This window comes from Apium graveolens, chromosome 2 (assembly GCF_009905375.1).
Source record: "Apium graveolens cultivar Ventura chromosome 2, ASM990537v1, whole genome shotgun sequence".
NCBI lineage: Eukaryota > Viridiplantae > Streptophyta > Magnoliopsida > Apiales > Apiaceae > Apium > Apium graveolens.
The window spans coordinates 250,688,224-250,760,312 of record NC_133648.1 but is presented as its reverse complement, the minus strand read 5'-3'; the positions used below and the strand labels follow the sequence as shown (position 1 = coordinate 250,760,312).

The window sequence follows — 72,089 nt, the reverse complement described above, 5'->3', positions numbered from 1 at the left end:
CGGGCTGAAACTTGCCTTTCCTCTGATTAAAATTTGGAAACTTTCCTGTTTGTGACTGTCGTTCACTTCCCTCAAACTTCCTTTTCTTACTTCCCTTCTCATTCAGTGATATTTCACTCTCTGTCTCCACAATCATAGCTTTTTGCACTACTCCTGCATACAAAATCCAACTCAGATATAGTTATCTTCCCTCTGATATGTGGCTTAAGACCTTGCTGAAATCTCTTGGCTTTCTTCCTGTCAGTGTCCATATATGATGGTACAAACCTAGACAATTCCTCAAACTTACTTTCATAATCTGCTACTGAAATATTCCTCTACTTTAACTCCTGAAACTTCAATTCCATTTGATCCTGAAAAAACTGAGGAAAATACTTCACCAAGTACAACTCCTTGAATCTGTCCCACCCAATATCATCTGTACCTTCCAACGCCTTAACAGTTTCCCACCAGTAGGTGGCTTCATTCTTCATATAGTAACTCGCAAACTCAATTTTCTGTTCCTCTCTCACCTTGACTAAAGCAAATGCTTTCTCAATTTACTTCAACCAAACTCTTGCTTCAATAGGATCTAAATAACCTTTAAATTCTGGTGGATTCACCGCCTGAAAGGTCTTAAAGGTTACCTGAGGACTGGTCTATCTCTGTTGTTGTTGAGTCAGGTTGACTGTTTGTTGGGCCAAGATCTGAAGAATCTGAGCTACAGTTGGGTCTATAGGACCTGGATTTGCATTCTGGTTATTGTTATCTTGGTTGTTGTTGTTGGTTTCGTCATTCTGGTTGGTAGAACGGGTATTTCTTCTGAGAGGCATTTTCTGTAAAAAATCAAACAACTTATTTAGCCTTTAAAGCAAATCCTTTTTATGAAAAGTTTTTGGTAAAACAAAATTATCTCCTTTTTGAAAATATTTTCAATGGTTGAACTAAGTAAATTGCATGCTTCTTTACAGAATGTAAACAATTAAGGGGATAGGGTACATGTTATCACAAGGGTTTATAACTGGTGCAGTAAGTCAGTAAAATAGGTGCAGTAATGTAAATGACAATGCTGGAAAAAAGGGAAGGTACTGATATATATATATATATATATATATTTATATATATCAAAGTTTGGTAGTACAAGCATGAAAACATTTCAGCAAAGGCAAAAGGTACAACAAGAATATCCACTAGTTAGTAAGTCTAGTTTATATATATATATATATATATATATATATATATATATATATATATATATATATCCACCAAAAGTCTGATGATACACATTACACACTAATATACATATAATAACTATCACAGCATATCTGTCATCTAGCTCCAGGGAAACTCTGGTCCAGCAAGCCTCGTAAGATCCTCTAACACCTCTTTGGCCCATCTCATAAGAGCATCTAGGGCCACATACTCATAAGTAGCTCCATGAAGTCTAGCCTCAAGTATTCTCCGGGTCACATGAATCTCATCCCGAAGCTCCCCCGCACTCATGTCAATATCTATAGTCCTTATAATGTGCTGTAACTCCTGAATCTGAGCCAACAGGGCCTCTCGCTCTAAAAGAAGAGCCTCATACTTATGGTATGGAACAGGGTGTGGAATAAACTGGAAAGATGCACCCACAACTGAATGTCCGCTAGAGTCAGAATCATCAGGTGGGGGTTCTCGAATAGGTGGTCTCACACCATGAGGTGAAATAACTTGTAGTGGTGCAACCATCACAATAGGAGGTAATAAGGCCAAAACTGGTGGAAGAGCAGGGAATAAATCAGATGACAGTCCTTAAACTAAAGGCTCTAAATGTCAGATGATACCGAGATAAAGGAATTTGCCATTGTTGCTATCTGAAAATCACGTTGCTAAATAAGAATCTCGAATCTCAACACGAAGTATACCAAAACCTACTATATAGCCGCATTCAACCTCTCAACATCCTATCTTTCGGTTTCTTAATCCTAATCCTAACCCTCTACCCATTCCCGACAATCTAGGCTTGTGGCAATGACTTTCAACCTGTAGCTCTGATACTAAACCTATGACGCCCTCCAAACCAGGGTCAGAAGTTTAAGGTTCACAACACATACACACACCCAATATATAAACTCGTTTATGAAAATAATATATGCAATGACCCTACTTACCATAACCACGGATCACAACAGGTTAAAGTATGCACACAAACCATAACCTTATTTATATTACAAACGTACCAAATCCCAACTAGTTTAACTTATGTCTGGAATTAAAACATTCTTACAACTTACAAACCAAAATGAAAACAACAGTCTTCTACTAGCTTATTCCATTTCAACCTAAAAACCAAGCTCGCACACTTGTCTGGGGACCCTCGCTACCAACAGTTTCCTTTTAACTGGAAAAGAACATAAATAGATTTGCAAGAGTGAGCTAACTAGCTCAGCAAGTCACAATGACAACACTGAGATTAAACAATGATCAATTAAAATGATATAAGGAATCAAGTTTCTTGATAAGCAAAGGCTATAATTGGATATTCACTTCTATTATAAAAACCAAGGTTAGGCTGTTGATCAGTCACGCACTCCGAGCAAGGCACACAACTCTGCTCTATATACTGGATCTAAGGCACACGTTTGCCTATTATGACCACAAATCTGGTCTGACCACGAATCTAGTCCATATTTAAAAACAATCCAATTCTATAATATCAACATGATAAACAATGTAAATCAGTAAGCATAATCATAAATAACATTTATCTATAAGCATAAGGTGATTTATAATACCATGAAGGTATAACAAGGTAAATATCAAGAATGGCTTCCAGCCTGGGAAAGAATCAGATAATAGAAGATCAAGGGTTTAATGGTTACAAGGATTAGTCTTCTGGTGTACAAGGTATGAAGGTCTGTATGTGAAGCAGCTCCATTTCAATGATCTGTATATGGTATATATGTATTTGTGGAATAATATCGTATATGAGGGTTTAACAATCAATAGTTTATAAAGAATAAGGCTTATGACTCAAAGATCAATAAGAAAAATAAGGGTTTAGGGTTAAGTACTTCAAAGCACTTGCAATAAAAAACAGAACTATCTCAATACTTATCAAGATGGTTCAAGAAATACTTGCCTTATCTCAATCCGCTTTCACTTTACTCGTACTCACTGACCACGTGTTTTCCCTTTTCTACGTCTCACTTTCTCTGTTAGACATTGCAAGTATTTATCAATTCTTATTCTCATCTCATTCTATTCGTTACAAGCTTTTATCTACCCTTCGTTTTACCCAAATACGACGTACGAATTTAAAGTTACGATAAAAATCATCAAATTATATATACATAAGCTGATTACAGATCAGTCAGATCATATATAGCACATAACATGTAAGATATTTGGTAAAAATAAATTTTCAAAGAAGATTCGGGGTTAAAATGATTTTCCGGGTATTTAATACGAATTTTTGAACATTTTTCAGAATTAAAATGGGTCAAAAAATCATTTTATAATAAATTACAAGGTTCGAATACCCGAATCTGACTTTAAAATCATTTAATAATTATGATCGATCCTTGATAATAATTTCGAATAATATTTTAAACCTCGAAACTATTTTTTGAAATTTTTAAATCAAAAGAAATAATTAAATCTAATTGAACAATCAATTAAAATTAATTAATAACTAATTAAATCAATTAATCAATCAATATTTAAATTAATTAACTAATTAAATAATTAATTATCAACTAAAATTAATTAATTAAATAATTTAGATTTATTTTTAAATAAAAAATAATTTTAGAATAAAAAAATAGTGAATTTTGGAATTTTAAATAATTAAAAACAATTATTGAAAATAAAAATAATCAGAAATATGATTTTTGCAAGTTTTTAAAACAGAAATCCCATTTTTATAATTTCTGAAAGTTCGAGGGACTAGGATGTAATTTTTGCAAAATAGGGGGGCTCAAACAGCAATTTGTTGTCTTCCCCATCTTTCCTCGCCGACGGTCGCTATTAACGGCGACCCCAAGCCTTTTCCGGCCAACTGTAACACAACCCAGAACACCCTCAAATTATCAGGAATTAATCCCCTTGCTTCCAGAAACACATCTGCAGAACCAATTCGATCAAACGATGCGTGGTTTGGCCGGAAAATCCCGTCGAACTTTCCGCCGCCGTTGGGCTCGTTTTTCCGGCGAGCTAACTACGATTACCCTCCGTTCATGAAACTTACATCATTCGATTCGTTTTTCAACGATCTATTCGTTGGTGTAATCAATTTGAGGTAATAACCCTTACAGGAAAAGCGCCTAAAAATCAATTAAGAACATTCATACTATATAAACCCTAATTTTATTAGTTCGAGAATCAAACTCAATTTTCTATATGTTATTGAACTCCAAATTCAACATATAATATACCAAAATGATCAGGATAAAATTATCTACAAGATACAATCATCAAATCACACAAACAACATCAAAAATAAAAAATTCATATTTAAATCATAAAATAAATTCGAATTAAAATAAATACATATGAAGATACCTTTGATTTCTGCAGTGAAAAGAGTTATAGATTCTGAAAGTACTTTTCACGAGTTTCGATTCGGTTACTCACACGCTTGATTTCGATTTCGATAACGCCTTCATTTTTAGGTTTGATTTTGAAGAACGCGACGAATATTCGAGTTTTTCTCTGTAAATTATATAATTTAACTATTTGTTTATGATTATTTGTATAAAATAACATAAGATAAAGGTTATTTATACTTACGGAATATTAGTACCCCGTTGGATCATATCGGATACGAAAATAGATTACGTAGCCACTAAGTAACAATAACAACGATCCAATTTGGTACCAGTTTAGGATAATTAACAAAACCGAGCTTCTTATAATATACAACCTACGAGAAGATAATATAATAGTTAAATCAAAATATCCCATCTCTCAAGGATACGGATTTTATCGATTTACCGAAACGAATATTGTATCGAAAATTTTGTGTCGGGACCGGCACGGGTAAAACCGTACTCCGGATCGAAAAAGTCAAAACACGGAAAATGCTCAGAGTAATTAAATTAGGTTAAGAAGGAGTTTTTCTGAGACTTCCGGGTTGTAAAAATATAAAAACAGTTGAAGTTGTACGATTCTCGGTTATACAAAATAGTTTAGGGCCTGCTCCCGAGTTTTTTAATGGGAAGGAAGAAAGTGTTTAGGAGGTAAAGTACTTTCATCCCATTTTTGGAGTGAAAGTTTTGGAGTGAAAGATTCTTAAATTTACATTCATTAACACTTGCTTTCGCTCCATTTAAAAACTCGGGAGCACGATTACGAAGGGAAGTGAAACTAATTCACTTACCCTTTACTTGCTTTCCTTCATTTTTAAAACTCGGCAGCAAGGGGTTATAATTACTTGGAAAAATAATTTATTAAATCTATAAATCCTTTATAAAATCATATAACAACATATAAATTACCAGAAAAATATCAAAATTATCTATACTTTGTTTTGGACATATAAAAATTAAAATACTCAAATTTTATCACATATAAACATCCAAACATCAATTCCAGTTACCAAATAATTCACCAAAATTTACATAATAATTATATAATAATTATTTATTGATAAAAATAATTACACGATATACCCAGGATATTACATCTATTGGGGGAGCTAAGATAGAAATGAGTCTAGGAAGACAAGTCTTAATCCCGGTGGAAAGAATATTGGGTTTCTGGAACTGGATGATCTATCTCTTGAAAATTCAAAGTTACATGACCTCAGGGCTGCCATCTATCAGAATGATAAATCAACAGATAAATTGAAAGAACATAAAAAGAGGATGCAATGGTATGTGGATGTAATGGAAAAAATCTGCTGAGAAAGTTTCTTGAAGAAACTCAGGACTGTGTTAGAGTTCAGAATGAAGAGTAAAGTCTGATATTCACTGAAGTAAGGATAAAGATGCTTACTTGATTTCTGCATTTAGATATTTTTGACATCATCAATTGGAACTTGTACATATTTACATAATGCACAAGTTGGGGGAGATTGTTAGATATAATTGGTGATATCTAGAGATAAATTATCAGGATTTACTGAAGATGACATCATCAGTACTTATCCATCAATACTTGATGATCATCATTTGATGTCATCAGGATTTAGTCACATCTAGTAAATATTCAAGAAGGAAAATGAAAGCAGAAATTCAAGGCGGTGAAGGACTTTATCTCAGAAGCAATCATACATGGATATGTATTAGGTTTCCTTATTGTAATATAATAGGGTTCCTTATTGATTGTGTAACTTTACACTATATAAACACATATTAGGTTTACACTTTATGTGTTGCGTACATTGATATATTATTCGCAGAACCTAATAGCACTCAAGGATAATTGTTCATCCTTTGAGAGAGTACTTTTATAATCAGTTTTTATCTGCTAATATAAAAACTGTTGATTCTGTTAAAGTTTTATCAAATTGTTTGCATAAACTGTATTCACCCCCCTCTACAGTTGATTACAGACCTAACAACCTTACATAAACAAATATATTATTCATCCATAAGGTAATAACATAGATATACCGTCAACAACTGTATTGAAAACAATTTCAATTTACACAATCTAGAGCATGCCCTTTTATTGTTCGAGTAATAAAACTAGTTAATGTTAATGTTCGACTTAGCATTAAAAATACCGATAAGATTTTAATTGACAACATTTTTTAAATTTTGGAGTACTAACTGTTAGAGGTTAAAATATTAAATATAAAGTGAGATTGAGCCAAAGTTATGAAATAGTTGTAAATGAGTCCCAAAATATTGCATAAACATAAACTATTTTAAAGTGTTTCCTATAGAAAGAATACCCATGATACATTACTTTCTAGTTTCAACTGTACTATTGGCGGGACGGATCGCCCAACATATCCACGCATGTATACACACGTAAAGAATACGTATTTTTAACATGCATATTCAGTGTTTATAATAAAACGAGTACTAGGGGTGAGCAAAAAACTGAATTAAAACCGAACCCGAAAACACAAAACCGAACCGAACTGAAACCGACAATTGAAAAACCGAACCGAATCTAATGGTTGCGGTTCCGGTTTTAGGGTAAAATCGAACCAAAATAAACCGAACCGCACCGATTATTAAAATAAATAAATAAATTATTAATAATATATACATATACACATATTAAATTAAATATATTATAAATTGTAAGCAAGTTATGTTTATCCTTAGTTCCTTACCCTATAATCAGGGATATAATATTTAAAAAACTAGACTAATTTTACTAACTTTTATTCGACGATGGCAATTATAATTTTGCAAATTCTAACCCTCACGGATCAAAATTATTAATATTTTACTCAACTTTAAAATCATGTTTGCTCAACCAATCTAGCTTTAGGGTGTTTTCTGTATGATGTGTTGTACATTTTTTTACATAAGCAGGCTCAAGGGTCTGATGCAATGTCGTTTGTCATTCCTGCTTGCTTTGGTTTCAGCCTGTAAAACAAAATCCGTTTTTATAATTTTCGAGTTTTATTATCATCTTTGAACGATATATATTGCTCTCGTTTTTATGTCTTGCAGTTTTATAATCGAAACCGACCGGTTCAAACCGAAACTGAGATTTTTAAAACCGAAACCGATCCGACGGTTTGGTTGCGGTTTCGGTTTTTAATTTTAAAAACCGAAGATATGCGGTTTCGGTTTTACCATAAAACCGCACCGATCCGCACCGCGCTCTCCCCTAACGAATACGCATGTTAAAGATGCGTACTCGGTCACTATAGATAATAAATAGGCATCTCCAGAATGCTTATTTTTTAAAACATATGTATTTGATGAATATTTTGGACGAACAAACTTGTTAATCGATATTTTGGATAATTCATCCCTTTTGATGGGTATTATAAATTTTCACCCTCTCACGTAGGGGTGCAATTTGCCAAAAATTCAAGATTGATCTAAAGAAATGATAAAATTAACAAGGTACAAAATGCAAATTAATTGTATATAAAATAATCTATCTATATTTTAATAAGAAACAGATATATTTAGGGAATGAAAGAGGATGAAGAGAAAAAGCGATGACGTGGAGGAGTCAAGTACACAGAAAGGGTGGGGAGAGAATCAGAGATGGGCAGGCAGCCAACCAATCAATGGGAATCTTGTTCAAATAAAGGGTCATATAAAAAATCTCCCTCCCCTCCCCTCCCCTCTTTTATCTCACCCACATGTATTATGTATGATGAATGTATAATGTACAGATGTAGAATAAAAGGCATGTGTACGGGAGAGACACACATGACCATTTGTGTCGTCTGAACTAGCGGACGACACACAACCAACCACTTAACACAACACCCTCCCACTTCATTTTCAGGCAACTTACTTAGATTTTACATACATTGTGTAATAATATCAGGGTGGGGTCTCTTTTTCCCTTATTTGTAGTACATCTTTAGTATTACGCCTGCGTGTTTAGCTCCATTCCATTCCAATAATCTCCGTTCCATTCCAATCCAACCGGGAGTGGAATGGCGAGTTATTGGTCATCACCTCCTGCTATCCATCTCCTCCGTTGCGACTACCACCACCACCACCAGCAGCAGCAGCAGCAGCTTGTTGTATTACATCCTGCAAATTCTCGATGTAGATACCAACCCCTTACTAGTATTAATATGCTCATCAGGTGTAGTACTAGTAGTAGTAGCAGTAGTGCTCCCGCGGATAATACCATTGCTACTACTACCATTCCTACTAAAACATCACTAAACAAGAATACAGGTGTCAGTAAGAGGAGGTCACTTCAGGTTTCCAAAATTAAAACCCCTAAAATTACGAAAAACAAGCCTCAGGAGCAGGCTCCTGCTCAATCTAACAAGGTTTTTGATGTGCGGGCGATGTCTCAGAATGGTGATCCTTTAGGGCGAAGGGATTTGGGGAAGCCTGTTGTCAAATGGATTTCCCAGGGAATGAAGGCCATGGCTTCTGATTTCGCTAATGCCGAGATTCAGGGGGAGTTCTCCGAGGTTGAGCAGAAAATGGGCCCTGGTCTCACTTTTGTTATTCAGTCTCAGCCTTATCTTAATGCCATCCCCATGCCTGTAGGAGTTGAAGCTGTCTGCTTGAAGGCCTGTACCCACTACCCTACCCTCTTTGATCATTTCCAGAGGGAGCTTCGAGACGCCCTCCAGAAGCTTCAGTCTGATTCTTTAGTCCCCTCCTGGTCTCAAACCCAGAGTTGGAAGCTCCTCAAAAAGCTTGCTACTTCAGGTATTAATGAATTCTAACTCTGTTATGTTTGTATTTTACTCTTTTTAGGAGAAATAGATATTATGTGTGTAGTCGATTTTAGGCTGATATTTGAGTGTTTGCAGCTCAGCATAAAGCTATAGCAAGGAAGGTTTCCCAGCCAAAAGCTGTTCAGGGTGCACTAGGAATGGACATTCATAAGGTTAAGGCTATTCAGAGCAAAATCGATGATTTTACCACAAGGATGTCGGAGCTACTCCGTATAGAAAGGGATTCTGAACTGGAGTTTACCCAGCAGGAATTGGATGCTGTTCCCATGCCAGATGACACTTCTGATTCCTCTAAACCAATTGAATTCCTTGTTACTCATGCTCAGGTTGAGCAGGAGCTCTGTGACACCATCTGCAATTTGATTGCTGTCAGCACCTTCATAGGTGGATCACTTATCTAACCTCATTCATAAACTATATCTTATATTATTTGTATGTCCTCACTTCTTTGTAATACTTTGTGACCATGCCATTCAACTATTGTTATATATCTCTGAAGGAAACAATTGTTTGGTTTGATATGTTCACAGGGTTGGGTGGTATGCATTTGGTGTTGTTTAGGGTGGAGGGACATCACAGGTTACCCCCAACAACCCTTTCTCCAGGTGACATGGTTTGTGTGAGGACTTGTGATAGCCGAGGTGCAGGTGCAACTTCTTGCGTACAGGGATTTGTTAACAACCTAGGGGATGATGGATGTAGCATCAGTGTGGCATTGGAATCTAGACACGGTGATCCCACCTTTTCTAAGCTCTTTGGTAAGAGCATACGCATAGACCGCATTTATGGGTTGGCTGATACACTAACATACGAGGTATCCTTCTCTATTCATAAAGGCATAAACTTTTTATTTTTTCATACGCACTTGGCTATCACCTTTCAATCCATCGAGAGAATATCGGATATAAGTTTGAACTGTAACATGCATGTCAATATGGATTATCTTATCAGGCTGTTTGTCCTATGCTCTTATAGTTCCTCCTTAATCAAGCCCCAGTTTTTAAAGAAATATTTAGCTTGAACCCAAATGAGCAGTACTTTTGGTTGTTTAGTTTCCCAGCATAAATCCCTTACTGAATCAAAGTAGTCACACACATTGGAAGGATACATTCCTCAAGTTCATCTTATTTTAGATTTTGGAGAGGCCAGACTTTTAACTTCTGCCTTATTTGCTCTGTTCATATCAGAATGAGGCATATAATTTTTCTTGTTCATTATCTGACTGTACCAGAAATCAAGCATCACAGATTCTATCGACATTTGAATCAAAAAAACATAGTTTAAGGCCTTGATTTTGAATCTGAAGCAGCTCTGTTTTGACTTATTATATCTGTTCCAAATTTATTTGTTTACTTTGTAGCAAGCTTGTGAAGCCCTCGTGATGCTCCGGAAGTAAGGTTTACTTTGTAGACATTAGATTCTTAACGTCTTTCCTTTCACCTGATCTAACCTGCTTGTCAGTACTCATGGGATACATCTGCCTCTTTGCTTCTTTTCTTTTCTGCTGTGGCGTTCAGCCTGAGCATGATTTAGGCATTTAGCCCTTCTGCAGCTGACAAAGCTGCAGCCTTGATTCTTTCAGCAGCATCCTGACCACCCGCCTCTACTTTCTTACTTGAAGACATGTTTGCTGTCACTTAAACACACAGTGATATACTCCAACGAAAAGACTAAAGCCCACTTTGTTTCCTCCTAAATCCTGATAATTTATACACAAAAGTCAGCAACATATTCAGATATTTAAAATATATATGAATTAGCCAAATATTTTTAAAAATTTAAGGAGAAGTAAACTAAAACTTAAGATGATAGCCAAACATAAAACTAGGTCCAAGACAAGGTGAAGCCATCTGAATCCTTTAATGTCGAAGTCTTAGACTTTCACCCTTGTTGAGACTTTTAAATAGAGAGGAAAGCAGATAAAAAGAGTAAACATTTTCATAACGTGGCCTCATGTTTTAAATGGGAAGGCCAGCACACGTAAATTAAATAAAATTAAATTTACTCACTACACAAATGAGATAAAAGGAATGTAATTCTAACACAAGTAATATCCTTTATAATACTACTACCTAATTTAAAATATAGCTTGATATTCGTCATAATGATTTTTACGAATTCCACATATACACCTTTCTATTACTTTTCCTCTTGAACTCAAATGATCAGTACTTTTGGTTGATTAGTTGCTCATAAACCCCTTAATTAAAGTAGTCACACACGTTGGAAGAAGATACGTTGGAAGAAGATATTCCTCAAGTTTATCTTTGTCTGGATTTCGGGAAGGCCTGATTTTTAACTTCTGCATTATTTGTTCTGTTCATGTCAGGAAGAGGCATGGAATTTATCTAGTAAGATACTAAGATTATCTGACTGTACTAGGATTCAAGCATCACAAATTTTATTGTCATTTTAATTAAATAATCATAGTTTAAGGTCTTAAATTTGAATCTGAAGCAGCTCTATTTTTTATACTTATTATATCTGTTTTATAATTATTGTTTACTTTGTAGCGAAATTGCGAAGCCCTCATGATGCTCCAGAAGAAAGGTTTACAGAAGAAAAATCCTTCAGTAGGTATTGTGGCCACACTGTTTGGCGATGAAGATGATGTTTCATGGTTGGAGGAGAATGACGTGGTAGATTGGGCTGAGGCAGAACTGGATGGAATATTAGATTATGATACATATGACGAATCACAGCGAAAGGCAATAGCATTAGGATTGAACAAGAAGCGGCCTATGTTAATTATTCAAGGGCCACCTGGAACTGGAAAGACAGGTTTACTTAAGGAAATAATTTTGCTTTCTGTAGCACGAGGTGAAAGGGTTCTTGTTACTGCCCCTACTAATGCAGCTGTCGATAACATGGTTGAGAAACTTTCTGATGCTGGGGTCGACATAGTGAGGGTTGGAAATCCAGCACGAATATCTTCCACAGTAGCTTCGAAATCTTTGGCTGAGATTGTCGACTTCAAGCTTGAAGATTTCAGAGAAGAGTTTGAAAGGAAGAAGTCAGATCTGCGAAAAGACTTGAGACTTTGTTTGCGGGACGATTCTTTAGCAGCTGGAATACGTCAACTTCTAAAACAACTTGGAAAAGCATTGAAGAAGAAGGAGAAGGAGACTGTCAGGGATATATTAACAAGTGCTCAAGTTGTACTAACAACTAACACTGGAGCAGCCGATCCACTTATCAGACGACTAGATACCTTTGACCTTGTTGTTATAGATGAAGCAGGTCAAGCCATTGAACCATCTAGCTGGATACCAATGTTGCAGGGAAAGCGAACTATTCTTGCAGGTGACCAATGCCAGCTTGCTCCAGTGATTTTATCGAGAAAAGCCTCTGAAGGTGGTCTGGGTATATCCCTTCTTGAGAGAGCTGCAAAGTTGCATGAGGGGGTTCTTGCTACAAAGCTAACTACTCAATACCGCATGAATGATGCAATAGCAAGTTGGGCTTCAAAGGAGATGTACGAAGGAACATTAACGTCGTCTCAAACAGTCTCTTCTCATCTTCTGGTAGATTCTCCATATGTCATGGTATGTTTAGTATCTGCACCTTATTTGCCCAGGCACTGTAGATATTTAAACTTTGGAACTTCAGGATTTAGAATTATAAACCAAGGGTATAATTTTTACTCCTCTGCTGACTTGTCCATTTGTTAGCAGTGGATGTTTTTGTTGTGGACTATAACAAATGCACTTCATTTGTACTTTATGTTTGTTTTGCAGCCCACATGGATAACACAATGTCCGTTGCTGTTGCTTGATACAAGAATGCCATATGGAAGTTTGTCAGTAGGTTGTGAGGAGCATTTGGACCCAGCTGGCACGGGATCTTTTTTCAATGAAGGGGAGGCTGATATAATAGTGCAACATGTCTTGTCCTTGCTTTATTCTGGTGTGTAACCCTTTAGCTTTACTAACATCCATGCTAATAATTTTGTATGTGGGTGGCGATATCTTTGGATTTTTGAAACACGGTCTTGATCTTTCTACAAGATATAGTAGTATTAAAATTGTGGACAAAAAGTGTTTCAGTTTATAGTTATCGATACAAAAACTTTTACGCGCCTGTAACCAAATCTTGGTTTATTTAATGCAGGCGTTAGCCCGTCTTCCATTGCTGTGCAGTCTCCTTATGTTGCTCAAGTACAGTTGTTGAGGGACAGGCTTGATGAGATTCCAGTGGCCAGAGGGATAGAGGTATCCACTATTGACAGCTTTCAAGGGCGGGAAGCTGATGCAGTGATAATATCAATGGTATGCACTTGAAAGGGTGAATTTAGCCATGGTTGGCAATTTAAAATAGAACAGTTTCTGTATTATATATTTTAACTGTTTTTAATAGATTTGAATTATGAGTTAGTTATTCTTTTATTGATTGCTTAAGGAGTTAGTATTTGCATAGAAGTTAATCTATGGCTTTTGAGCCTTTTTCATGTTCAAGATAGGAAGTCGGTTTTAAGATGATCACACATTTGATTGCTCCTTCTGCTAAACTTTTCTCATTATTTAAATGCACAGGAGGATATTTAATTATGTTTTTTTTTTCTAAAATGGATATATAATTATCTTGTTGCTAAGAAAGTAATATGACACCCATACTCTTTATAGGTTCGATCAAACACAATGGGAGCCGTTGGATTTCTGGGGGATAGTCGGCGAATGAATGTTGCCATAACGAGAGCTCGCAAACATGTAGCAGTGGTATGTGACAGCTCAACAATATGTCACAACACCTTCTTGGCTAGGTTGCTTCGCCATATAAGGTATTTTGGAAGAGTGAAGCATGCCGAGCCAGGTAGTTTTGGTGGATCTGGGCTAGGCATGAACCCAATGTTGCCTTCAATTAGTTGAAACTACAGGAACTTATTATTAGTCCAAGCTCAAGGTTGTGTGTAGTTTAGTTGTACATTGATTCCCTGAAACAAGACTCGGGAGTTGTTATATTGTTTGGCCGTTGTTGCAATGTACAGAAAATTGTTGGATTTGTCAAATTTACAAATGTAAATATACAATACACACAAGTTCATTTGTCTATAAATATACAATTTGAATAGCAGTTCTGATTAGTTGATATGATGAGGTCAGATGTAAGTTTCATTGATCAACATAGATGTATGTATATGCTTGTGGGTTTAGGTGTGATCACACACTTCCAGTACTAAGTGATACCGAAGAAGAGATGAAATGTCATATAGTTCCGGAACCAGAATTGTGGTTTGTGTTTGCAAAATCAGTTTTAATAATATCCAATCTTATAAGGAAAAAGTATCTCAATCCGTGTTTCGCACGAAAGAAAAAATGGATAATATATATAATATTTTTTATTCATGTATCGGAGTAGGGTTGTCAATAGATCGGATCTGGATCGGATCGGTTTTGATCCATATCCTTATCCATATAATTTTACCGGATTTGGATTGGTTTTCAGTCGGATTTTTAACAGCCCGATCCATATCCGGATATGTGAGAATCACGGATTTTCGGATCGATGCTACGATTCATTAAAATTTTTTAAAAAAAACTTCAAAAGCCTTAGTACCCATTCTGGAAGTGTATTTCATCTCTTCCAAACAATTATTTTTTGTGCTACTATTAATTATTTTTTTATATGAGTCTGCCTAGTACCTTGATTATTAGCCAATATAAGGATAATTCTGCTGGGCAACTAATTTGTTAGAAGTGGGGACTTGTGCAGAAAACAAAGACAGGCATACCAGTTTAATGGAATATCCCAAATTGGGTGATCTTATAATTTTTAGTGCTGCATTTTATTTTGCGTAATCCCAGTTATAAATATCCAAATTCAATAAATTTTGCTTGAAGCCTATTTACAATATACTATATAATAAATAATATATTTATTAAAAATAATATTTTTTAATAATTACATATATATATTCGGATCGGATCATTAACGGGTCGGATCGTATCAAATTCATATCCTATGTTTATCGGATCGCACTTTTTTCGGATCGGATTTTTCTCGGATCGAATTTATTTTTTGATGATCCAAATCCACTCCATTAACGTTCGGATCGGACCGGAAATCCGATTCATTGACATCGGAGAAAAATAACGGATAAATACATAGAATGCATAACTTGTTTCTAAAAATACATTATTACACAAACCATCGAATCAAATATAAATTTTTTTGCAATAGGTATTCTTGAAAAAAAATAATTTTTTCAATAATAAAGTAATTCTATATTGTATGAAAATCCAAAAAAAAATATTATGACAAAAAAAAAAGAGTTATAGCGTTTCTAGGAAGGGGGTGTTTGGTTGGTATTAATCCCCTCTTTAGTAAAAAGAAGGAAAATAGCACTAAGGAGAGTGAGTTTGAAGAAGTCTCGATTAGCTATGGATGAGGCGAAATCCATGGCGCAGCAGGCGCAGGCGCAACAACAACAGCAACATCTAATGTTACAGCAACAGCAGCAACAACAACAGCAAATGTTATTGTTACAGCAACAAATTCAACAACAGCAGCAGAAGAAGCAACAACAAGCCATTTCTCGATTCCCTTCCAACATTGATGCGCATCTTAGACCTGCTTCATCTTACCGCACTCCTCCTCCTGCAACCAATACTTCTCAATCTCATACTCCAGTTACTAACCCTAACCCTAATTCCAATCTCCTCTCTTCAAACCCTAATCAACAGATGCAACAACAACAACAGCAGCCGAATCGATCAGCTCCTCCTCCTACTCAGGAGCTTCAAATGGCTTATCAGGATCTCTGGCGTGTTTGTCATCCTGATCATAAACGCCCTTTCTCTTCTCTCGAAGACGCTTGTCACAGGTACCTCATCATCCCCTCCTAATTCCTATTACTTAATTACTGTTCTCCCCGTTCCTTTCCGATTATATTTTCCACATTTTATCTCCGTAATGTAATCAATTAGTCATTATCTGTCAATCAACACCATCCACAGCCTCGTTTTTTGGTATCGGTGCATAACTAAACAAATCGGTGATAATCATCTATTCTACATGGACTGTGTTAAATAGATCATGTTTTTTACTCATGTTTAATGTTAATGTTAATGTTATATTTACAATTTTTATATGCAGATATGAAGAGTAAGTTGTCACTAGTACTGTATTCACCTTTGCATAACTAAACATATTGGCGATAATCATATGTTGCTACGTGGACCGTGCTACATAACTCTCTTTCTATATATATCACGCATTTTTTGATGATGTTTAATGTGGTATCTCCATCTTAATCTGTATGTAGATATGGATAGTAAGTTTCAGTAATACTATATATCCACGCTGCTTTTGCAGCAACTACACAAGACTACAAAGTATCGTATCCTTTGTCTGCGGGTTTTTGTATCATAGTCACCACCGTTCTTATTTAATAATCTCACCTGACTACCTGATCTCCGTTGGGACTCATTTATAACACTCAAATCATTGCCACGCGACTTGATTGGAAAAATAAACAAATTAAAATCATAAATAGAAATAGGTCACATGTACACACATACATGATACGTACGTCATACACTACATACACAACATGTATATTGGAACTCTGGAAGTAACATATAGAAGAATCACGCCTTTGCCTCTTTGAAGAGAGAGTAAAATGAGGCAATGATGGTTATCCATCTATGCAACTGAAGGAAAGAATTGCTTTTGGACGGGGTTGATCATTGATTGTTAAGCATCAAAAAACTAATTTAAGGTTTTCTCTTTATGTAATATATTGATTTCTATAAACCTCTATTTTGTCAATTCTGAATTAGTTTTTAACCTACCCACTCCCATATTCTAATCGTCTTTATATCTCTATCTATTTCTCAGACTTATTTTGTTGGTTCTGTTTTATAATGAAATTTCAAGATTCACTTGCCTCCGAAAGTTATATAAAAAATCAATCCAGACCTCTGCAATCAGGAATAGCTATTTGATTTTCGAATAGATATAGGCAGAAGATGAAGAAAGAAAATGAAAAAAAAGCATACGTAATCATGTTTATATATGTTAACATGGCTCTAGAGTCTAGTCTAGATATATGTATATGATTTGAATTTTATATTGAGGCCCGTGGGAGCTACTTTGCTGACTAGGGTTCTGTTAGTTTCTTTGTTAACTTTCATCTTAGATTTAACGGAGTGATACATATGGTGATTTGACGGTTGTTGGCCCTTTTGTCACAGTTGAAAGTAAAAATGCCCAATATTGCACAATTCAGAATAATGTCCCTTTATGGCATGGAATAACGCACTTCAAAATCATGTTATCAGTAGGAGCACTTATATTATTTCCATTTCTTTTTAATAACCAGAAGGCCCATAAGCAACACATGCAAATTTAAATTGCATTTATACTTTAAAATGCATACGTTATGCGATTATGCTTTAAATCTCAGACACAAATGCAGATATAATCTGCGTTATCTGACAACGCATTTTTCCCTAGTGTTCCCTCGACGGATATTCATTATTCTCCTAAATCAGTTCTGCACACAAACACAATCTGCCAATCAGAATTCCAGTCCCATTTCTCCCCACATGTGCAACTGTATCAGAAATGTGTAAAGGCTTTTGGGTATGTGTAATTTGTTTGATAATGGATGCGGCCGGGTCTGTGAGTGTGCTTGGTAGTTATCTTTGGTGTAGAGAGGTAGACATTCTTGAAATCTCAAATCAGTCAAAAAGCTTCAAAATTATTATACATTCACACAAGCACACAGGATTATAAATATGATGTATATTTCAAACACAAATGCAGTCTATGCAGATATATTTTGTGTTTATCTGACAACACATTATTCCCTTGCATCTTCTTAACGGGTATTCAGTATTCTCCGAAATCTGTTCTGTACACAAACACAACCTGCCAAGCACAATTCCAGTTCCATTTCTCCACACATGTGCAACTGCATCAGAAATTTGCAATGGCTTTCGGGTGTGTGTAATTTGGTTGATAACCAATGTAGGTCTGTGAGTCTGCTTGGTAGTTATCTGCGGTGTAGAGAGGTAGACATTAAGGACTGCACAATATTCCGGTCTTGACCCGTAAGTTAGACCAGACCGGATGGTCCGGATCTACCGGTCCAAGACCCGGACCGAACATAACCAGTTCAATCCCCGGTCCATAATTATTCAGTCTTCGATCCGGTCCAAAACCTGAAAAAATTCGGTCCAGACCTGAATTCATGTACATAATTATTTTGACCTTACTTTATGTCTTAAAAGATCAATGATACAAAGTAGGTAATAAATTATTTTAATAAAACAGATCGACATTACACTATGAATACTAAACTTTGTACTTCTTGTAATAAAGTACAGATCAGATCCTGATGCACTATGTGAAGCAAATGTATGAATCTTTTCTTGCAAGACGTATAGTTTGTAATCTTTTCTTGTGATCGCAACAATTTGAATCTTTTAAATCTAGGTTTCAGCATTGTGCAAATATAGATAAGACGACCTGGAACATGTTGAGTGCACACTGTGAGCACTTATTCAGAACCTCTATAATCCATATATATATATATATATATATATATATATACAAAAGTAGGCCCGGATGCATTTAGTCACTTGAGTTATGCAATGAGCAGAAAGGCTTGGAGTTTGGACAAGTGGCAAAGCATTTAAAAATTACCTTAAGGTCACTGGTATGGATACAGAGAAAAAGGATCTTTTTCTTTCGGACAGCATTTAAAGCATTTGTTTCTCTTTCTAAAGTTGCTCACTATTTTAGTTATAGCATGCCAATCTTTTTTCTTTCCAAGTAGATTTTGTTGGAGTCTGAGACTCATCTTGGTTAAAATAAAATGAAATCTTGGCTTGATCTTTTTGCACAAGGGGCTGTCATATTTTATCCTAAATTTTAGTGGTATAGAAAATAAAGTTGGCTGTACTTTGGATTTTGACCTCCCAAATTTTTCTCTGCTGAATGTTGGAAAATAAGATTCACACATAGGGAGCGAGCGCTGCTTAATAATATTGCTGTAGATGAATTACATATCTATTAATTTCTCGTGTGTCACAGAATTAAAAAGAATGTAGAATATCCGAACCATTTTTTTGTCATTGCATACAAGATGATCTCCAACTTCTGTACTCTGTCATGTCATCAACTTGTCTTTCCCCCCTACAAATCTTCTAGACAAATTGTCATAGTCACCAGTGTGTATATTTTGCTTTGAACTGTAGTAAAGAATACAACACTAAATTTTCGAATACAAATTTTCTTGCAGGCTGCTACCGTACCATGTTGTGGCAGACTATGAAGCAGAAGAAGATGACAGAATCCTTGATTCTGATACTACAGGCCAGATGCCGTCTCGCTCCCAGCAGTGGGACCACAATATTGCTGCCAAAGTTTCAGAATTTGCTGCGACCTTTGAGAAACAAGTGTTTGCCTTCAATATTATTAATCGCAAACGTTCTCTTGGGGAATTTCGATCAGAGGAAAGATTGATGCTCGAGCAAATTCTTTTGCAAGAAGAGAGACGATCCTTGGTCGAGCTGAGGGCAGAAATGGACTCAAGACAGAAGGCAGGTCGTGAGGCTCATGAAGCTAATATAAGAATGGCAGCCATGGCTCATGCGGAGCAAGCTCGTGCGGAGTCGCAAGCTCATGCTGAAATGATGGCTCGAGGTCCAATAAGACCAAATGCACTTGGGTCTCAAGGGAGTAACATTCAGATTGGTCATAGCATGGCTGACCAAGAGCAAGAAGTTAACCCAGAAGAGGCAATCAATGGATGGGGGAACAATGCTCAGAGAGATGAAAAAGAACCTTCGGAAGACTTTCTAAATGATGAAGAAACAGAAAATGGAGATGCTGGTATGGAAGAGTTTGATTTAAACACCAGATGAGCCGGTGTCTAGGTGAAATTGACCTAAAAGTTACCATCTGGATGGGACAGATACAACCATGTAACTGTCTTATTACTGGGACTAAGCTCTAGTGTAGAGTCTGAGTGCTAGCAAGCGGGCTGATCTATATATCTACATTATAGTAGTTATAGGTAAAACTTTTGGTCTGTGTACTGGCTGAACTTAGAAATCAGGGCTTGGTTCCTGAATCTTAGTATGTGTTTTAATATGTCTTTTTAAGTTAGTTTATCAGATGCTAAACTTGTATGGTATTTGTAGTTCAAACAGAAGTTTGTAGTTAAATAAGAAAAGTTGAACTTGTATTATAAGTTGTAAGTTGTAACTGTGTAGTTTTGCATGGTCTGTGAAATTCAGCGTACACAATACCAACGTTTTCATAGAGTATTTGCATGCCAGTACAACAAAAAAGAAAAAACCATTTCCGTCAAAACCATCAAGAAGTGGTATTCTGACTCTAGACGTATACCGTCATCTGCCCGAGTATATTCAATTTCCCTGATATGCTGTATTATTAGAGACAGCAGAAGTTGCTTCAAATTCTTACTAATCCATCAGGTTAGGAATCTTATCAGCAGTAAGCAGGGGCTAATCTAATAAGGGACATCGGGGATACGTGTCCCCCTAAAATCAAATTTTAGGTTTTTTATCATTAATCTTTTTGAAAATATGTATGAGAGTGCCTGCATGAAATTCAAACTTATAAGAGTGTCATCACAAAATTTGCTCAGTGTTCCTATGAAAAAAAATTTTGAATCTGCCCTATCAACCTCAAATCTGACTGCGTTGGCAAATAGGGCAGTTGTCTTCTCGGCAGCGGTAACCGGTCTTTGAGTTTCACGTTTGATAAAGTACTATTCCTCTGTTCAATATTGATTTCACATGCGGTGTTTTCAGGTGCACAAAAGTAGAAAATTGTCGGGCCTTGATGATAAATCTAAGCTCATTTATCAACTTTTTTTAGTTTTCGGGAGTCTTTTGGTTTATCCATCATTTTGTTTGGTGTACTACAAAATCAAAAATGCATTGTTTTTTAACCCCAAACTTTTATATTTAAAAAATTAGGAAATGATATATTTTTCATAACTAACTTTTAGAAAGAAAAAAAATCAAAGCAAGAGATTAAGGAAGAAAATCCGTTATTTTCTCATGTAATACAATGTTTAAGAAAATACTTCACCCAATTAGAATAAATTTTTGTTTGTAGATCATATAAATCTAATTATTAAAAAAAATAAGATGCATAGCACACAATAATAAAACATGTTGGACAGCCCATTTTTAATTTAAAAATATTAGACAACTTAAATTTTTGGGCTTTTTATAAAAATATCCAAGACTAAAAATATTTTTGCAAAAATACTGTTACTTTTTAAAAGAATTTGCAAAAAAAAAATTAATTTACAAAAATACTAATTTTCAATTTTTTTTGCAAAAATACGGTTTTTTGGCAACTGCAATCAACTAGATGTAAATTTTAACTACATACAACCTCAAATCAACCAAAAAAATTTTATTCAACTAGTCGGTTGATTTTGATTGATTTTGGTTAATTTCGTATTTTTGCAAAAAAATCAGAAGATAGTAAAATCGCAAAAAAAAAACTTATAAAAATTGGTATTTTTGGTAAATTCTCTATTTTTTTTCTTAAATTTTCCTTAATAAACATGTATCATAAAATATTAGTAGTGAATAAAATAAAGTAAAAAAGATATTAGTAGTGATAAATAGAATTGAGATTTAACTTCGAGACAAAGTTTCTCCCTTTCTATTAAAAAGTACATTTTCCATAATTAACTTCATGACCTTATATATTTCTATTTTATTAATATTTTTAACAATAGAGAAGAAGAAAGTGCGCAGAGATTTTTATTAAAAAAAAAGTCATCATAAATTTATATTCAATATATAATTAAACACCTTATATAATTAAAAAACAAAAAGTAAATATCTTATATAATTGACCTAAAAAGGTTAATGTGGTATTAGTACCGTAATTCGAAAAACAAGAAATAAATACGAGAAATTTAAATAGGTAAATTACCCGCAACTATAAACACACGTATAAATACATGAATAACAACAAATTTAACGGGCTTGACAAAAAAAAATAAAAATCTAATAGAGTTTGCATAAAATGTTTTATTCTTTTTCTAAATATCATTTCATAATTTTTTCAAAAATTAAAATTAAAATTAAAATTAATATAACATAAATAAACTTACAAAAATATTTTTATATCATCCGTGAATATATAACTGGTATTTATATACTACTCCCTATGTCTTTTTCATTTTTTTACACTTTCTTTTTGGGATTTTCCATCCATTTCTTTACATTTCAAAACTTACCAAAAATAGTCAATGAGTCCCTCCACTTTCCCACAATTTTTTCTTTTTAGCACACTACTTTTACCCCATATCTCTCTTTTATACATTAAAAATCAATGATTCTCACCACTTCACACACTTTTATTTCTTTTTTTCACTACTTTATACATATATCTTAATCTCCGTGTCGAATCTTTTTGATAAAAAATCAAAAGGACGGAGGGAGTATTATACTAGACTTTTAATACATGCCCAGTGTAACTATTATTTAATAAATTATGAATTAAAATTTACTATACGTTTTTTTAGTATATGCTTAACTTATGCTATTTGTGTAATTATTATTTAATTTACGGAGCACATACATAATATTTCGAGTGAAATAAATATTCTAGTCATTATTGAGAGTACCCCTAAATTTTTTTATTTAATCTCATATATTCGATTTTTAAAATTTGATTAATATTTATAAATAATTTATTTTATAATAAATAAGATTAATGTATAAAAATTTATTATAATATTAAACTAAAAAAAAAATTGTTCCAATTAATCACTGTTAATCTCTTATTTGTCTATTATCCCTGATCGTACCCGTACGCTGCCCAATTAATTCCGATTCCTTTTTTTAGCTAAAATATGATGGAACTTAGGAAATGGGAAAAAAAAGAAAAAATGACAAAAATAACCGATTTTTGAAAAAAATTAACAAAATTAGCCTTTCTGAAAAAAGTGGCCAATTTTGGTCGATTGAATACTCCGGGTATCCCTATTTGTATAAAATACTCCACTGGTAGTGGGGTATTTCATATGGATACTCCACTGACACTTAGATATCCCATCGGCTAAAGTTGGATATTTTGTATAAAGTGGATACTCCACTGACAGTTAGGTATCCCATCGGCTAAAGTTGACCAACTTTTCAGAAATTGGTTATTTTTATCAATTTTGTATAAAAACAGGCTAAATTTGTCCTCCATGAATAAAATAATAATCATAAATTTTAGGAGAAAATGGTGAGAAGACGGTGAAAAGCACAGTAGTGTAGTCTTAACAGTCTCTCTCTCTCTCCCTCTCGTACACTTGATTCTGATTCAAAACTTTCTCCGATCGTTCCAATTTGTATTTATTTTGTGTCTCCGCACTCTAATTATCCTTCATTCCAGGTATTTAAATATATACACACATGCGCTGTAATCTGTAATTTTCATTTGTGATTATTCGTATTTAATATTTGAGTGATGATCGAAATGTTTGATGTTTGTGATTGTGAGGTTAATGGGAAAGATGAAGAAGAAACGAAGCCTGGAGGAAGTTTACAATGCCACTCTGGAGATTAAATACGCTGAGGCATGTCCTCTTTTATACCCCTTTCATTCTTTACCCCCTTTGCTAATTTTATATTCCACTCATTTTTTTAATTATGCGTCATTTATAAATTGTATTCATTTGTTTATTTTTCAAGACATTTTATTTTTACCAATGCACACATTTTTCTGAAATGTGCACTAAATAATCGATTTTGAACTACCTAATGCAGGGGCCAGTTCCGGTTGATGAAATCGACAATGAGGTTAAGATGGTGAGATATTTCATAATTTATCGTGCTTCTTATTTTCTTCTTTACATGATCATTTTAAGTTTTTTTTTATAATTTTGATTGGTAATAAAAAAATCTGGACTTTATTTACTTGGTGCATGCACCGTGCTGATTAAGGTTGTTACGTTTGATTTGCGCCTATATTTGTAGGAATGAAAGTTGTGTTGGTTTTCTGACAGAAAAAAAAAAGTTGCGTTGGTTTATACTTTAAAATATTATGGTTTTATATGACTTAGGGACTGACTATGATTTATACTAAAAAATATTTTATGGGTTGTGAAAATCTTTGGTCCTGTGGGTGCTCTACTTAAGTGGCTCTATGACATTTTTTCCTCTGTTATTTCATGTAGGCATCATCTCAGGTCAATAAAGGTGTTGGTAGGAGTCAAAAGTCTGAAGCAAGAGTCGACACGGGAACTTGCAACATGTGCTCTGCTCCTTGCTCATCTTGCTTTCACAGTAACCAAGCAATTAATAGGTCAAATAGTGGAGATTTCTCTGGTGAAACCTATAGAGATAATGTCTATAGTTCTTCAGTGAACTTGGCTCCAAATCTTAAGAGCAGAAAATGTGAAACAGCTGGACAGCATAGTGCTAGTGAAGCAAGCATTGTACTCACTTTGAATTCCAGTCATGATTCCTTTACTGAAAATGCCGAGAGTAAGTTTACCCTACGGAATGTTGAGCTGTCCTCAAAATTGTCATCCGGAGTGTCTACTACAGAGAATCAGGAAAAATCAAAACTACATAAATTGGAATCAGATAGTCTTGAAAACAATTTAAAGGACTTTGGAGATTTTGAGGGACACGATGATAATATTTCATGCATCAGTGGAGCTGGAGTGACAACAGTGTCTAGTGCTGATAGCAGGACTGTTGAAAACAAAAGGCTATCAACATATGACGCTTCTACCAATAGTTTAGTGTCCAAAGACTATGTTAAAGCAGTTTCATCTGAAGATGCTCAATGCCTACAGAATCTTAATGTAGAGGGAAGCAAATTTTTTACCAAAAGTGAAAGTAATGATATAGCTACTCAGGAAGTGCGCCCTCCTGTAAGTTATCCAGATCACCTCCATGATTTAAGACTGTTGGGGAATACGCTGCTGGAAGACATAGATGCTGCTGCTGATTCAGTAAGTATACAAAGTATATATCCCAATATTCTCAAGGGAAAGTCTAATGAACTATATTTTCGCTGCCAACTTGGTGGAGAAATGCCTGACTGCCCTAGAGAGCATTTAAATCCATTTGTCACCAACAAAATGGTATCTTATACTCTTTGTGGAAAGGAATCTAATTACTGTATTTATGGTTATACTCAGGATATGAAAATAAGTGTTGGTTTTTACACTAAGCCTGAAATGGAAAAATGTGTAAAGCTTGAAGCCGATGATGTTGCTATTGCTGCTGGTCTTGAAACTGAAGCTTTGAGCTCTTTACAGCGCACTCCTGAAGTTGAGAAGGTCAAAGAGTTGCTTGTTTTACCAGTTTCCAAGGAAATTTCTAGGCAATCCCTCCCAACTGAAGCCTTAAATTCCACAGAGCATGAGCCAGATATTTTTGAACATGATGTAAGTATGGAGTCCCTCTGATTGTCTATTAACTACCCATAATTGAATACATTCCTCTCTTTTTTATATTAGTTTATTTGCAGTATGTATGTTAATTCAGTTTGTGCTCTATTACTGGATTGTATGAACAATTAATTGCTTTAAGCGGAGAATTCTTATTCTGCTTATTTGAAAAGTTAATCTGTTCTTGAAGTTGATGTGTTCTTGCGGATCTATATTAATTAAAATTTGATTGATTTATTCTATCTGAACTTTTTGAAAGTCTCAGTTTGACTTCTGTTATTTTAGTTTCTTTCTACTTTTGTGAATAGGTGTACGTGCGTGTTTTGCATTTTTTTGTACCCCTACTTGGTACGTACTTTTTCTCTCTTATTCGAAGGTTATTATATAATAATTGGTTGATGCTAATAACCTTTATTATTGGCAGCAAGTATGTGATACATGTGGAGACATAGGGCGGGAGTATCTACTTGTTGTATGTTGTCGGTGTAGTGACGGAGCCGAGCACACGTAAGCAATACCCATGCCCTTAATTTATTTACTTTCCTAAAGTTTATTTGGCTTTATTCAGTTTTTTTTCTGCTAAATAGCTTTGTTCAGTTAACTTACATTAAAGTAAAACTGAAATTGTCTTTAGATATTGCATGTCGAAAATGCTTGATAAAATTCCAGAAGGTGGCTGGATGTGTCAGGAATGCAAGATTGAGGAAAGGAAAAGTCAGGAGAATGATAACTGTGATGAAGTGGGTGGTGTAACCCATCGATTTTCTGTCCGTGTGAATGCTAAAATTTCTCATCGCCGTGACAAGTCAGGTGGGAGAGATACATACTCGGAGACTAATAAAACAAATAAAGTCAGTTCATGTGTAAAAGTGCCTCGTAAAAGAAGTGAATACAACGCTAAAGTTTCTTCATCGGGAATAGAACAGGCTCTTGAACCAACAGTCAGATCACCAAAGAATTATAGTCTGGATAGAGTTGGCCTACATCGTCGTAGTAGTTCATTCGGAAACATTGATAGGGGTGACTCTAAGCCTGTGCGTAAGCCTTATTCTGTTGGTTACTCATTTGCTGATACTAAAGGAACTGGAGCTCCTACATTAGGTGCCCGACCACTGAAACCTAGAGGTGATGCTTTTTTAATTTGTATACTTTTATGTCTCATCTGATTTTCTTGGTGTTATTAATAAATCCAGTCATCTTGTAGGTACCCTTTCAATGTCCAGCTCATTCAGTACTGCACATACAGAGCCAAAACCGAATCTTGTGGATAAAGTTTTCAGAAAGCAGAAATCAATGCAAAATTCTGCTTTGCCTCGTGGAAAGGAAGGGTCAAGCAGAGTGATGGGAAAATCTTTGTCATCTAATTCGTTTGATTCAAATCGTTTGAGATATGATGAATCTAAAGGTAAAATGTTATCTCCAAAATTTTCTCAATCTCAGGGTTTAGCAGGATTTAAACATGCAAAAGAACAGAATTTTGCCAAAAGGAAAAGCTCTTTTGAATTTGAGCATTCCGTAGCTAGTTCAACGATAGCCTCTTCCACTACATTTTTGCAAAGAGTTGATCAAACTCCAGTATCTGGCAGTAACTTATTTCCTTTTGTAAAACCAATAAGCGTGAGTTAATGACTTTGCTAACTGATAGTAAATAAGAACCACCAACCCCAGTCAACCATGCTATTTGGGCTATGGAAGAGCCGGTTCTTTGTGGTATGAAACATTGCCTTACTCCTGCTCCGCATGTGTATGCACAAACACGCACACACATGGCAGTATGTGTGTTCATGATCCATTACAAATTCTGTTGGCTGTATGTTGCCTTGTCCATTTAATAATTGTTGTTTATCGGTTTTAGGTGATTGCAAAAAACAATTGCAATGCTTTTCCAGCACAATTGGCAATTATGCTGAACAAAAGTCTGTACAGGCTAAGATGAAGGATAGGTTATTATCAAGTTCCTGTACCACTTATAAGCCGATCAGTAAAGTTGATAATAAAGATGGAAAACTTTGTGCCCAAGGATCGACAAATTTAGCTGAGAAAGTCAAAGGAAGTTCTATTAGTTGCCCCAGGCAGTGTAGTACAGCTGAAACAAAAAGTGACTCCTGTCAAAAATGTGGAGACCTGAAATTACTTGCTCCTGATGCGCTTGCTGCAAGAAATTCAAATGAGGTGAAGGATAAGTGTAACAAACTGAAAGCTGAAGTTGAGGCTGCTCAATCTAAGAAGACTGGAAGTTACAGTAATGATAAAGTTCTAAATTTATCTACCTCAAACAGTAAGTGTGAATTATCTTCACGCAATGAATTATCTTCACGCAATCAATTATCAAGCTCAAGTAACCAAGGAAAGTTAGTTTCTGATGACAAGGTATTAAAAGAGGGACTTGCAACTGTGTGGAATTTAAATGCCAACTCTAAGAAGCCAACTGCTACATCTGTAGAAGCAGTCAATTCTAGGATAGTTGATAGTTTGCCCAAACTTCCCAACGATCGGAGTTCTAACCTAATGGACTTGCCCAACCAGGCTTTCAAAGAAACTTATTCTCACTCGACAAATACAGCTTTCCCGGATTACGAATATATATGGCAGTATGTTCTTTCCCCTCTGGTATGGAAGATTGTTGGTTCGACATGTGTTTGTTTAGTGATGTACTTACTCTTCTGTTTAAATTGTACATGCAGAGGTTGTTTTGAGGTGCATAAAAGCGGAAAGTTGCCAGACATTTATGATGGATTTCAAGCTCATTTATCAACTTGTGCATCGCCTAGAGTTATTCAAACAATGAACAATTTTCCTCACAAAGTTGTTTTAAATGAAGTTCCCCGATTAAGTACTTGGCCAATACAATTTGTGGAAACCGGAGTTAGAGAGACTCACATTGGACTCTATATCTTTGCTCGAGATTATGAGAGGTGACATTTGTATCTATTTAATTCTCCCCTTCATCTTTAGTTTTTCATCAAGTATGCTTACAAACTCTGTAAATTGTTTCCTCATTAAAGTGTGTTGGTGTTTATCGTAATGCTCCTTATGCACAGCTATGTAAAATGCTACAAGAATATGGTAGAGAGGCTGATGAAAGATGACCTAGCTCTCAAAGGAAATATAGACGGTGCTGAGATTCTGGTATTCCCGTCCAATCAGCTTCCGGAGAAATCCCAGTGTAAGAACATATTACTTTTCAGTATCCTTCTTCTTGCTGTTTAAAAGTTCTTTTGATTTAATTAGTACTACTTATATTATAAAAAATGTAAAGGTTAATTGTATTTTTTAAAATTAAATAATGAATACATATATAAAAAATACAATAATATTAAACAATAAATAAAGTAGGAAATGTTTTAAATATACTCAAATAGTTATTAAGTGTTGAATGAAAATTTTGCAAATGTTAATATAATAAGTGGTGGAGCACTAGAGCCTTTGAATCTCAGTATAGCTATGATGTGTAGTTTCATAATTTTATAAAGGATCATTGCCAGTAAATAATTATATGATACTCTTATTTTTAGTCCCATTGTAGACGCAAATTGTATCTATATGTATATTATAATATACTCTTGTGCGATTCACGAGTTTCTTTAATTCTTTTATTGTTTTGTATTTTTTTTCATGATTTGTATTTATATTTACTCTTCCAACAATATATTTTAGTTTCATATCATGTCTAACTGCATGCTTAAATATATAATATTCTAATATTAATTGGTTATTTGCATTTTTGAAATTAAATGCTTGCTTCTGTATTAAAATAAAAAATATTCAGTATTATATTTTAATGTTATATAGTTCTAATTTTATTTTATCTTGTAGTAAATGAAAAAACATTGTATGTGTATTTATTCTTCTTCTGCTTTCTTTACTAGTTTTTAGTTATTTGTTTTTAATATGATTTTTTTTTAATTTTGTGGGATTTTATGGGACTTGCTGACGAACTACCACATTAACTCCCGGGCGCTATTTATAGGTAGGATATAATAAATATAATGTCTTAAAATTAATTACTATATTATCATCAACTAAGGAGTAAGTAGTGGATTATAAATATTGAGTGTCCCATAATTAATTTTAATATAAAAAGGATTGTACCTAGTAAAATTTTTAATATTCCAAATAAAAGATATACTTTGTTATATTGTATTGCTAAAATTTAAAAACATTTTTTTATATATATTTTCTGATAGTAGTGATAGACATAGAGAAGGAAAAAGATCATAGTTTATGCAAGTAAACGTATAGTCGTATATTGATTGATCGTCTTTAGCTTGCGAGTTGCGACTTTGTACATCACATAAATTTAACCAATAGTACCAACCATCCATTACGATTCTATGAGCATAAATAATGTAATAATATATTATTGAATAAAACTTACTTTATATTATTATACTTGCTATTAAATTCTGACAAATAAAAACTTACCTCATATTTGTTGTAAACTATATTGTAACCGCAAACTGAAAACCATCCATATGGTTGAAAGGGTGTTTCCACTATTAGTGTAGAGTCTGTAGTATGATGTCCTTGCACTTGTCTAGGTACCTGAATTTGAATTGAATATTATACACTCATAAATAACATGTCACTATGTATGTAGACAATGTATCTTTGCAGTAATTTATCTAATCAAAGTGGAAATAGTATTTCAGAATATTTCATTTCCATATTGCTGGAAATTTAGCTGCATAGTAGCTTCAAGACATGTTTTATGGATGCTAGATAGCCGCTCGACTACGAACCCGTTAAAAACACACTCTTTTGTCTCACATAGAGATAGGAAATTAGCAAGCTAATAGATGGTTTGGCCATTTGATTGCAAGTAATTTCAATGGTTATTCCAACAGAAGACATTCATTCTGTCTCTTCCAGGCAAAATGCTTTTGTTATGAAATGGTACCATTTTGTGAAATAGTCACATGAGTAAATTGTCAATAATGTATAGTCAAATGTAAGGAGTCGTTCTAATCTCCACTCATATGTATGGCTGTAGTATAAGTAGCACGTAACATGACTCTTTACATTATACTATACATTGTCAAAGGTTTACTCATGTGTTTTTCAACAAAATGGTATCATTTCATGGCAAAAACATTTTGCCTGGAAGAGACAGAATGAAAGTCTTCTGTTGGGGATTGTAATACCATTTAAAAAGCAAAGGTCAGTTTTGATGCTGAACCCATCAAACCCTTCTAGTATGGACAGTGTTTTGAATATAATAAATAGCCTTCTGTTTTAGCTATGACGTGGAATCATTGCAAAGCCTGCTGCATCTGTTTTCTTTACATCTCTACTTGTCAGTATAATATAATTATAAATTTTAAGTACCAGTAAAATTAAGTTTGGATCTATGCTTCACATGAATGTTATAAATTCTCTTGTGACAGGTTGGAATATGATGTTCTTTCTCTGGGGCGTCTTCAAAGAGAAGAGGGTTGATTGTCAGCAACAAAGAAATGGCCCTTGGTTTAAGGTTTCTAATCCTCAAGATATACCTAAAGCTATCATGTCTTCGCCTGAGAGTATACTTTCAATTGTACCTATAGACAAAGAAGAACTTGTGTCCCACATGGATGTGGTGTCTGATGCTCTAGCAAATTTGCCTTGTCTGTTAACAGCTGGGACAAATTGTGGAACTGATTCATTGCCTGCTTCCCAAAAGTTTACATGCTCAAATTTAACTGTAGAGCAGCCAGAATACAAATTGGAAGGCAATTTGTTGTCTAGCATTCCGAAATGTCTGTCACAGTCGTGTCCAGAAGTCAGATCAACACCCGGAGGCAAGACAGTTGGAATTGCTAAAAGTTTGTTTCCTGTCGACCCACTTGCTGGGAAGAATGTCAATGTAGGTGACACATCAATTTTGTCTAATGGGGAGGAGCTCCATCAAGAAAGGGTCCCTAATCTCGAGCTCGCTTTGGGTACAGAAGTGATACCCACGAAAGAAAGTAGGCAAGATCAGACTGTTGTTAGGGAAGCTACAGAAGCAGAGGAGGATGTACCTGCTGCGCTGTCCCTTTCCCTTTCATTTCCCTTTACAGACGAGGATCACTGCACAACCTCTTTAGTGGATGGAGCAGCACCCATCTGTAGAGCGACATGTTAATTTGTTATTGAGGTGGACACAATATATGTTTCTCTTGGACACAATATATGTTTCTCTTTGTATATAACAACCAGATGGTTGTGGTAGGTGTAGAGAATGTTCGTGTATAATGACCAAATCCCCTTTTGTTAGTAGACCGCATGTGATCTTCTAATCTAGAGTTTTACTGTATTTCTTTTAAATTTTTAATTTTTTGTGTTACCTATGTCATTAATATGATAGTAGATAAAAGCAGCTATCTGTGTATAAAAAGAGAACTTAATTTGATGTAGTTCTTATTGGCTTGATAGATTTTCGACAAAGCCACAAAGGCCTTTTGAGGTCAAGTTACAGGGTTTGCAGAATCCAGTACAGTGAAAAACAGCATCCGCAATCATTGGATTCGAATACGGATAATATCCGCTTTATTTCTGATACGAATATTATCCGTTTTTTCTCAGATACGAATGTGGATATTTCGGACGAATATCGGATTTTTTGAATTTTTTTGATAATCCTACCGTATTGACGATAATTTTAGAACATTTTTTACGATTAAACTCAATATATTTATATATGTATAAAGTATGTGTACAACCATGTAAAATTTGTATAAATGTATTACTTAATACATATTGACACACACTATAAACTAATAATAGAATAAATTTTAAATTATATATAATTATATGTTTATATAATTTAAATATCATGTATGTATTTGATTTCGGATTCGAATATCCCGGATTCAGATACATATAATATTCATTTTATTTCGAATACGGATAATATACGTTTTTTGTCGGATACGAATGCAAATTTTTCAAATTTTTTTGACAGCCCTATCTAAAATTAGATACCTCGGACTGGATTAGCCATAAAATGACAAATATGAGCAAGGTAATGTATTTATTCATGTAGTTGTAACTCAGGCATTTTAATCAAATTAATACTAGTCTCACCTGTTAATAATATATTGTTCTTGTTGCATACATCACGGACTCTGTACTTAGCAAACACGCAAGCATGGCATTTTTGCTGATATTCTTAGCCTTTGAATGGTTAGTGGTTACGTGTAATATTAATTTCCGATGCACATAGTAGAAATTCAAATTTATGCACATCCGTTAAAATCAGCCACCTAGAGTCTGATTGATACATAATGCATTCACTTATAATATTAAAACTTATGTAGAGCACGAAATGCCATCCCATATTCCATAATTACTATCCAAGGGGCAGGCAATCTCTTTCATACCAATGATATACACATCAATGGTAAATAATGTCAAACATAAGGATCAAGATAAATTGAATAATCTTTCTTAAAATTAGACTTGATATTGGCGTGCTGCAACATCAAGTGTATCCCCATCTACGGAAAAATACGAGCACTTGATTTTTCGAGAGCTCCCTCCCTCTTGCTCATAAATGAACTAGTCACTCTTGACCATGATGTCCAAGAAGCTTAACGAACTTGGCAGCCATGTGGTTCAACCAAACTCCAGCTGCAAACTAGGTGGTCCCAGCCAGAAGATTTCGGGCAGCTGAAACCTTCAATAGCACCAGAAGAGGAACAAAAGCATGAAGCAGATATTAGGGGCAGACAGTTGGATGCTAGATTATAATAGGATAAAATAAACTTACTTTTACCATTTTCATCAAGACACGGATGAGACACTTGTTGCCCTGAATGTAACACTTAAATCTCAACCAAGTTTCAGAAATGAGCAACCCAAAGCGGCAAAGCCTTAGAGGACAAGAAGTGGCATAGCAGCTCGATTCATAATGATATTGTACTCCAATTTGCTACGAGGAAGCAAAAACCTAGATCTGAGGCTTTTCAATAACCATTAATGCAGTTTGCAGCAACTCTCTAGCCTTCCTATCTGGTGTGCATCCGGCCGATTCCATTTCTTTATATATTAAGGGTACCTGACAGATAAATAGAGATTCAAAAACTTTTTGCATAGACCACCAAAGAAAAGAATATGCAAACTTACAATATCTATGTGGCATGTCTCTGGGAGATTATTATTTCAGTTTGGTGTTCTATAATCAGTCTCTTTCAAATGCACAAAATTATGTATATTTTATTTATTCATACATTGATTTTATGAATTAACAGGGTTCAAAAGGGTGAAAACTGCAGTCTACCATACATGTCACTCAGAGTATCAGACTCGAAATTTTTGCAAACTTAGTATCAGCTACAATCCAAGATATAGCATACCTTATCAAACTTTTTTGATCTTATAAATGCCTTCATAAGTGTAGTGAAGGTGACCACATCTGGACTAACACCCTTTAAAAGCAGTTAAAAGTTAGTAGGATGAAATTTAACACACACACACACACACACCAAACACATAAATGAAAATTTCCTACACTTTCTTTTATATGTTGATAAACTGACAACGCCTCCAAATGCCTTTGAGCAATAGCAAACGCATTGATCAAGACGTTAAGCATGATGAGATTTGGTTCAATTCCTTCTGCTTCCATGAGTTTTAAAACCTTAACTGTCTGTTCACATAATCCCTGTGAAAGAAAGAACAAGATGAACCACAAGACCTCTGGTACTCAGCGTGAAAAGGAACCACAAGACCTCTGTTCACATAATAGGATGCATCACATTACAAGCTAAATTATTTTATAGCATTGTTTTAAGTGCAACCAATTAACCAATTTGGGAATTTTGACTTCATCAGCAAAAAACACATCTTTCCTATTAATAGCTAGAGAAGTAGTTCGTTTTGGTTAATAATTGGAATTTGAGGAATATAATTTCTGAACAAATAGTATTGAATTAAGACGTGTGACCTATTCAGCCCAGTAATATGTATGTTCCTACATTTAAAACTCAATAAACACTTCTTACTTGCAAGTCTAGTATCTATGGCCGCAATTGACCCGAGCTTTACTACGCTCAAGCTTGTCTCAATCAGAAAACTGCTGGGTCTGAGCCCAATTTGAGCTTAGAATTTTGTTCAGGCCGGACTTGTTACGGAATCGAGATATTTTTCGGTCACTCGTTTATTTTGTTAACGAGATCTGTTTGCAAGCTAGCGCATCGGCTCATTTCTGTTATTCATGAACGTTATGGAGTATTATATTCATGAGCATCTTGTTTTACATTGTTTGCAAGCTAATAAACAAGTTTTGGTGAGCAGCTTATTCACTATGTTCATGACTTCACTGAATAGGAATAAAAAATGTAAGTTTTAATGTCAATACATAAACCAGTTACAATATATAGAATTCCTCACATGTATTTAGGTGTACAAAATACTTAAATTAAATGCTTATGCACTGTTTCAATTTTTTTATAGAGTTACTTTTGTTTAAAAATAAATGACTTTTTCTTGTTTATAGGAGATAATAAATGCTCACTTCCAACTCTACCCTTACAAAAGTACCCATTCTCTTGGTTGGTGTGCATCATTATAAGAAAAAAATAGATTTTAATATGGGTAGTTTTGTAGACGAACAATCCAAATATTGACGAGACATCGGTCTCTGTGTGCAAAACTCTAAAAATGCTACTATATTGAGACATAGGAAGTATTTAATAAAGAGCCTAATAATCAAGCCAACTCATGAACTTGTCACGGCTCACGAGCTTTCAGGCTAAAGGTTTGAGGAGATCAAGCTCAGCACGGTTATAAAATGAGCCACAAAATTGTGCTCAAGCTGGCTCAATTATAAACAGCCAGATTATATCTAGCCAAAACCCACAGTACTCATGAGTCGCTCAAAACTTATCTCTGTTGGAAGAAATCCTAGACTAGAGAGTTCTAAGTGCTCAACTGGTAATCTATTATTAAAATCAAAATTGAAGCATCATCATGATTTTACACACACACATAGGGGGGGGGGGGTTCTAGAGAAAGGGAAAATGATTATTATATACAAAAATTTTAAAATATAAGGAAACTCGGCAGTCATTAGGGAAGTTTAAGTATATTTTACCTGTTGTGCATAGGCATTTGCTAGAACACAAAACAGGTTAGCGGAAAGTTGAACACCTTCAGACTTTAAAGCATTTATACTCTCTTCTGCATCCTGAAATCTCCCATACTGCCCATAAATATCAACCAGAACTGCATATATAGCTCCACTTCTTTGATGTCCCCAACATTTCAGATTCTCAAAGTTTTTCTTTATCACATCCCACTTACCCTGCTCCCCCAAACGGCTTATTATTGTGACAAAGATCTTTACATCAGGATATAGCCCTTGTTGCTGCATTTTAGCTAACAACTCGAGAGCAATTGAAAGTTCTCCGTGCTTGCAATGCCACTGGATCAAAGAATTCCATGTCGTGATGTCTGGACTTATTCCTTCCTGTTTCATTTTACCAAACACTTCTAACGCTTCTCCTAGCTCACCACATTTCCCTAATGTATCAATAATACTATTGTATATCCTCTTATCTGGTAACAGCCCCATTTCCCTGATCTCTCTCACAGTGCCCAAAGCTTTTTTCCACATCCCGTTGTCCCTGTAAAGGCCAATAACCTTGCTACAAACAAATGAATCGAGTTGGAAACCCTCACGCTTCATCATAGCAATGACTGACCAGGTATCTTCCAACCGCCCAGCAGAAACATAATAATCAAGAAGGATCTCGTATGTTTCACGATTTTTCTTCAAATTGAAATCATCCATTGCCAATAGCAGCCGATATGCCAGTCCTAAGAGACCTTTTCGTAAAAAACTTCTGAGTAACAAATTACACAATTTAAGTCTGGGCTTGAACCCATTTTGTAACATTTCTTGGAAGATTGCCTCAGCTTCGCAGGTTCTGCCATGACTTGCAAGAGCTGCTACTAAGCAAGAATAAGTAATGTAGTTTGGACGAAAGCCAAGAGCTTCCATCTCAGAAAGAACATTCATAGCATCATCTACATCCCCTTCTCTACAGAAGGTACAGATGTCATCATTGTACAGTTCAAATGAAATTTCCACCGTATCCCTGTCACAATTATTCAGGTACTCATAAGTAGACTTGTCAAGAGCACTATAGCAGCTGTCAACCATGTCCATATCAAAAGCTTCAGATACTTTAGGGGTCATGGAAGGACAAGGGATGTTTGTTTTCATAAATGTCAGGTGGCCAAAGTAGGGTACAACCGAAACACGACAAGGAAATAAAAAAGAACGGAAGCCTAAAGACAACCTCAGATTCATTTCAAGTAGATTCAAGAACCCTGGCATTGCTGTGCACCATAAAGAAATCGAAAAACATTACAACCCCAAGTAGCTAGAAAATGAATGAAAAATAAAAAACAACCAGTTGTGTGTATTCGAAGTCCGAAACGTAACATAAGAAACAATCAAGGACCAGGACAATGTAATTCAGGGTTAAAAATGCATAAAAAAGTTACATCTATAGCTTCCCCCAAAATGTAAAATAATTGTTATAATAAATAATGAAAATGCACCCCCACTTTCTATTTCTTAGTATAGGCAAGTGATGCTGCTTTCTAATTAACAAATACTACGGCAAGCAGGAAGTTGAACTATCCAAAACATACATACATATATATAGCAGGGGGAAATTGAACCATTTACAACAAAGAAGAGTAGAGATAAATATATACATAAACACACACAATATTATTTACCTCAACATTTGTGTCCCCCTCAATTACAGATTGATTTAGCCGAGGAAGAAGAATAGTTCGGATTACTCTGTTTTCTTTTTCTCCGTCCTTTTTGCACACAATAATTTATCTACTTTTATTTTACATTTTACAAATTAGGCTTACATTCAATTAAGTACTCTGTCCAAACAAATCAATTTCGGAGAACAGATAAATAAATGCAGTTCACTTTTGCTGTTTGATTACATTACATTAATCCCTAATAAATGATTCAACCCGAGGTGTATTTTTCCCTAATGTTGCTGATTGCTAATATTCATATAAAATAATATGCGATATTATATTTTATAAATATTTAAATTTTTATAAAATAATTCATCATGTCTATTTTTATTGAAAATATAACACATCAAATTTAAAATATTTATTGAATATCATTAATTTTTTTTATATTTAATATCAATTATTTTCATTTTTCTTATATAATATCAATTATAAAATATGATTTTTTTTATAGAAATTGTTCTCAAAGTATACTTATTTTAAAAAAATTAAAATATATTTTAAATTGAGATACTAATTAATTAATTATATAAATTTAGCACATATTATACAAATTTTCCAAGAAAAAAAAGTACCATCAAAAGTGTATAAATTAGCTAAAAATTTAACAACAATATATATTTATAATCAGTGACTAGTAAAAGATATAAATATAAAGTTATTTATTAATTTTAGCAATACTATACAAATTTTTCAAGAACAAGATATTACCATCAAAAGAGCACAAGTTAGGTAAAAATTAACTAAAACACATATTTACAATTAATGATTAAAAAATGGACATAAAGATAAAATTATTTATTAATTTAACACATATTATATAGATTTCTTAATAAAAAAAACAACAATATCATCAAAAGAGCAAAAAAATATGAAGTTTTTGTGTATTAAAAAAATGGACAAGACTTCGAAAAAAATGGACAAAATCTTTAAGTCACCTTAGTTAAGGATGATGAAGCTCTCTTCTTACTCGCGGTTAAATGATGGATTGAAGATGATGATGAAATTCTGATGAAGCTCTCTTCTTACTCCCGGTTCAGATGATGTATTAAAAATGAGCAGATTATATTAAGATATTTTAAAGAAAGATATAAATAAAAAAATAAGAGTTAGTCACATATTTATAGGTGAGATCGAATATTAAAATTATATGAGATTAATTGTATAATGTGTAAGATATAAGTTAATTTTATTATTAAGTGCATTGTAAATATAAGTTAATATTAAAATTATATCAGATTAAATGTATTATGTGTAAAATATAAGTTTAATAGGTGTATTGTAAATATAAGTCAAAATGAAAATTATATCAGGTTAAATGTATTATGTATAAAATATAAGTTCAATCTATTATTAGTTGTACTGTAAATACAAGTTAAATGAATTAACGGTTAAAATATTATAATATATACATGTATACATTTCAAGTCATCGGTATGCACAAAAAAACTAGAAGATGATTAACAAAAACCTAGAAGATGATTAAGTGTCCAAGTGTTTACACAGAAATTAGGAGGGTCATTTGGGTAATATACTTGAACTGCATTTTGTAATCTTGACCTGCATTCAGAAATTATGAATTTTTATCACTCCGTCTCAGACTATCTCTTTGCCCTTAAACCTTTATCGGTTAAACTATCTACTGCCTAATCGCTTATCTACTCAATTTATTTGCATATATAATTTTTTGTCAAAAGTAGTATAATTGTAAAAATATTTTCAATTAACATGTTAATTGTTGTAATATACTGGCTTTAATAATATTATAGGGGTAAAGAATGATAAATCGGAGGGAGGTAGAGAGCATATATTAAAAAAAATTGATGTAATTTTTACATTCAGCAAGGCCATCTATTTATAGTCAAGGTGAAAAATACGAGCATTCAATGCATTATCAAACATTCTACTCCGAAGACTTACTTTACTATTTTACCATTTACTTAAAAATTACAATCAATTATAACACTCTCCTTTGATTGTCATTTAACATGGATCAAAGACTGCATCGTTAAAACTTTTTTAAAGAAAAACCAACTGGGATAAAAATTTTGACGAAGGAAAAAGAGTACAATCTCCCCTCGGAAAAACTAATCATTCTCTGAATTTTGTTGTAACAAATTCTTGAGTCGACGCATTCTAATGTTATGTCGCAACTTCCCAAATGTTGAATTCGGTAATGATTTCGTGAATAAATCAGCAAGGTTGTCACATGACCGAATTTGTTGTACATCAATTTCACCATTCTTTTGAAGCTCATGAGTGTAGAAGAATATTGTGCAAAACATGCATGTATAATAACAAGACTAAGTCACATTGACAAGCCTAAAATTTAGTTGTTTGATAATCAATTTTGTATATTGTATTTCTTGAGTCTGTAAAAAGGTTAGAAGATTAGACTGAAGGATTTTTCTGTGAACAAATTCAAGTTAAGGAATAAACTTTGGAAGAAGATCAAGCCATGATCATGGCTCGGAGAAAAGTGTATAATCTTGGAGTTAAATAAAACTGTTATATGAAAAATGTTCTAAGTCAAGATATCGACAAGTCACGTCTCAAGTTATATTGAGAAGTCATTCGAGAAGTCCAGAATGACTTATCGAGAAGACCAAAATGGCTTATAGAGAAGTCTCAGAGATAGCGACAAGTCAAATGAAGATGTAGAGAACTGGAGATATCGACAAGTCATTTCAGCATGTAGAGAACTTAGAGATACCAACAAGTTAAAATGAAGATGTGAAGAATTAGAGATATCGACAAGTCAATTTCTCATATAGAGATCTCAGAGATATCGACAAGTCAAAATGTGTATATAGAGATCTGAGAGATATCGACAAGTCTTTTCTACATGAAGAGATGTCAGACATATCGACAAGTCATTTCACATGCAAGAATTTAGAGACCTCGACAAGTCAAGTATACCTATAGAGAACTAAGAGATCTCGATAAGTCATTATACTTATCCAGATATCACTTCTCTATAGAACAAACTGGAGATCTCAACATACTTCTCAAATATAGAATGCCGACAAGTTTAAGATTCAAGATTATCAGTCAATAAATGATCTATTCACTAGATTGAAAAGTCTACAAAGTAGCTGGAAGAATACAAGATCAAGGGCCAAGATTAACTGGACAAAAGATGGTCACAGACATACAAGATTCTGCACATATTTGCTAAGCTATAAATGGAAATAGAAAAATGTTGCTTTAGAAAGTAGCTTAGTAAATTTTAGTGCAAGTCTTGTAAATCCGTGTTGTTATCCTATAAAGCATGCACTGTCCTTAGTTCACATGTAACAAACATATCTAGATTTTCTTGTATTCTCTCAAGATAGAAGCTGTGTTCTTATTTTCTTAAGAACCCAGAATTTGTAGCAAGACCAACTTAATTAATGCAAATTAAGTGAGTTTTGAAAATACTGTGTTTGTTGGTTATTTCTGTAAACACGATATCTCTGCCAAATCTAAATTGCTTTATTCACCTAAAATTCAAATAAGTTCTAAAAAGGCTAAAAATCCAAGAAACACATGCCCCCCTTTGTGTTGCATTCAATAACTAACAAAGAATTTTGATGAAATGTGTTTCATTCTGTGTTCTTTGATATATCCTTCCTTGAGTTGATAAATGCATGCAGTGTTATCCTCAAACATGACAGTAGGACTTCTTGTGATGTCCAACAATCCACATGATTCTTAAATATTCTTGATGATAGACCGCAACCAAACACATTCTCTATAGGCTTCATGAATTGCAATGAGTTCTGAGTGATTTGTTGAGATTGCCACTGTAGTTTGCTACATGGATTTCCAGGAAATGGCTACACCGCAATATGTAAATACGTATCCAGTTTGTGATTTGCCAAAATGAGGATCTGGAAAATATTTAGCGCATGCATATCTGATCAACTGAGATGTTGAGTTTTTCGGGAAGAATAACCCAAAATCAGGTGTTCCACGAAGATAAAGAAATTTATGCTTGATCTCATTCCAATGTCTGTCCATCGGAGTAGAGCTAAATCTAGCCAATAAATTCACAACAAATGCAATATCTGACCTTGTATTATTTGCAAGATACATATATGCCCCAATTGCTCCAAGATATGGGATTTTAAGACCAAGAACCTCTTCACCATCTTCTCGTGGTTGAAATGGATCTTTATCAGGTTCTAAAGATCTAACTACCATTGGAGTAGTCAATGGATGAGATTTATCCATATAAAATCTGTTTAAGACCTTTTTTGTATATGTGGATTGGTGGAGGAAAATTCTCGTTGACAAGAACTCGACTTGTATCCCAAGATAATCTTTTGTCCTTCCAAGGTTTTTCATTTCAAACTTTATCTTTAGGCATATGACAGCATCATTAACCTCCGTAGTTGTTCATACAAGATTTAAATCATCCACATATACAATAATAATCACAAAATCATATTGTGATTTTTTGATAAAGACACATGGAGAAATTTGGTTACTAATATACCCATTATTTTGTAAATAACAACTAAGTCTGTTATACCATATACGATCAGATTGTTTCAGTCCATACAATGATCGTTGAAGTTTAATGGAGTATATATGATGAGGTTTCTTGAACCCGTCCATTTTTAACCCTTCTGGGATTTTCATAAAAATTTCACTATCAAGCGAACCATATATGCAATAACGACGTCCATAAGACGTGTTTCCAAATTTTCTTTAGATGTCATACCTAATATAAAATGAAAAGTAATTCCATCTATCACTGGCGAGTATGTCTCTTGATAATTAATGTCAGGCCTTTAAGAAAACCCTTGTGTTACAAGTCAGGATTTATATCTCATGATTTCATTCTTTTCATTTTCATTTTATTATGAATATCCATTTATTCCCAACAGGGTTCACACCGATTGGTGTTTGGACAACATGTCCAAATACTTCTCTTTTACGCAATGATTTTAAATCTGTTTGAATTGTATCTTTCCATTTTAGTCAGTCTTTTCTTCGACGATATTCATCTACACTTTGTGGTTCAGGATCATAATGTATGTCGACATCCAATGCCATATAATATAAAAATACATCATCGATTATGGATTTACTTCGATCCTATAATGTCATATCATGTACATAATTTATTAAAATTTCATGATTGTTTAATCTCGTATCTTCGGGGACTGGATTCTGTTGGGTAGTGAATACAACACCGGGGGGGGGGGGGGTGAATGTGTTTTCAAGATTTTAATGTCTTTTTGAACTTTTAGTAATGGTGAATAAAGTAGTCTATGTTGTAGAGATAATGTATTTTAACAAAATAATTAAAACATGCATATGAACATAATTATCTTTCAAAACTCACTTAATTTTATATTAAAATTAAGCTAGTGTTTGCTACAAATTTCTGGGTTCTTAGTATGTTAAGAACTCAGCTTCTCTCTTGAGATTTACAAGAAAACTTAAGATCTATTTGTTACAACTTAAAACAAAGCATCTGGTGTTTACTTTATAGTACAGTAAATACGGGTTATGACACAGCATGCATTAACATGTACTAAACTCTAATTTTGGATAATCAAATCTTTCTATTTCTATCTTAGTGTATCTTTGCTAATCTTGCACGCCTGTGACTTTACTTTGCCAGTTAATCTTGGCCTTTGATCTTGTACTCTTCAAGCTGCTTTCGTAGACGTTTCAAATCAGTGATTGATTTGTTTGTTGATTGATAGTCTTGGATATTAAATTGATCTGCATTCTGTACTTGAAATTTTACATCGAGATTTCCAGTTAGTCATGTAGAGAACTCGATAAATATAATAATTTATCGAGATCTCTAATAACTCTATAGTTGTTTGACTTATCGAAGTCTCTGAGTTCTCTATAAGAGAATTTGGCTTATCGAGATCGCTTATCTTCATATCTTCACTTTGGGTTATCGATGTCTCTGAGTTCTCGAGTAACAACCTGACTTATCGATATCTCAGAGATCTCTAGTGATAATTTAACTTATCGATATCTCAGAGATCTCTGGTGATATTTTGACTTGTCAATTTTTCAGAGTTCTCTAGTGAAGAAGTGACTTATTGATATCTCCATTCTTCATGTCTTCAATTTGTCTTGTCGATATCTCTGAGTTCTATAGTAGCTTTTCTTGACTTCTCGATAAGTCATTCTGGAGTTCTTGAATGACTTCTCTATAACACATAATCCGTGACTTGTAGATTTCTTGACTTACAATATTTTTCTCAAAACACATTTATTCAACTCCAAACTTCTTCACACTTTCTCTGAGGCATGATCTTCATGATCTTCTTCCAGAGTTTATTCTTAGGCTTGAACTGTTTACAGAAAAATACTCCAGTCTAATTTATTTACATTTTTACAGACTTAAGTGTTACAATACACAATGCAAACATAGATTACAATACAACTTACTTAGGGTTGTCAATTTGTCTTAGTCTTGTTATAGTACAGGCATGTCTTGCACAACAATCTCCCTAATTTGTGAGAAGATTGCTTATCACAAATTCATGTCTGTTAACAAGACTAACCCCAAGCTACAATGGACAGATATATTTATACATACAAATCACAAATACAACATTTATACATTAGGTGATTTTGAGTTTAACAGCTACATACATCAGAAAAATATTGTATCTCCTATTTCTTCTCTAATGAGGCCTTTTAAGTATACAAGAATTTCCAATTCCTCTATTATAGGTATCCCTCTTAGAGCTTCCACAAGATTAAGTTTGTCATGTTTTGAATAACCACTCAGCAAATCAATCCTAAACCTTGAGAGTTTGGCAGCCTTGACATTTAGAAATCTTCCATCCTTGGTAACTCTGCTCATCCCTTTTTTCTTGAGATCTTCAGATCCTTGAATAAACATTTCTATTTCCTCATCATACTTCCTCTTCCTCTCCTCATACTCAGCCTTGTTCCTTGCTCTTCTTTCCTCCCTTGCTATCAACCATTCAGCTAAAACAGATCTCCATGCCCTGGTTGCAGTGTCCTTGTCCTTTAGTAAGCTAATCACTCTCTTAATTTCTGTGTGAGAAAAAGTGTACATTAAGTTGCTGTCAAGAAATGTGAAGGACCCATCTTCATAGTAGATTCTTACTTCCCTTAGTGTTACAACCCAAACTCTGACTATTTCCTCAACTAGTTGTTGAAAGTAGTCTTCATCTGAGTTACACCAGTTTAGAGGTAGAAAATCACTTTGCTTGTAACAAATCCTGATGGCCCTCTCAGTAACTTGCACTTTCTCGGTATGCTTAGCTTTCTTAGGATTCCTCCCAACAAACTTGTAGTGAACTTCGAGTGATGGCTTGACAGAAGGCAGGTTTGTGATTTTCTTGAGAAATGTTTGGCTTGAGATGATTGGAATTTTTATAAAGGTGTTAGCAGTTTATTTGTATAAGAATCTAGGCTTTGAGGTAGGAGGTGGTTTAGTGTATGAGTTTGTTGGCTTTGAAGTTTGAGCTTGGTTAATTTGGATTTGTAGGGTTTGTTGGTGTGGTTATGAACTGTCTTCATTCTTCTTCTTTCTTCTCTCATCATGTAATAACCCAAAATTTTGAACTTTTTTGTAACCCTTATGAATAGTGTTTTTGCTGATTATGCTGAATGAAAAAACTTTACATGCCACACTATGTAGGGGTTCTTCTATTGTTATTCTGAGATCTTATTAGTACTCTATATGGTATATAAGTGTATGTAAAGATCGTCAGAATCCAAATTCGAACACTTTGATTTTTTCCCGAAAATCCACCAGATACCGAAAGAATTGAGTATAAGGTAACAGGATAAAAAGGATTTAAATTTAAGGATTATAAGAGAGGGTCATAAAAAGGAATATAATGTATTGAGAAAGGTTAAGGAAACCCAAGTAATAAGATCCCAGGTATGATCCCTCAAACGAGAAACGAGAACGAAAGTTAAGCGAACCATATAACAGATCAGCGGTCATTAGGCAAGCAATTAGGAGTTAATCAAGGAGGTTAGGGATGATGATGTCATCAAACCAATAAGAAGAGGACAAGCATGGGAAGATGACATAAGAATGATGACCTAAGCATGACAAAAAGAAGTGTGTTGTTGGTTGATTGTGAACCACACAAAATTTACCATGGTAATAATCTAATTAACAAACAAAGTGGATCAACCAAGCCAAAAACAAATCATAACATCAAAAACACAAAACACTTCATTTCCAACATGAAGCTCTCGGCTTCTTCCTTTTTTTCAAAGAAGAAAATTCAAAATCCAAGATCCAAGCATTGTTAAATTGCAAGGTAATTATCCAAGGTTCCTTATGATTAGTTATTGCTATCCTAGGAGTTTAAGCTCCAAATTCCTTCACAATCTCTTTCAATAAATCATTTAAGAAGAGAGTGAATAGTGTTTTCAAGAAATTTAAATTGTTTGATCTTGTGTTTTTGGATAGATTAAGCTTTGGTAAGGACTTTCAAGGGTGATTCCAAGCTCCTTAGTTACTTTTACTCACCAAGGAAGGTATAATCTCATACCCTAGCCCTACTTTTGTATATTTAGAGTTTTTGTGTCTGGTATGGTTCATGAGAAGCATCATTCTTGTAGACTTAGAGTGTGGTTGGTTTTGTAATGAGTTTGGAGTTGTAAATCTTAGATTATTGGTTAATAAACTTAAGTATAGTTTTAGTTCATGTTTGAGAATAATATAAATTGGAGAACTTGAGGTGTTGGGGCTGTTGTAGTATTGTATGGATGGAGTTTGGTTGTATGGTTGATTTGTGGTTGATTTGGAGTAGGATAAAATTTGGTAATCGCGTAAATATAGCCGTGGTAATGCCCGATTTACTTTAGACTGTTTTGTTCTTAACATCAGGACCCGAGAACTCACTGTTAGGTTTTGACCATTGCCATGATTAGATAATTCATGTTACGAGCTTCGTTTTGATATGTGGTTCGCTTGAATCCGATGTACGGTTTAGGAGAAACGACCGTTTTAAGTAACGGCGTTTCGCGAACGAACCATTACCCATCGCCTTACTTTGAAACATTGGTTAAGGACCTTAAATGACTAATTGGATTATGAAACAATTAAGTAAAATGGATTAGGCAGTTGGTAAGGTACTCGCGAAAGAATCGCCTTAAAACTCTTAATCGAATAAGGTTTATTCGATAACTTTATATTATTTAATGAATATTATTTTGAATATTCATTCGAACACTTAAGACCCCGTTTATTTTATTTAATGAATATTATCTTGAATATTCATTCGAGGACTTATGACTCTGTTTATTCTATTTAATGAATATTATTTTGAATATTCATTCGAGGACTTATGACTCCGCTTATTTACTAAATAATATTCTTTATTTTATTAAAGAATAATGTTTAGATAATCAAACTTATTTTCGATTATTCAAATAAAGATCGTACTTTCGTATAAGTATATCTTTGGTTATTTAATATTCGTTTCAAGTATGAGTTTTAAAACTTATACTTCAATTATTTTTATAAAGATTATTCTTTATGGGAATATTATTTAACCAATAATATTCAGATATTTTCTAATATATTGGGACTGATTAATTTCATTAAATCAACATTACTCCAAACATTCTTAAAAATGTTTTCGAGTTTTCAAAATGATTTTAAAAGTGAGAGCGAATTCCAAAACTCATTTTTATATTTAAGATCTTCCTTTCAAAGGGGATTTAAATACTCGCTCAAAACCTGGGGGATCCGGCTCTATGGTGTATTTTATATTCGCAACGAGGTTGCTGTTTTGGTAAATGAATTGATTACTTACCCAACGTTTGGGAAGTAAGTCCATCTATTGAGACGGCATAAGCAACATGGGCTCAGTGGGCGTCCATGAAAGTGTAAGTGGCCCAGTGGGAGTCCATCAAATGCGTAAGTGGCTGAGTGGCAGTCCAGCATAAGGTCCCATTGCGGCTAGGGTGATGACCAGTGGGGAATTCGTCCATCTACTAGTAGAAAAGGTTACTTATTGGTATCTTTGCCTGATCAGCAAGATATCAGGTTTATGCCAAGGTTTTCTCCTTTCCAAATTCATTGAATATTGCAACTCTGTTTATAATTTTCATAACAAAGGTTTTCAAGGAGTGTATGAAATGTATATATATAGGTGCATATATATATCGGGACTTAATGAAGTATCTCGTAACTTCATTCTTTCAAATGATATTTCAAAGATTGAATTTATTCAAGTCTTATCTTGTGGTCTCATCTATGGGACGAACTTTTGAAACTAATTATAACTTGAACGGTGGTAGTTCAACTAGTAATCAGAAAAGATATAAGTATATTGGAGTATCTTGTAACTTCATCTTTTGAACTTATATCTAGTAAATGATTATCTTATGCATATCAAAGGTATTCAGAAAAACGTTGAGACAAGGTTAGATATATGAGATCACCTTGCAACGATATTTTTATACAGTTATAAACTGGAACTCTGTGTATATTATACATGTCTGAGGATTTCAATGATTGTGAAAAGTATATATATATATACTGAATATTTTGCGACGTGGTCGCATTAAGATATCAAACTTGGTTCTTTTCTTCTTGACCAAGACTTTCATGAGTACTATGGGAGTGCTCATATATTGTTAATTATTATACATATTATAATAATTAACAATATATAGAACAACAACAGATAGAAAAGATGAACATGACCAAGCTTCCAATTCGCAAGCGGTTAGGAAACGTTCCGCAGTTTTCTGGAAGCATTGATGTCGCCGTAGCTGAGGTAGGAACTACCAATAGGCTAGGCTTCAACTATTGATGAACCAGACTTATGTATATTATGAATTGTAATAATGGGAAAGAATATGTAAATTATTCAGAAACCCTTTTGAGGTGAAATGGTTTATAATTGTGGAATAAAATGACTTGTGTTATTTTTGGTTTTCATCTCTGAGACTATAACTTGTGGTGTGTGTGTGTATATTGTGGGGTCACAGTACGCAGCAGTTGGTTGATTGTTAAGGTTAAGTATTATTAAGGGAAATGGAACTCGTGACAACCCGGATCCCTGACCCCGGATCTGGGGGTGTTACAGAAATGGTATCAGAGCCAAGTGTTATAAACCTCAGAGATGATGTGACGTTAAGATAATAAGTTCACTAAGATAATAAGAACTCTTGCCAAGTTCATAGTCGGGCTACCTAACGTAGTATTGACAGTTAAAACCCTTACGGGAACCCTTATAAATATTATGATAGTAACATAAGTTCATTCTCGTATAGGGCAGCGGGGCACCGAACTCTGAGGTTCAGGAGCATCAGAATGAGGATGTTTTATTACATATTGGAGATCAAATTGTGAATCCAATAGAGTACCCTAACGAGGGATCGGATGAGATTCATATTGAGAATGTTGCGGTTGAGGATGTTATCCCAGAAGGGATTGTTGCTGAGGAGGATCTCGTGGAGGATCCTGACGAGAATGAAGAGAGGACCGCTGAGGAATTGATGACCGTAGTCAGGGCGACTACCAGGGCTAGAATGGCCGCGAGGGTAGCACTAGAGGATGAAGAGTTACCAAGGTCACAAAGGATAATGAGGGCAGAAGGAGTGGGGCCTTCCACGGCACCAATTATACCAGTATCAGACCCTCTTCCAGAGATTCCTGTAGACATCCATGAGGTTCCACCAATTCCTGTTCCCTCCCCTGTACAGAGTCCAACACCTACTGAGGAAATGCCACCTTTATCTCTTGCACCATTGTCACCTGATACCGTGCTTGGTTATCCATTTAGATCTCCTGGGTCTGCACCACCTGCTCCCCATGGACTGCTAGATTCTACCACTCAGGCTTCTCTTATCGCCAATTATCATATGACTTTGGGTGGCCTGTCTGAGGCCCGTAATGTTAGAAGTGATCTGTTGGACCGACTTACTGCACCAAGAATTGAGGGCGGGGTACTTCCGGCAGGATTAGCTTATAGCATGGACATGATTGAGGCTACCACCCGAATTACAGCTAGAGACCATCTTGAGGGTCAGGTTGATCCATCTCTACTTGCGACTATCTTAGACCTCATCACCTCTATGATGGAGCAGGTTAGGGATGTCGTGCGTGCCCGCATTTCTTGATCCATGGTAGTGTGCAGAGCCAGAGCGATTAGACAAGAGTTTCATGTTGTACCGCTTTTGGAGGATTAGCCTAAGTTATGAATGATTGGTGTTAATGACTAGATGATTATCCATGGTGGTACTTCTGGGATAGAAGCAATCAGATCAAATGATGTAATTCTCTTTAATGTGTTCAGTTGTTGTACCCTCGAACAAATGGTTATGTATATATTCATTAATTTCAGTTCAGATCAGTTTGTTTGTGATAAGTTCATATTGTTAATTGCACTATTAACACTTAAAAGAGTGTCATGAAGTTTATAGAACTTGAGAATTCATAATTTGCAATCATGCAAGGACTGAACGAGGGAAAGACTTAAGAAAAGTAAGTAAGACAAATATCCAGAGATTCTCAAAAATTTTCCAAGCATTGTGCCCCCACGAGGAATAAGATTAGGGGCAAACCTTGAATGTGATAATCAGGGAGGTCACAATTAAGATATAGGGAACCCAAAATATAATGAAGTGGAAAATGAGGATTTTAAATTAAAAGATGACCCCAATTATGGGGAGTAGGAAGAAATATTTAGACTGAGAAAACAGAAGTCGAGCAAGATAGGAAGAACCAAGATGGTACTTCTATTGGGAAATCCATGGACCTGCCTAAAACAAAACTTATACTTTTACCCCTAACCACCACCTTGAGGAAACAATGTGGTGTGAAATTCTTTCAGGACCTTTAAGTCGCTAAGCTCTCAGAGTTCCAAGGAAATAGCTGACCCAGTCGAGGCAATAGCCTAGCTAAAGGAAATAGAGGAATCATTTGAGATTCTAAATGATTGACGAATCAAAAAAGACTGTTTTTGTCACTTACCCTCCTAAGAGAGAGGCCACCCGCTGGTGAAAGGCCAAGGAAGGCACAAAGCAAGAGATTATAATAAACTGATTTAAGTTCAGTCAATTGTTTTCAGGAAAGTACTTCCCAAGGTTATGGAGATAGTGTAAAAGCTTTAGAGCCAGAACAAAGGCAGACGAGTATGATGAATTATGAATCTAAGTTGTAAAAGTTGTCAAGATTCGTTCTGAGGACATGAATCCAGAATGACGGGATGTTTGAAATCAGTGCTTATGTTGTGTTGGTTCATGAAATAATGATAAGAGAAAGGAAAATAAAAAGAAACTGAAGTGGAAAGGAATATAAAGGCAAAAGAGTTTGAGGAATGATAAGGGAATTGGGTATGAGGAAACCCTAAAGACTCGTATCAATAGAAATAGAAAAGTATGTAATCGTCAGGATGAGGGTGATTCACCATGAGTTAAAATTGATGGTTGAAGGCATAAGAGATACGTATATTTTATCCCCTGTAAGTTGGGAGGATTCGAGGAAACCTTGAGATAGTTCGAAGGATAAATAATGAGACGCGGATAGACTGAGGAGACAAGGAAGTAAGAAATTAGGAAAATTGGATGAAGGAAGTGACCTTCAAGAATGTGAAGTGTAAGACCGGTGGCTTGATACCCAGAAAGAGAGACGCCAGGTATGAAAGATATCCCAACATTGAGATGACTATTGAGATAAATAACAAAAGTAAATAAGGAATTATTAAGAAGAAGTTCACGTTGAACACGACCAATATCTTCCACGACATCCCTGTTGTCATTACCAAACTAGGAAAGAAAAGCGGGTAACCATTGTTATCTTTTGGAGGCCATATGGATTGAACTTATTTTGAATAAGGATGTTATCGTGAAATTGGTATAGACTATCGAGGTGGGAATGATTGAATAAGATAATCTATCAAGGATATATGACTTGATTTATCCATGAAAGGATGCAAGTACCTTTTTAAAGGTGGATTTAAGGATATAACTTCGATAACTTGAGATGAACCCTAGGGGAATGCATAAAGGTTGGCATTTCACCCTTAATAGGGACATTATGAGTTTGGGTAGTGTGGAACGAAGGACTAAGGTAACAACAACCTTTAAAGATCAGTAGAGAAATTTTTCAGAAGTACTTAAACAATGGTTCTAGTATTTATAAATGGTATCTTGATATGCCATGTACCTAGGGAGTACCGGATAAAGAATTTAAGGATAACCTTAGAGGTTTTACAAGGAAAAAGGTAATATTCAAAGTTCTCAAGAATAGAAATTTTGATAAAGAAAATATGACATAATTATAATAATGCCAGGTGGGCACGTGTTGAACCATAAGAAAGTATAGATCGACCCAATGAAGGTCGAGATTGGTGAAGAGGAGAAGGACCCAAGATAAGAGACGTCCTAAGTATGATCGAGAGTCAGTCGTGACAATGTTCACATCTAAAGACGAAGGCAATGACTTATGGAAAAATGGTGATTTTTTTTTCTCTCACCAGGATTTAAGAAAAGCATTTTCACATAAACAGTTATTGAAATGAGGTAGAAAATTTAGTTGGAGGTGGTTAAAATGACATTGATTGTAAGGAAATTTTACTATCAGGAAAGGTCAAATAGGTGGCCGACACTTTAAATGTAAGAGGATAATTATAGGCGCTCATGCCAGAGGAATACAGTGATGATGGTTGAAGCCGTGAAGGTTGTATTATGGTTTGGAAGATTGACATTCCTTCTGATGACTGTGCAATACCCAACCGTAATAGTAGTTTGGTAAAGGTTTAATTCGTGTAATCGCCATGAGCGGGCTATCTATCTTAGAAGGTACTATCTTGAGATAAGCCAGGACCATGTTACGAAATGACTAAATGAACCTTTGAGATGCATGTCTCCCAATAAAGATATATGGTTAATAATGGTATTAACCTGCTATCATTGCTTTAATTGAAACTCTTCTGCAATTTTATCTGCTTCATGTCATATGTACGCCAAGTTCAGGGGTGTTCTTCATGAATCATGGAATGGTGATTATGTTGCCTCCTTAAAAGAATTTGATACGACATGTATGGACTCCGTATGGTTAGCTATTAAGATTTCATAGAAAATGAATGACTACAGTAGGTCAGCGATGGACCATAGTAATGCAGCAATGATTCTGCGAGTAATGAGTCGATTACAACCATGAGAGTTGTATTGGAATGGATGTTGAGATTGAGTACCACTAATCGGGTCGTGGTGGTGTATAAGTTATCATTGATAGACTAATTAAGTAGATTATCTACCTATTGAATACTTATTTCTTCTTATCAATAGAGAGTCGTATTACTATACGAGGAAGGTTGCAGTGCAAGCATAGGATTCTAGTAACGATGATGTCTAGAATGAGACCCCAGATTCGATTTTCGATAATGAGGGAGTTTCAAAGGTGATTGAGTATAAGCTCGAGGAAGAGCATGGGTCCATAGAATGATGGACGGAATAGAAAAAATATTTAAGCATGCGAAATGCGATGTGATAATACTTGATGTTGATATATATACACATATGTTTTGTTCTCCTATGACAAACCTCTATAGTTCAGAGGTAGATTCCAAGCCAGATATTTTGTGGCAGTATATTTTTTTCATATATACAATTCTCTTCAATTCGTTCTTTTCTCTTCTTTTCATTTCATATAAGATGAGAAGAACAACCCTTCTAGAAGGGGAGGTATTGCCGAATGACTATCTATCTGTGTGATAGAAGCCTAGTAGGATACCACATATTGTTTAATTGCTTGTCAAGTACTAAAGGCTGGCCACCTTCTGTACTAACTATGCAATATAACAAGTGTTCATGATCATAGTGATCTATCAATAAATTCTTTTACTTCTATATGAAGGACCAAACTTTCGAAGATGGAGGCAGCTAGAGATGAAGTGGTACCAAGTATGGTGGTATTCCAATTCTAACGCGTTCGTGATACTAAGGTTGACGTGATTATTAAAAGGTTATAGAACACTAACGAGCAAAAGTGTAATCAGTATAAAAGTTGGTACAGAAGATAGTAACGATTACGAACTGGAAAAGAGTGGGTATTGAGGAGCAAAAGCTGTAGATCTAGATGAGATCATGAGAGTCTGTACAATAGACTTGAAAGAAATTTGGAATGATCACCTAACGCGGATTAAGTTTTCTTACGATAATCGATCGTATGTCAGTATCGAGGTATCGCCTTATGAGATCCTTGAGGGAAGATATTGTCGATCTCCCTTATGTTAGGATGAAGTTGTAGAGCGCAAGATGCTCGGACCCGCAGTAGTCCAAAGGACCAAGGATATAATAGATCTAATCAGAGGACGGCTGGTAGTAGCCCAAGATGGACATAAGAAGTATGTTGATTTGACACGAAAGGACAAAGAATAGGAAGTAGGGGATCTAGTGATGTTATAGGTATTCCCTTGGAAAGGATGGATGTGGTTCGGAAAGAAAGGAAAGCTAAGCCCACGAATTGTTGGACCCTTGGATATAATGAGTCGTATTGGGAAGTTAACATATGAGCTAACCTTACCCCGAACCTTAGCAAGTTCATAACGTGTTCCATGTATCAATGTTAAGGAAGTGTAATCCGGATGCCAGACAAATAGGGGCATATGAGCGCATAGACATGCAACCAGACGTAACCTATATGGAGCAACCAGGAAGGGTTATCATTCAAAAATGGGCAAGTGCTTAGAAGAAGGGTTATCATGCTAGTCAGGGTTTATGGCAGAACTACAATGTGGGAAAATTGACTTGAGAGTTAGAAAGTGCAATGCTAAGAAAGTTGAAAGGAATATGTCCTAAGTCCAATCATGTATGAGGATTTAGGAATAACTTTTATGTAATCTGTTTTGATTTCATTGATATTAATAAAAGACTTGTTTTGTTTTTATTACGGGCTTTATCTATTTAAGTGTTTAAATAAGATATACCATAGTTTAGAGTAAAGCTTTTTATGGATTATGATGAGATCATAATAGTGAGACCTAAAAAGATGATAACTCTAAACTTAAATAGTTCCTGGTCATAGGATTACTAACTGGTAATTAATAATCCGCAAAGATCGGTACATACTATACTTGCTTCATTATGAAGGATGTCTGTTCTCATAGACATTTATGTGGTGATACTATAGCTAGTATGTAGGTGCTTATTATAGAATAAGTTCACTGAACATGACTCGCACAGCTGAACAACTGATGGAGTTCACTCACGTGTCAGCAGTTGTTCACATAGTGATAGTTGTACAAGTATCCTTAGACTTGAGGTCATCATAGTCATCTTGTGTACACTGAACTATGCTTTGGTTTAGTTCTTAGTCTCCAGGGACAATTATTAGGGCTCTTCCGGGTATAGGAATTTGTACACGAAGATAGTGTATGATCAATAAAGGATCTACCCCTTCCAGTGAAGGAAGCGAATGTTCAAGGCTGATCCACTTATGCTAGTTCAGGAATCTCTGGCCAGAGTAAATGAAATTAGAAAGGAGTTTCTAATTTGCATAGAACTACGCATAGTAAATGGTAAGCAAAGTGATTGAATTAGATAGGCTTGACACGAGATCCATGCCTTGTATTTAATCGGGATATTGTAGGGTAGAAGGAGTTTATTGTACGGTAACTATTCACTGACAGGTTCTTGGTATTCTAAGCAGTGAATTCATATTATTCGGATAGTCGCGATATGTTGAGAAGCATCACTCACGATGTAGAATAAATGTGATTAATTAATTAATCATATTTAATAAATTAGAGAATTTATATAAATAATGATAAAATAGTTTTATTATTATTTATTTCTACTACCGGCTTAATATTGAACCTACAGGGTCACACCATAAAAAGAGAATGATTTATTGGTGGAGGAATTAATTAATAATGGCTAATAATTATTTATTTGTGAAATAAATAATTATTTGGCAAATTTTATAATTGATTAAATGAGATTTAATTGATTATAAATTAATTAAGAAAAGTTCTTAATATTATTAATTAAGGATTTAATTTTTGGAAATTAAATCAAGAGAGAGAATTATTTCTAAAGTGTTTAGAAAAAGGATTAATGATTAAAAGGTGTTTTAATTATTAATGAGAATAATAAATGGGATAATAATAATAATTTTTATGGGAAAATTTCAGCTGAAAATTTTGCCTATAAATACACTATTATAGACCCTAATTTTATTCCAACCTCGAAACCCAAAAACCCAAAAAGTTTGGAAAACCCAATTCTCTCCACCTCCTTCCTCCTCCTTAACATCGTTTTCTTGGTGGATACCGGTGGAGTGCTTCACACTTGAGGAGCAACTGCTAAGGATCTCTGATCGTTGTCTCTGAATTATTTTTAAAGGTTAGATTCGATCCCTCGAATTTTTATTCACGATTTATATGCTTTTATTTGGATTTTGTATGTGTAAAAGTGTTTTGCCATGACCCCGCTGCGTTAAAAATCCAACAATGGTATCAGAGCATAGGTTATATGCATATAGATCTGTGGTAAAAATTTCAGAATTTTATGTGCTTGTATGAATTAATTATGATTTTTACAAGTTATATCATGGATTAATTTTGTCTGATGAGAAATCGTTTCTCAGAATAATTTTGATTGTTGATCTGGGTTCTACAAGTGTTGTAGATCGTCTGGGTATTTTTTTCATAATTTTAGGATGTATAGATTTTTTATTATAAATTTTTGAAGTTGTTGCAATTAAAATTCATAATTTAATAAGTATAATTATGTGTATATATAGTATATATATATTTTTTTATTATCTGTACATCTGCACTTCTACTCTGCATCTACTGCTGTTGTTTGAGTTCTGCACGGAAGAAAAGACATGCACGTTTTCCAAGGAAAGATGTCAGGCGGATGGTCAGATAAGCGGCGAACAGGATCAGGCGCGTGCAGCGCACGCGAGAAGGCCTATTGCGCATTTGTAGAATGCGTTACACCCTTTTTGGCTTAAAAGGGGTGTAACGCATCACGGGAATGCGTTACAGGTCCTGTAACGCGTTCCTGTAATGCGTTACAGCCCTTCTGTTGATTTTAAAATTGATTTTCTGGGAGTTTCGTAACTCCGTTTTGGGCGTGCAATATACCGTTGGATTCGTTTTTCCGAGACGGATCTAATGGAGTGATCAATTTTAGTTTATATAAAAGTTTTGAACTGTTTATATTTCCATGAAGTGTTTTAAAGCTGTTTTTGACTGTTTTAATTACTTTTAAATGCTTCATGTGATACATAGAGATGTATAATGCTTAGACTAATATGCTAGATGATGTAACATGCCTACCTTGATGTTTATTCATGTTGATATATGTGATATATGCTTAGTTTATCATGCGATGATAGATTTAGGTGAACTTAAATAAACATAAGGCGTTTGTTAGACAACCTAGTATAGTGAAATTGTTTCATAACCTTAATAACAATATTATGAATACAATCACGAGATTCTTGTGTTTATGAAACACGTAATTGAATATGAATTTTCGATATGAGAGAAAGGATGATTCTGTCAATAACAGATTTCTATCTGTAAGAAAGGGTTATTAAGTGACGCCTCTTGATAATGCTCCACCCGATCTGGGAATCGTCTGATTATTGATTATTGATTTGAAATATTTAATTTAAAAGGAAGAATCTCTTTATAATATGATTATGATTGTAACGTAATATAATCCCTCTAAAATTAAATAATATCAAGTAGTAATTGGCCAATGATACAACGGGCTTGTGTCGGTCATAGCCTTCCAACATGGTAGAAAGTAGTTCTTATTTTTGAATCATTGTCGTTTCGTGCCACAGCCGAGGGCTTTGATTTCGAAATAAGAAATACTTGTCTATTACATAGAGATGTGTACATTGAATAAGAATCTAAAGGTCGTTACGTGCCACAGCCGTGGGCTTTTGGGGACTGATTCAATTGTACGGAATGTTGGGTTTGACTTGACTTAGAATATTGAGTTTGTCGTGCCACAACCGTGACTCAATTATTCAAGAGGCTAAAGTTTGATTAGGGAATAACATTAGATGTAATTGACAAGAGTTGTCTGCCTATTGAACATTACATGTCGTTTCGTGCCACAGCCGGGGTTGTGTAATGGAATATAGGATCCCTATTCCCACTAGCATTATGAATGCTTAATTTTTCACGTAGGGGGTTGAATAAATTAGGAAAACTAGTGGGAGCCACTTATGAATAAAGACCCGATTCATATAGTGTTTTGAAATGAAATCAAATATTTGCTAAGTGTTGTTATGTGTTTATCATTTACAGATTTACTTTGTACGTTATGTCTTCTGCACTATCACTCAGGAGCATACTAGATGCTCACAAATTGACTAGTCCTAATTATGCTGACTGGCTTCGAAACTTGAGAATTGTTCTCAGGATTGAGAAGCTGGAATACGTGATTGACTCACCTATGCCTACTGAACCTGCTAGTGATACACATAATGATGAACATATTGTGTATCGTAAGTGGATAGATGATGCAAATGTTGCTCAATGCATCATGCTAGCTTCCATGAACATTGAGCTACATAAGCAACATGAGCATTTGGATGCTCACACTATCCTCTTGCATCTACAAGAGTTGTATGATGTGGCGGGGAGGACAGCTCGATATGAGATATCGAAGGAGCTGTTCGGTTGTAGGATGTCTGAGGGATCATCTGTGAATGACCATGTACTTAAGATGATCAATTTGATTGAACGTCTTGGACAACTTGGTTTTTCCATGGATGGGGAGCTGAGCCAAGACTTGGTCTTGCAATCGCTTCCGAGTTCGTTCTCGCAGTTTGTTGTGAACTTTCACATGAATAAGTTGGATGTCAGCCTGCCTGAACTCCACAACATGTTGAAGACTCCGGAATCGAATTTTTCCCCTAAGAAGAGTTCTGTTCTTCTAATTGGTGAAGGTTCCAATCCTAAGAAAAGGAAGAGGAACCCTTCCAAGAAGAAGAAAGTAGGTGAGAAAATGCCAGTTCCACCAAAAGCTGAAGACCCCGAGAGCAAAGTTGTTTGCTTTCACTGTAACAAGGTGGGGCACTGGAAGAGGAACTGCAAGGTTTACCTTGCAGAATTGAAGAAGAAGGGTAGTGAGACTACCGCTTCTGATTCAGGTATGTTCATAATAGAAGTGAATATGTCATTTCTACTTGGGTATTAGATACCGCCTGTGGTTCTTCTATCTGCAATTTGTTGCAGGGACCAAGGAGAAGTAGGACTCTTGAGGAAGAGGAGGTGATTCTACTGATGGGATATGGAGCAAGAGTTGCTGCTGTAGATGTAGAATCATTTCATTTACATAGGCCTACGGGCAAGACTATTGTTTGAAATAATTGTTATTTTGTTCCCTCAATTGTGAGGAATATTATTCCCATGTTAGACTTGGCTGGATTTTCATTTATTTTTGAGAATAATGAATGTTCTATTCTTAGAGATAATATTCTTTATGGACGTGGTACTTTAAATAATGGTCTGTATATATGTGACATAATTTACTTCAGATTGAACAAACTAATAAAAGAAAAGGGATGATGAAAATCTCACTTTATAGTGGCACTGCAGTCTCCATTTAGTGGACATGGAGAGAGGGCTGCAGATTTGCTAGGAATGGTACACACAAATGTATGTGGACCAATGTCTACGCAAGCCATGGGTGGATTTTCATACTTCATTACTTTCATAGATGATAGATCTGGATTCAGATATGTGTTTGATGAAACACAAGTCTGAGGCCTTTGAAAAGTTCAAAGAATATAAGTATGAAGTGGAGAAACAACCAAACATAGTATTATAACTCTTTGATCAAATCGAGGTGGTGAATACTTTAATGGAGTGTTTCTAGATTATCTCAAAGTAAATGGTATAGTCTCCCAGTGGACTCCTCCAGATTAGTATCTGAAAGGAGAAATCGAACTTTGTTAGACATAGTTCGGTCCATGATGAGCTATGCAAATCTTCCAGTATTCCTATGGGGTTATGCATTGGAAACCTCAGCATATTTACTGAATAAGGTGCTTTCCAAATCTGTTCCTCAAACTCCGTATGAGATATGGAAAGAAAGGAAACCGAGTCTTAAACACGTTAAGATTTGGGGATGTCCAGCTTATGTCAAGAAAGTTGACCCAGATAAGCTGGAATATTGATCCGTAAAATGTAGTTTTGTGGGATATCCTAAAGAGACTATAGGGTATTACTTTTACACCGATCATCGGGTGTTTGTCTCCAGACATGCTACCTTCTTGGAAAAGGAGTTTATCCTTGAAGGAAACAGTGGGAGCAAAATTGGACTTGATGAAGTTCAAGAAGCACAAACTACTACGGATCAAGTGGAAACACCTGTTCTGACTGAACAACCTTTTGTGGAACAGCCCATTCATAGATCAGGGAGAGTGTCTTGCCAACCTGAGAGGTATTATGGCCTTGTCATTGAAAATGACAATGAGTTGTCGATCATTAATGATGACGACCCTATGACCTATAATGAAGCTATGAGTAGTGTTGACTCAGAGAAATGACATAGTGCCATGAAATCCGGAATGGAATCTATGTATACGGTATACAAAAGATAGATTATAGCAGATGGCCAGGTGGAGACCTTTAAGGCCAGGCTTTTGGCAAAAGGATTCAAACAAAGGCAATGGATTGACTTTGATGAAACCTTTTACCTGTAGCCCTGTTAAAATCGGTTCGGATTTTGCTTGCGATTGCTGCTTACTACGACTATGAGATCTGGCATATAGCCAGATGGTTTTCTTTCCAAGAGAAATGAAAACCTAGTGTGTAAGCTACTGCGAACCATATGTGGTTTAAAGCAGGCTTCTCGAAAGATGGAACATTCATTTTAATGAGACAATCAAAGAGTTTGATTTTATCAAAAACGTAGATGAACCATGCGTCTACAAAAGGGTTAGTTGGAGCGCGGTAACATTTCTTGTATTGTATTGAATTAGAGTTGACACACATAACAACATAGCAGACCCACTCACAAAGCTACTTTATGAAAGTCACTTTGATCATCATAATGACAGGATGGGTATTAGATACCAGAGTGATTGGCTTTAGTACAAGTGGGAGATTGAAAGGAATATGTCCTAAGTCCAATCATGTATGAGGATTTAGGAATAACTTTTATGTAATCTGTTTTGATTTCATTGATATTAATAAAAGACTTGTTTTGTTTTTATTACGGGCTTTATCTATTTAAGTGTTTAAATAAGATATACCATAGTTTAGAGTAAAGCTTTTTATGGATTATGATGAGATCATAATAGTGAGACCTAAAAAGATGATAACTCTAAACTTAAATAGTTCCTGGTCATAGGATTACTAACTGGTAATTAATAATCCGCAAAGATCGGTACATACTATGCTTGCTTCATTATGAAGGATGTCTGTTCTCATAGACATTTGTGTGGTGATACTATAGCTAGTATGTAGGTGCTTATTATAGAATAAGTTCACTGAACATGACTCGCACAGCTGAACAACTGATGGAGTTCACTCACGTGTCAGCAGTTGTTCACATAGTGATAGTTGTACAAGTATCCTTAGACTTGAGGTCATCATAGTCATCTTGTGTACACTGAACTATGCTTTGGTTTAGTTCTTAGTCTCCAGGGACAATTATTAGGGCTCTTCCGGGTATAGGAATTTGTACACGAAGATAGTGTATGATCAATAAAGGATCTACCCCTTCCAGTGAAGGAAGCGAATGTTCAAGGCTGATCCACTTATGCTAGTTCAGGAATCTCTGGCCAGAGTAAATGAAATTAGAAAGGAGTTTCTAATTTGCATAGAACTACGCATAGTAAATGGTAAGCAAAGTGATTGAATTAGATAGGCTTGACACGAGATCCATGCCTTGTATTTAATCGGGACATTGTAGGGTAGAAGGAGTTTATTGTACGGTAACTATTCACTGACAGGTTCTTGGTATTCTAAGCAGTGAATTCATATTATCCGGATAGTCGCGATATATTGAGAAGCATCACTCACGATGTAGAATAAATGTGATTAATTAATTAATCATATTTAATAAATTAGAGAATTTATATAAATAATGATAAAATAGTTTTATTATTATTTAGTTCTACTACCGGCTTAATATTGAACCTACAGGGTCACACCATAAAAAGAGAATGATTTATTGGTGGAGGAATTAATTAATAATGGCTAATAATTATTTATTTGTGAAATAAATAATTATTTGGCAAATTTAATAATTGATTAAATGAGATTTAATTGATTATAAATTAATTAAGAAAAGTTCTTAATATTATTAATTAAGGATTTAATTTTTGGAAATTAAATCAAGAGAGAGAATTATTTCTAAAGTGTTTAGAAAAAGGATTAATGATTAAAAGATGTTTTATTTATTAATGAGAATAATAAATGGGATAATAATAATAATATTTATGGGAAAATTTCAACTGAAAATTTTGCCAATAAATACACTATTATAGACCCTAATTTTATTCCAACCTCGAAACCCGAAAACCTAAAAAGTTTAGAAAACCCAATTCTCTCCACCTCCTTCCTCCTCCTTAACATCGTTTTCTTGGTGGATACCGGTGGAGTGCTTCACACTTGAGGAGCAACTGCTAAGGATCTCTGATCGTTGTCTCCGAATTATTTTTAAAGGTTAGATTCGATCCCTCGAATTTTTATTCACGATTTATATGCTTTTATTTGGATTTTGTATGTGTAAAAGTATTTTGCCATGACCCCGCTGCGTTAAAAATCCAACAAAAGTATCCCTATTCATTTTCTATCTGATTCCGGGACGGAATCCTTTTAAGGAGGGGAGACTGTAATAACCCCAAAATTTTGAACTTTTTTGTAACCCTTATGAATAGTGTTTTTGCTGATTATGCTGAATGAGAAAACTTTACATGCCACACTATGTAGGGTTTCTTCTATTGTTATTCTGAGATCTTATTAGTACTCTATATGGTATATAAGTGTATGTAAAGATCGTCAGAATCCAAATTCGAACACTTTGATTTTTTCCCGAAAATCCACCAGATACCGAAAGAATTGAGTATAAGGTAACAGGATAAAAAGGATTTAAATTCAAGGATTATAAGAGAGGGTCATAAAAAGGAATATAATGTATTGAGAAAGGTTAAGGAAACCCAAGTAATAAGATCTCGGGTATGATCCCTCAAACGAGAAACGAGAACGAAAGTTAAGCGAACTGTATAACAGATCAGCGGTCATTAGGCAAGCAATTAGGAGTTAATCAAGGAGGTTAGGGATGATGATGTCATCAAACCAATAAGAAGAGGACAAACATGGGAAGATGACATAAGAATGATGACCTAAGCATGACAAAAAGAAGTGTGTTGTTGGTTGATTGTGAACCACACAAAATTTACCATGGTAATAATCTAATTAACAAACAAAGTGGATCAACCAAGCCAAAAACAAATCATAACATCAAAAACACAAAACACTTCATTTCCAACATGAAGCTCTCGGCTTCTTCCTTTTTTTCAAAGAAGAAAATTCAAAATCCAAGATCCAAGCATTGTTAAATTGCAAGGTAATTATCCAAGGTTCCTTATGATTAGTTATAGCTATCCTAGGAGTTTAAGCTCCAAATTCCTTCACAATCTCTTTCAATAAATCATTTAAGAAGAGAGTGAATAGTGTTTTCAAGAAATTTAAATTGTTTGATCTTGTGTTTTTGGTTAGATTAAGCTTTGGTAAGGACTTTCAAGGGTGATTCCAAGCTCCTTAGTTACTTTTACTCACCAAGGAAGGTATAATCTCATACCCTAGCCCTACTTTTGTATATTTAGAGTTTTTGTGTTTGGTATGGTTCATGAGAAGCATGATTCTTGTAGACTTAGAGTGTGGTTGGTTTTGTAATGAGTTTGGAGTTGTAAATCTTAGATTATTGGTTAATGAACTTAAGTATACTTTTAGTTCATGTTTGAGAATAATATAAATTGGAGAACTTTAGGTGTTGGGGCTGTTTTAGTATTGTATGGATGGAGTTTGGTTGTATGGTTGATTTGTGGTTGATTTGGAGTAGGATAAAATTTGGTAATCGCGTAAATATAGCCGTCGTAATGCCCGATTTACTTTAGACTGTTTTGTTCTTAACATCAGGACCCGAGAACTCACTGTTAGGTTTTGACCATTACCATGATTAGATAATTCATGTTACGAGCTTCGTTTTGATATGTGGTTCGCTTGAATCCGATGTACGGTTTAGGAGAAACGACCGTTTTAAGTAACGACATTTCGCGAACGAACCATTACCCCTCGCCTTACTTTGAAACATTGGTTAAGGACCTTAAATGACTAATCGGATTATGAAACAATTAAGTAAAGTGGATTAGGCAGTTGGTAAGGTACTCGCGAAAGAATCGCCTTAAAACTCTTAATGGTTAATTTATTAAAAATGATGGAGCTGAGGGTACTCGAACGACTTAAGTGAATCGTTAAGCGCAAAAGCGAGCGTTAGAGTCTAGTTGGTTAAATTATAGATTCTTAAGCGACTTTGGTTTAATTCCAACTTATATGTTGTTTATAGGTTACCAGACTCGTCCCAAGCCATTTATCACCCCCAGTCGCTCAGGCAAGTTTTCTACCCGTTATATTGTTGTTGTGATGTATATATGTATATGCTTATCTTGTGATAAGTGCATGAATGTTATTAGCAAATCTTGCGATATATTGGAGCATGCTGATATGGTATATATGCATGTCTGTTTCGTAATCTTGATATCTAATTGTTGATTCAAATGCTTATAAGTTGCATAATACCTATGCTAGAGATAAGCAGTAGTTGCGTATACCCTTAGTATAGGGAACCCAAAGGTGAACATATTTCTAAACCGGGAGTCGATGTTCCCGAGTATAATATATATATATATATATATATATAGATATAGTTTTCAAAACTATTAATCGAATAAGGTTTATTCGATAACTTTATGTTATTTAATGAATATTATTTTGAATATTCATTCGAGGACTTAAGACTCCGTTTATTTTATTTAATGAATATTATCTTGAATATTCATTCGAGGACATATGACTCTGTTTATTCTATTTAATGAATATTATTTTGAATATTCATTCGAGGACTTATGACTCCGCTTATTTACTAAATAATATTCTTTATTTTATTAAAGAATAATGTTTCGATAATCAAACTTATTTTCGATTATTCAAATAATGATCGTACTTCGTATAAGTATATCTTTGGTTATTTAATATTCGTTTCAAGTATGAGTTTTAAAATTTATACTTCAATTATTTTTATAAAGATTATTCTTTATGGGAATATTATTTAACCAATAATATTCAGATATTTTCTAATATATTGGGACTGATTTATTTCATTAAATCAGCATTACTCCAAACATTCTTAAAAATATTTTCGAGTCTTCAAAATGATTTTAAAAGTTAGAGCGGATTCCAAAACTCATTTTTATATTTAAGATCTTCCTTTCAAAGGGGATTTAAATACTCGCTCAAAACCTGAGGGATCCGGCTCTGTGGTGTATTTTATATTCGCAACGAGGTTGCTGTTTTGGTAAATGAATTGATTACTTACCCAACGTTCGGGAAGTAAGTCCATCTATTAAGTCGGCATAAGCAACATGGGCTCAGTGGGCGTCCATGAAAGTGTAAGTGGCTCAGTGGGAGTCCATCAAATGCGTAAGTGGCTAAGTGGCAGTCCAGCATAAGGTCCTATTGCGGTTAGGGTAATGACCAATGAGGAATTCGTCCATCTACTAGTAGAAAAGGTTACTTATTGGTATCTTTGCCTGATCAGCAAGATATCAGGTTTATGCCAAGGTTTTCTCCTTTCCAAATTTATTGAATATTGCAACTCTGTTTATAATTTTCATAACAAAGGTTTTCAAGGAGTGTATGAAATGTATATATATATAGGTGCATATATATATATCGGGACTTAATGAAGTATCTCGTAACTTCATTCTTTCAAATGATATTTCAAAGATTGAATTTATTCAAGTCTTATCTTGTGGTCTCATCTATGGGACGAACTTTTGAAACTAATTATAACTTGAACGGTGGTAGTTCAACTAGTAATCAGAAAAGATATAAGTATATTGGAGTATCTTGTAACTTCATCTTTTGAACTTATATCTAGTAAATGATTATCTTATGCATATCAAAGGTATTCAGAAAAATGTTGAGACAAGGTTAGATATATGAGATCACCTTGCAACGATATTTTTATACAGTTATAAACTGGAACTCTGTGTATATTATACATGTCTGAGGATTTCAAAGATTGTGAAAAGTATATATATATATACTGAATATTTTGCGACGTGGTCGCATTAAGATATCAAACTTGGTTCTTTTCTTCTTGACCAAGACTTTTATGAGTACTATGGGAGTGCTCATATATTGTTAATTATTATACATATTATTTCGGTGGGCTTGTTGCTCACCCTTGCTTTCTTCTTCATCACACAACAACAGATAGAAAAGATGAACAGGACCAAGCTTCCAATTCGCAAGCGGTTAGGAAACGTTCCGCAGTTTTCTGGAAGCATTGATGCCACCGTAGCTGAGGTAGGAACTACCAATAGGCTAGGCTTCAACTATTGATGAACCAGACTTATGTATATTATGAATTGTAATAATGGCAAAGAATATGTAAATTATTCAGAAACCCTTTTGAGGTGAAATGGTTTATAATTGTAGAATAAAATGACTTGTGTTATTTTTGGTTTTCATCTCTGAGACTATAACTTGTGGTGTGTGTGTGTGTATATTGTGGGGTCACAGTACGCAACAGTTGGTTGATTGTTAAGGTTAAGTATTATTAAGGGAAATGGAACTCGTGACAACCCGGATCCCTGACCCCGGATCTGGGGGTGTTACACATCACCTCTCTTTTTCTCCTCCTTCTTCTTATCTTTGCTTCCAACTGCCTTAGAGGGTTGACTTTGGTTTGAGCCAGAAGGTTTTTGATCATCTTTCTTCTGCTCATCATCATCCAAGTCATCCTTATTGATTAAAGTTTTAGTCAAGTTGGCTTCAGGGTTCCTCAAATATCTCCCCAACAACTTAATCATTTCTTCATCTTCAATAGTCTTATTTTTCTTGACTTTCAAATCAGTCTCCAGAATCATGATGAGATTTTTGTTGGCCATGACACATTTCTTAGGGATCTGGAAGTGTTTACAATGTTTGGTGGTAGCACAAATATATGCCACTCCCTTGCTTGGTTGTAAGTATGCTTCCGGAAAAGCAGCCACTTGAGCATTCTTTAATTCAGTTAGCAAGATAGTGTTTTTATGAATCACTCTTTTGATTTTGTTTATCAGAATGTCCAGCTCAGATGCCCTTCTAGAGATAAGATAATTAAGGGACACCTGTATACACATGTCTACACCTGAGTCATTTATATTGATCATAATCCTTTTCTCCTAAAAATTGTCCTTTGTCAATAAGATCACCCTTATAGAGTTTATTATCCTGTCCAACGCCTTCTTGTAAGTGAAGAAATTGTTATTTAAATAAGCCCTGAGAGCCTTGAGCAATTCATCAAATTCCCTGCTCATACTAGGTCCCTCAGTTGCTCTGATTAGCCTCTCCATTCCAATATCAAGATTTTGAGGTTTCTCTTGTCAGCAACTTGGACAGTTTGAGTAGATGATCTTAATAGCCTAGCCTATATCTCCCCCTTAGTCTTGTTGGCAGGCATGATAAGACGAGTAGGAATTTCAGGCCTCACAGCTTCTGGAAGTGCATGCAGTGTGATATTGAGTTTGCCTATGATGGTTCCCAAAACCACAGAATTCTGTATTTGCAAGTGCTTGTGGGAGTCCATCAAGGCTTGAATATCTACTTGTTGACTCTGCACCAGTGTAGTGAGAGTTTGCACTTGAGCTGTGAGTTTGTCATTTGAGGTTTACAGAGTGGAGACTTGACCTTGAAGTGCTTGAATTTGAAGATTTGTAGATATGGAAGTAGGAGGGTGAGAGCTTGTAGCTACTGAAGATCCAAAAGTTTCTTCTACAGCTTGTTTGATACCCTCCACTAATAGTGCAGAAGGCTCATATCTACTTTGGTAAAGCTGGGTCAACTTGAGCTTTGTATCATTTGAACTTGTGATTTATTGTTGAACCACTTCATGAAGAGCAATGAAAGATTGTCTGACATTTTTGATATCTTTTTCCACAGAAGTCAGATCTAGCCTTTACATTTGGTCAGCAAAGTGTGTAAACTTTGAGGTGATCTTGACTTGAGAAGGTATGATCTCATCCATCTTCTCTTTCACTAGCTTCCTTATCTTGTCTTCATGACCAGTCAACTTGAGTTCTAGAGCTTTTCCAAAGAGATGGAAGGTTTTGAGTTGAGCTTTGGAAACTTCATTGATTGCATCATAAACTTCGCCAGGAGTTAGAGCTTTAGCATTGCTTCCCAAATAATTAGATAATCTTCCCTGAATTTAGCCAAAACATCCTCCATCACCAGACTATAGTCCTTGTTTAGCCAAACATCACAGTTGCCATCCTGTTCAGCTTCATTTACAATTTTATCTTGTTATTCTTGGACATATATTTGATATGAGAGCATTATGGCTTGGTAATCATGGTTAGACATATCTGAGGTTAGCAACTGTTGAGAGATTTGAACAAGTCCAGACAACTGATCCACTAGAAGATCATCCACAGTTATTGATTCAGCTTCAGCTGTCTGCAACCATTGGGAGATGATGTGTGGTTGTTGAGATTGAGAGGTTGAAGGTTGTTGAGTAGGAACAGAACCACCCGTGACAGGATTCACAGTTTGACTCACAGATTGCTCTGTGTTTATGACAAGTTGTTGTTCTCCACCTGTGGTGGGAACCTCCAATTGAATTGAAGAGGATTTGACTGGGTTACTGTCATGTGCACCAGTCTCAAACCCTTGTGTATCTTGCACCACACTGTCACTTAAATATGCTCTACTTGTCTCCTTTATGACAGGATCATTGTCAATTATACTCCTAGCATCAGCTGCTAAAGCAATTTCCGCTATGGTTTTGAGGGGAGTTGTTCCTTGATCAAGAACCTCCAATTGAATTGAAGATGATTTAGATAGCTCCCCCTCAGGAGTACTACCCCCAAACCTAACAGCCTGTGAAGGCTGATTTGCACATGAAGGTGCATTTGTGACCTCCATGGGTTCTTCAGTAAAAACTGATGAATCCCCCATGGTTTTGATGGTGTCATCAAGGTCTACCCCAGCTAGTAGCCTCTCACCATCTAAATGAGGTATCTGGGTGGTGAGCAAGGTTTCTTGAACTAAGATACTTGAATGGGGTTATACTTGAGGATTAGATTCAAGCACATTGTGAAAAGAAGAAATTTGAGAGATAAGTAGAGTTTGATCATGAGTGAGTGTTGGCAGCTCTCCCTGAGTAAATAAGAGAGATTCAATAGATGTGCTCTCACTGTGTGTGCCATCCTTATTTCTTCTTTCATATACTAGAACTTGATCTAGTGCAGGTGCAGACTCATTACAAGATGTATTGGGGAGAATGCTCTTTTTAATAGAAACACCCTATTGAGAGGATGTCTCTAGAATCTGTTTTGGACCCATTTGTATAACTGCATCCTTTTGGGAGGATACAGAGGTGGCTTGAGTGGCCAACTCAGTTTTCTTAGCCTTCTTTGCTTTTCTGACCAAGGGTGACTCAGTTGATATTTGATCCTCACCACTCTCATTCATTACAGTAAGGGTTATCTCCTTTCTCTTCTTTTTACTCACTTCATCCTTTTGAGAGGATGAAGTGGTTGGTTTCCTAGTTGCTATTGGTTTTGAAGAAGTGGTCTCAGCTTGGGAAGGCCCCTGTTGTTTTCCTGTATTTGTGCTTCTACAGGTTCAGGGACCATAGTTGTACTAGATTGAGCATTTGATCTCATGTCAGGCATAGGTAAAGGTAAGTCTTAAACCTCTTCATCATGAATGGAGTGATTTTCAGACTCACATTTACCTTGTTCTTTGTAGTAAGTGAACCAAATACAATTTTGGACACTTGCTTACAATTGCCTATTTTAGTGTTGTCTATATCATTCAACAAGTGTATGTCTAATACTTTATGATTTAAAGTAGACATAATAAATTTAGGAAAGAAAATTTCCTTACCTCTATCAGATTGGGGCATAGATAGCCTGGTTGCAAGTTTTTCCAGGATCAATAGACCAACATTCAAGTGTCTGTTATGAGCTATTGAGAACACCAGCTTCTGTACCACACTTGAGATATTGTCAAATCCTATCTTCCTGCATGTGAAAGCCCTTACTATAGAATCAAACACAAAGGACCATTCCTTCCTTAGGTTTGTTCTGTTCAGACTTGCCAGGTTGATTTTTCATCATAGTTGATGAAATCCATGAACTCAGCTAGCTCATCATATGTTGGCACCTCCACTAGATTTGCAGTAGGAAGACCCAAAGCTGCATTCACATCTTGCTCATTGAACTCTATCAGTTGGCCTCCAATTGAGCAAGTTACCACCAAGGACACAGAGTTGTCATGTATAACAGTTCTCGCCATAGCTGTTGTCCAGAATTCATACAGAACATCCAAGTATAGGATTGGATTAGCAGTCAAAGCACCTGCAAGATAAGATTCAGATAAAAATTTCACAAACCCCTTGAAACTATCAGGGGCTTGATTAGAATATGTAAAAGCAATATAATTGGTTCCTTTCTCTGGGATTACAGCTCTAACATTATTGAGTGCCATTGTTGTTGAGTAAGAGTGAATGGGTAAGAAAAATTAGTGAGAAATAGCTTGAAATGAGAGAGAAATGGTGTAGCGACTGGAAATTTCGCGACGTGATTAAGTGAATAAAGTATAATTCTGTGGTGTAATTATAAATTATGTGATTAAATAAAGGGTTAAATGATTTTGTTGGTTAAATATATTTATTGTATATTAGTAACTGGGAATGTAAAATGACCTGTTCCAGTTTGATGAGTCAGCTTAGGGGATAAACTGTGTTGTCGGGCCGTCAGGTTGAACAGAACTCGTCTTAAAAAGAGATTACAGTATTTAAATGTGAACTATGTGTTATTATGTGAAATAGGAATGTTTAAGTGAGTATTATATTCCAGTGATGTGTCAGTTGATATAAAGAGAATGATTGGGAAGCGTGATTGAAAACGGTCAAGTCGGGCCGTCAGACAGGACGCGACCCGTTACGCTAAAAGTGGTTATAATTAAAAAGGGGAATTCTTATGATCGAATGTGTTGCGATATGAGTCGTGATATGTGAATACATGCTATTGCTTGAAAATATGCTTGATTATGTGCTTTGGTTATTTTTAAATGATTTTACGGGATTTATTTGATTTAAAATAAGGTTTATTGAACCTTTCTATATTTTTATAAAATTATACGAGTATGGTCAAGACGTGAAATTTTTTTTTGTTATCTTCGAAATAGTCCTAGAGACTTTCTAAAAATGAAAGATGAAATTATTTCGTGATCGGTGTAATTTAAAATAATTTAATTAAGTTCTATTTCTATTTTGAGCGCAATCTTGTAAAATCCATAGAAAATAAACCGTACACTAAAAAATTATTTTAAAAAATATGGTTAGAAAGCTAATTTCGAGATCTATGTTCTAAAAGTTTTATTCATTTCATTCCCATCTTTTCTGAGAGAGTTATTCATTATTAAAATTCGTTTTGAGTTAAATAAAAAGAAGATTCTAGAGTGGGTTGGCAAAAGACCAAAATGCCCCTGCCATTTTGGCTATAAAAACCCACCCCTCCCTCTTTTTCTTCCCTCCACCCAGCCACTCTTTCATTCATTCTTTCTTTCCTCTTTTTCTTCTCTCTCTTCTATCACTTCTCTCTTTTTCTCCCTCACTCCCTCACTCTCTCTCTCGCCTCTCTCCTTCTCTCTTCTTCTCTCACTTCTCTCTTCTCTCTTTCTCTCGCTTGCATGCAACATCAAAACTTAGTCCACATTCAAAGATCTTGCTACCAATAGTCATCATTTTCAATCTTCTACTCATATACCATTTTCATGTAAGTATTTAAGCTAGTTTCAAAATCAACTTCTCTTGATTATATCTAAGAAAAGCTCAATTTCTTAGGGTATGATCATAGGAGAAGTGTAATGTGCTATATGTTGTGTTTTCTTTGGTTTTGACTTAGTGTAGTTCGAATTTGTGGAAAAATAAAATGGGGTTTTAATTTCCAAATGAGTTTTGATTTATGATCCATGATTTACTTGCTTATATTTAGTATTGAGTTTGGTATGGACTATAAAATCTTATTTTTAAGAAAATTCTTTGCATGCATATATGATTTTGTGTATTCAAATTGTAACTTGGTTTGATCTTGAGTAAAATGATTAAATAATGAGATTTTGGCAAGAAAAATATGTGAGTTAAAGGTTGCATGTCAAAAATGGTGTATGCATGTGTGTGTATTTGAAAACCCCGAATGGGCTTTGTAATTAAAAAGGGAATAAATTGATTTTTATGGCTTGCATGCTAGTTTTTTTTAGTTATTGTTTATAATTAAAATGATTACTTGATTTTATGAATGAAATTCTCGGCTTAAATGATTTTTAGTATGAATGATAACATTAGACTAGTCGCATGTGATTTAGGATGGTTTTGTGCTAT

General features: G+C 34.8%; 5 protein-coding genes across 11 annotated transcripts; 3 read left to right on the top strand and 2 right to left on the bottom strand.

Annotated features, from left to right (window-relative positions):
• The first annotated feature begins 8,255 nt into the window (after window positions 1–8,255).
• Window positions 8,256–14,383, top strand: LOC141708346 (DNA polymerase alpha-associated DNA helicase A). Its single transcript, XM_074511928.1, has 7 exons — window positions 8,256–9,287; window positions 9,392–9,700; window positions 9,847–10,130; window positions 11,830–12,861; window positions 13,054–13,222; window positions 13,427–13,584; window positions 13,939–14,383. Exons 1-7 carry the CDS (start codon window positions 8,549–8,551, stop codon window positions 14,179–14,181), a joined length of 2,934 nt encoding a protein of 977 aa, XP_074368029.1. The 5' UTR covers window positions 8,256–8,548; the 3' UTR covers window positions 14,182–14,383.
• Window positions 14,384–15,621: 1,238 nt separating this feature from the next.
• Window positions 15,622–20,537, top strand: LOC141708345 (uncharacterized). The gene is made up of 2 exons (XM_074511927.1): window positions 15,622–16,136; window positions 19,563–20,537. The coding sequence occupies exons 1-2, from the start codon at window positions 15,694–15,696 to the stop codon at window positions 20,185–20,187; spliced, it is 1,068 nt and encodes a 355-aa protein (XP_074368028.1). The 5' UTR covers window positions 15,622–15,693; the 3' UTR covers window positions 20,188–20,537.
• A 3,005-nt stretch (window positions 20,538–23,542) lies between these two features.
• LOC141708344 (ASI1-immunoprecipitated protein 2-like) lies at window positions 23,543–32,000 on the top strand. 3 transcript variants are annotated; one of them, XM_074511925.1, is made up of 12 exons: window positions 23,543–23,701; window positions 23,810–23,885; window positions 24,076–24,117; window positions 24,486–25,271; window positions 25,461–25,709; window positions 26,137–26,219; window positions 26,347–26,837; window positions 26,917–27,117; window positions 27,568–28,303; window positions 28,397–28,627; window positions 28,754–28,878; window positions 31,100–32,000. In XM_074511925.1, the coding sequence occupies exons 2-12, from the start codon at window positions 23,814–23,816 to the stop codon at window positions 31,816–31,818; spliced, it is 3,735 nt and encodes a 1,244-aa protein (XP_074368026.1). In that variant the 5' UTR covers window positions 23,543–23,701; window positions 23,810–23,813; the 3' UTR covers window positions 31,819–32,000. The 3 variants fall into 3 exon arrangements, with proteins under 3 accessions (XP_074368026.1, XP_074368027.1, XP_074368025.1); XM_074511926.1 differs by having other exon boundaries at window positions 23,543–23,885; window positions 27,568–27,990; window positions 28,069–28,303; XM_074511924.1 differs by having other exon boundaries at window positions 23,543–23,885.
• An 891-nt stretch (window positions 32,001–32,891) lies between these two features.
• On the bottom strand, window positions 32,892–37,585 carry LOC141708343 (uncharacterized). 5 transcript variants are annotated; one of them, XM_074511920.1, is made up of 6 exons: window positions 37,428–37,585; window positions 35,770–37,019; window positions 34,186–34,338; window positions 34,031–34,102; window positions 33,445–33,732; window positions 32,896–33,351 (listed from the first exon to the last, which is right to left on the bottom strand). In XM_074511920.1, the coding sequence occupies exons 2-5, from the start codon at window positions 37,015–37,017 to the stop codon at window positions 33,625–33,627; spliced, it is 1,581 nt and encodes a 526-aa protein (XP_074368021.1). In that variant the 5' UTR covers window positions 37,018–37,019; window positions 37,428–37,585; the 3' UTR covers window positions 32,896–33,351; window positions 33,445–33,624. The 5 variants fall into 5 exon arrangements, with proteins under 5 accessions (XP_074368023.1, XP_074368021.1, XP_074368020.1 ...); XM_074511919.1 differs by having other exon boundaries at window positions 32,897–33,351; window positions 33,451–33,732; XM_074511923.1 differs by having other exon boundaries at window positions 32,898–33,351; window positions 33,451–33,732; window positions 35,770–36,775; window positions 37,428–37,582.
• Window positions 37,586–41,264: 3,679 nt separating this feature from the next.
• On the bottom strand, window positions 41,265–41,654 carry LOC141699840 (secreted RxLR effector protein 161-like). Its single transcript, XM_074503655.1, has one exon. It carries the CDS (start codon window positions 41,652–41,654, stop codon window positions 41,265–41,267), a length of 390 nt encoding a protein of 129 aa, XP_074359756.1.
• Between the last annotated feature and the right edge of the window lie 30,435 nt (window positions 41,655–72,089).

Excerpts from the sequence above, each read along its gene's own strand:
- LOC141708346 (XM_074511928.1), top strand. The coding sequence starts at position 8,549 with ATGGCGAGTTATTGGTCATCACCTCCTGCTATCCATCTCCTCCGTTGC. Across the intron at positions 9,701-9,846 it reads TGCTGTCAGCACCTTCATAG|GGTTGGGTGGTATGCATTTG; the intron begins GTGGATCACTTA and ends ATATGTTCACAG. Across the intron at positions 12,862-13,053 it reads TAGATTCTCCATATGTCATG|CCCACATGGATAACACAATG; the intron begins GTATGTTTAGTA and ends TTTGTTTTGCAG.
- LOC141708345 (XM_074511927.1), top strand. The coding sequence starts at position 15,694 with ATGGATGAGGCGAAATCCATGGCGCAGCAGGCGCAGGCGCAACAACAA. Across the intron at positions 16,137-19,562 it reads CTCGAAGACGCTTGTCACAG|GCTGCTACCGTACCATGTTG; the intron begins GTACCTCATCAT and ends ATTTTCTTGCAG.
- LOC141708344 (XM_074511924.1), top strand. The coding sequence starts at position 23,793 with ATGTTTGTGATTGTGAGGTTAATGGGAAAGATGAAGAAGAAACGAAGC. Across the intron at positions 23,886-24,075 it reads TGGAGATTAAATACGCTGAG|GGGCCAGTTCCGGTTGATGA; the intron begins GCATGTCCTCTT and ends TACCTAATGCAG. Across the intron at positions 24,118-24,485 it reads TCGACAATGAGGTTAAGATG|GCATCATCTCAGGTCAATAA; the intron begins GTGAGATATTTC and ends TATTTCATGTAG.
- LOC141708343 (XM_074511920.1), bottom strand. The coding sequence starts at position 37,017 with ATGCCAGGGTTCTTGAATCTACTTGAAATGAATCTGAGGTTGTCTTTA. Across the intron at positions 34,339-35,769 it reads CAAATGCCTATGCACAACAG|GGATTATGTGAACAGACAGT; the intron begins GTAAAATATACT and ends TTTCTTTCACAG. Across the intron at positions 34,103-34,185 it reads ATCAACATATAAAAGAAAGT|GGTGTTAGTCCAGATGTGGT; the intron begins GTAGGAAATTTT and ends CTGCTTTTAAAG.
- LOC141699840 (XM_074503655.1), bottom strand. The coding sequence starts at position 41,654 with ATGGTAGTTAGATCTTTAGAACCTGATAAAGATCCATTTCAACCACGA.